The 61,765-nt window shown below is 38.0% G+C and overlaps 3 protein-coding genes, 1 long non-coding RNA gene and 1 pseudogene across 5 annotated transcripts; all 5 read left to right on the forward strand.

Annotated features, from left to right (window-relative positions):
* The first annotated feature begins 4,419 nt into the window (after positions 1-4,419).
* On the forward strand, positions 4,420-7,395 carry LOC110795428 (glutathione S-transferase-like). Its single transcript, XM_022000435.2, has 3 exons — positions 4,420-4,652; positions 6,562-6,610; positions 6,734-7,395. The coding sequence occupies exons 1-3, from the start codon at positions 4,509-4,511 to the stop codon at positions 7,180-7,182; spliced, it is 642 nt and encodes a 213-aa protein (XP_021856127.1). The 5' UTR covers positions 4,420-4,508; the 3' UTR covers positions 7,183-7,395.
* A 27,093-nt stretch (positions 7,396-34,488) lies between these two features.
* On the forward strand, positions 34,489-37,696 carry LOC110795461 (glutathione S-transferase-like; annotated as a pseudogene).
* A 1,303-nt stretch (positions 37,697-38,999) lies between these two features.
* On the forward strand, positions 39,000-41,185 carry LOC110795451 (benzyl alcohol O-benzoyltransferase-like). Its single transcript, XM_022000466.2, has 3 exons — positions 39,000-39,464; positions 40,013-40,286; positions 40,390-41,185. The coding sequence occupies exons 1-3, from the start codon at positions 39,009-39,011 to the stop codon at positions 41,034-41,036; spliced, it is 1,377 nt and encodes a 458-aa protein (XP_021856158.1). The 5' UTR covers positions 39,000-39,008; the 3' UTR covers positions 41,037-41,185.
* Positions 41,186-42,928: 1,743 nt separating this feature from the next.
* On the forward strand, positions 42,929-52,942 carry LOC130464051 (uncharacterized). 2 transcript variants are annotated; one of them, XR_008924344.1, is made up of 6 exons: positions 42,929-43,276; positions 44,807-44,973; positions 45,486-45,543; positions 48,439-48,606; positions 52,153-52,242; positions 52,341-52,942. It is a non-coding gene; the product is annotated as an uncharacterized lncRNA (long non-coding RNA). The 2 variants fall into 2 exon arrangements; XR_008924345.1 differs by having other exon boundaries at positions 44,807-44,963.
* A 4,231-nt stretch (positions 52,943-57,173) lies between these two features.
* On the forward strand, positions 57,174-58,616 carry LOC110795460 (glutathione S-transferase-like). The gene is made up of 3 exons (XM_022000475.2): positions 57,174-57,426; positions 57,692-57,740; positions 57,855-58,616. Exons 1-3 carry the CDS (start codon positions 57,280-57,282, stop codon positions 58,301-58,303), a joined length of 645 nt encoding a protein of 214 aa, XP_021856167.1. The 5' UTR covers positions 57,174-57,279; the 3' UTR covers positions 58,304-58,616.
* Positions 58,617-61,765: the final 3,149 nt, after the last annotated feature.

Consider the following 61,765-nt stretch of genomic DNA (forward strand, 5'->3'; position numbering starts at 1 on the left):
TTTACCATTTCTTCTATACTAAATGAAAAAAAAAACAGATCTATAACAACCTGACATAAAAAACAATCAACTAAAAAAAATTAAAAATCGAAATCCAAAATTGAACCTGGGGTTAGATGGGCATCCTTCACCTGAGGCGGCGGCGTAAACTCAATGGGGCAACGGAGAAACGAGGTGGAAAATGGAAGCGGCGGCGGAAAAGAGCAGCAGGAAACTAAAACAGAGGTGGGATGAAGAAAATAGAAGCAAACGTCAGTGATGGGGGGGAGTGAAGAAGGGAGAGAGAAAAGGTGGCGGGTAAGGTGGAAATTTTATCAGAGATTGAGAGTTTTCTATGTTCAAAACAGTGAGAAAGATGAAGAGGGGGGCGGTAGGTGAGAGAAAATTTAGGGTTTTTTTGTTATATTGTGAGGTTAGGAGGAAGAGGGAGAAACAAGTTGGTGAAACGTGGCTGGTGAAGCCCATCAAAGTGAAATACTAAAACATTAAAATATACTCCGTATTATATTTTTCAAAAAGTAAAATAATTGCGACATAAAGATCAGTCGCCAAATTCAGTCGCAATATTTGCGACTGAAGTTTCGGTCGCAAGAATTAAAGACAGTCGCAATTTAGCGACTATAGAGCGACCATCACAAAAGTACTCGCAAATTTTAGTCTCTTAGGTTTATTCCGTCGCAACGTTTAATTTTGCGACTGAATTTTTTGGTAGTCGCAGTAGTCAGTCGCAAAAACGGGTTTTTCTTGTAGTGTAATAGCAGTGCATTAAAAACGAAAATGATTAAGGTCGCAACATGCGACCTTTAAGCCGTGTCACAATGATGACATAGCATGCTTATGTGTCATGATTTAAATTGAAAACTAAAATATTTTACTCTATAAAAAATCCTTATTATTTAAAGGCGGTGAACAATAAATATTGTATATCGGAGTAAAAGATAAATCAAAATGTTAATTTAAAAATGACGCGGTATAATGCAAAAATTAACTACTTCGTATTTGTTAATGATAATTTTTTGTTTTCTTCTTCATGTCGACTATCTTATTTACATATTTTCATAGTAAAAATATTGCATTGATAGTAAAAATATTCTGATGACGCATAGCCTACGTGGCGCTTATATGTACCAATTAAACTCCGATACGTAAGATTGCGACAACTAAATGTTGTCGCAACTTGCGACCTTTATAATCACCCATTTAAAAAATACTATTAAAATTTCATATACAAAGTATATATATATATTTTCATCAAAGATTTTTCTTATTTAGAGTAATTTTTTTTATTTTAGCTTTGGTATTACAATTAGGCCAATTAGAAATACCATAGACGGAGTATAAGATTTTTTTATAAACTTATACTATAAGTCATTATATTTTAACTATTGCTTTTGATGTGCATCGCACGAGCTTCAAACTAGTTTTTAGTTTTTTACTCATATACAATTCAAAAGATAACTAGTTTTTGGGCCCGGGCGATGCCCCGGGTTACTACATTAATAACATTCACTATTAGTTATATGTGTTTGTTTTCAATAATAACATGAAACATGTAATAGCTTAGTGGTAATAGACTTTATTGTTTAAACTCTAGGTCAAGGGTTCAAACCTTAGCAAACTATATTTGATTTTTTAAATGTATATAAAGATTACATGGAGCGAACTACCCATAAGCAGAGCGCCACGTGTCACGTATACTTTCTCATAAACGCCTTTTAATATATAGTATAGATAATAATAATAGTAGTCAAACTAAAGCACATAAAGACAAAATATTTTTTATAAAACTAGCTCTTGAGCCCGTTCAAAGAACGGGCAGTTATACATATAAGGATTATTTAACCGTTTTTTAAAGTTCTAATTTTATCAAGGGTTTGTTATTTTAGTGGAAATACATGATTTAAATAGATGTAGAATTTGAAGGTTGAAATATTATATAAATAAATTGAATGGTAAATTCATATCGAGTGTTAAAGAGGGAGATGAGGTGAAAATGTTGATGAATAAATGTATTAAATAGTGAATTGATATTGAATGACAATAGTAAAGTGGAAGAGACTTTAGAGTTGTAAAAATAACAACAAAAGGGAAATTGAAAAAACTAAATTGATTGATGAAAGAAGAAGATGCCACGTGGCATGTAAGCTATGGTTATGCTTTTTAAATACTAGGTATAGATGTAAGTGAGTAACTAAGGAAATTAAAACTACGAGGGTGTAGTATTTTTAAAAAATAAAAATATTGTACTAGCACGGCGGATCAAGGAATATAAATTTGGCATGACCTAGTACTTACTCGAATTAGATTACTAGGTTAGTTCTCGTACAATGCACAGATGTTAAAAAAGTTGTTCAACATTGATAATAATAAACTTTAGTTAGTAAACTGAAGTATCTGAACATATGACATGTCACCCATTTTCTAACCTGCTACTCCATTCGTATTTCTTTTAAGATTTACATGTTGATCTTCACAAGTATTAAGGAAGTATAATTGAATTGATTCAATAATGATGCAAGTGAGGTAGTTGACAATAAAGAAATATACAAAAACAAGTGGGGTGTAAAAGTTACCAAAACTGAAATTATTTATGATTTAAGTGGGCTAATAAGAAAGTTAAAAATATTAAAAAGTTGGGGAGCTATTGTTAAAGTTACCAAAAATGGAATTGTGACTCATAAAAATACGGCGGGAAATAGTAATTGTGACTCCTAAAACATATGGAAGGAGTAACTAAGGGGGCTTTTATTCGATGTCTTAATTCGTTAAAAACGTCCTCATTAATTACGTTAAAGTACGAGTTTACCCTTTACAAACCAATTCACCCCCTCCCTCTTCACCCTTCCTCCTTCACCTATGTTCATCCCTCACCCTTTCTCCTTCACGCCGGCCAACCCATTCCGACCACCACAAAAATTTGCGTCGTCCTCCCCTCCAGTCGGGTTTTCTTCTTCCCTTCTTCACCCAATTTTTCTTCGCATCTCCTCGCCTCCCCTCTTGATGCGCCGCCCTCCCCTCTTGATGCGCCGCCCTCCCCTCCAGTCGCATCTCCTAGCCTCCCCTGTTTTCTTGATGTGTCGCCCTCCCCTCCAGTCGCATCTCCTCGTGTCCCCTGTTTGTATTTTTTTTAATTTTTGTTGACCGCGCACGGATTTTGCATGGATTCCTTGCCGTCGTGCACAAGTTGAGCGCCGGCGACACGGTTGTCGGGCAGATCTAGTGCATGACTTCCGTGTCGCCGGCGCACAATCTGTGCGCGGTGGCCAAGGAACTCACGCAATACCTGTGCGCGGGCTGCATTCCAGGTTTCAATTTTTTTATAAAATAAATTTTCTGTTTTTTTTTTATTGTCGTTGATGTTTAATTTTGTGTTTTGTTTTAATTATGATTGTTTTATTTCTATTCTTATTTAAAAATTTTAATTTATTTATGCTTTTTCAATATAATTATTTTATTATAATTTATTATATTCAGGGAAAAAAAATTAAAAATCCGCTTTGTTAGCGTTGAAAAAACTATAAAATGCTAGCCATAAATTATTGTTTCTGGCGAGAGAACACCCAAGACTGTCGGAGGGGAAAGTGAGGGGGAAGGGTGAAAGTTGGGTAAAAAATGAAGGGAAGGGATAACATTTTATAAGGGTAAAAGTGTACTTTCCCTCTAAAAATGCGGGCGATTTTAGCGTACGCGGACGTCGAATAACAATACACTAACTATTAAGCTAACAAAAGTGAGTTTTTGTATACATACTCCCTCCGTATTTATTTAAGGGATACACTTGTCTTTTCTGGCCGTAATTATTTAAGAGATACACTCGCTATTTTTAGTAACTTATCAACCCCACCATCTAATTAAATAATCTATCTACACCCCATCCCACCTCCCACCCCTAAAATGACATGGTCCTCACTTGTTTTACTTATTAAAATATCTACGCAACCCCACTTGTTTTATTACTTTATTTCATTCAATTTTTTTTCCTAATACCCGTGTCCGGCCAAATGTATTCCTTAAATAAATACGGAGGGAGTATATAGAAAGACACACTCCGTAAGAGATAAATTAATGGTGTAGACCAAGTAAAATACATCTTTCTAAAAACTTTATCAACTAAACTAATTGATATATACTGATTGAATTTTGGTTAATTGAAAGAGAAATAAAATAAACCAAAATAGTAGGGTGTGAACTCTGAAGTAAGGCGATTAAAATAAGATGTAATTGTTGATTGAATTGATTAAGGAATCCTAGAAGAAGATTCTTAGAACCAAAACCCCAAGATGCAACGTCATCACAGACGTAGATGAGGGATTCAAAGTCAAGATTAATTAAGTACGGAGTACACACACTAAATTAAATAAAATAATACTAGGATAAGATGACGAATTCTTATGAGGATAATATAAATACTCTTGATAGGATACATGACATTTCATCAACTAATGAAACAACTTACTACTTTGTCTCTTCACCATTTAACTCTAATTAAATACACTTAATTGGTAGGCATGGGAATCAAGGTTCATGGAATCCCTCACGGTGCCACCCTCCGTGTTTTGGCCGCTCTTGAAGAGAAGGAGATCGATTTCGAATTGGTTACCGTCGATTTGAGAACCGGTGCCCACAAACAACCACCTTTTCTTTCCCTCAACGTAAGCGCACCCTATTTTGTTGTCCATTCAAACTATGATCTATTCTAACTATTTTACTTTCATTTGTTTCAAATCAAATATGTTCAAATAATATAATTTCGTACTTCGGGCTATATAATAAGGTAAGATAATCATTTATATAAATGATCCAGTATGAGTTATATGGACTTATTGAAGTAAATAACTAAATGATGATCTATAGACCTCAAATCCATGTTATGTTTATATATTATTTTATGTTATATGTATCTTAGGGGTTGACAACCCTTAGGGTCAACCAAACGTTTTTCATTTTTCTTTGTTACTATAAGAGTTATTTATTTATTTATTTTTTTAAATAATAAGGACGGGCCGGTATAGTTTGACTTGTCACACAACATCTACATTTAATCATGTATAGTTTTATTCGTCCCTTAAATATTATGAAAATTATAAAGTTCGCAACTTGCGGCCTTTAAACCGTATTACAATGATGACATGACATGCTTATGTGCCATGAATGTAATTGAAAACTAAAATATGTAACTTATACAAACTATTATACGTGTTACAAAAAATGTAGAAAAATCTTACTTATAAATATTTGTTTTCTTTTTTGTTCTACTACTTATTTACCTATTTTAATAGTAAAAATATTGCATTGATAATAAAAATATTTTGATGATGCATGGCTTATGTGGCGTCTATATGTACCATTTAAAATACGACGCATGAGATTGCGACAAACTAAATGTTGTCGCAACTTGTGACTTTTATCATCACCAATATTATTCCTTTTAAGTTTCTACGGTCTCTGAAAATGACTTAAAGCTAAATATCTACTTTGTATAATTCTATATACGCAACAATCATAAAAGATAAATATTTTAAAAATGACGAATCTTACACTACAAGAATTTGTATCTTTAATGACAACCTAATTACGACGGGTCAAAAATCCCGTCGCAAAAGCCTTTTGCGACGGGGCTAACAACCAAACAATGACGGGAATAACCGTCGCAAATGTCTTTTACGACGGGTTTACGGCGGATTTACGACGAGATTTTCTATTAACGACGACCCCCTTTTATGACGGGTTCGCGACAGGAAATCCCGTTGTTAATCAACGATTATTGGCCTTTTGCGACGGGATTTCCCGTCGTTAATAGTACAATTTCTTGTAGTGTTATATGACTGCCAAGTGCCAATTACAGTATGAACTAGATTAGATCCCGTGCACGCACGAATTTTGATCATTTTTTCACAAATTATTTAACGGATTATCTCCCAAACTACTACATAGTTATAACATTTTTAACATCCTCGTTTAAATTTATTCATCTAATGTGCATATTTAAAATGCTAATATGGTAATTTGAACAATATATCGAGTGATATATTTTCCATTATTAATATAGCGATTTGATTAAAATATTACAAATTTAGAATAATTATTATGGCGTATCTATTATTGCCATATTTTATAAACTAAATTTTGTTTCCATACATAAATAGTTTATAAAAAAATAAAAATAAAAAATATAAAACAGATACACTTTTGTAGGAAAGTGGTTTTTGGCGGGAAAAAATCACACCAGGAATTGACATGTGTCATTCCTGGTGTCTATTTAAGTATATAGTAATAGATAGATTAAATTGGGTCAATTAAATTAAATTGGGTCAATTTGTTAGGGACGGAAGGAGTACAATATATTTTACAAAGTTGTTCTTCAATAGTGAGTTACAAGTCTTACAACACATGTAGCTCAAATGACCTCACATGTCAACGTCAATCAATAATATAATTGGAAGTTGTTGTGTTTGTGTTGATATCGAATTACAACGAACTACATACTTCACTGGTTTAGCAGGTTCTTTGATCTAAAAAACAACATATTTATTGATTCTGTTTTTGTCATGTAATTTTCAGCCATTTGGTCAAATTCCAGCTTTTGAAGATGGAGATCTCAAGCTATTTGGTACGACATACATGCAACTTAACTTCTATTAAATCCGTTTTTGAAAGTTGTTTACCTATAATTAATTAAATCATCAAATTAATTGAATATCTTAAACTATATTTTTGCCTATATGTTAAACAGAATCAAGGGCAATTACAAAATACATAGCATGCAACTATGAAAGCCAAGGAACTCCCTTAGTAAAGAAAGAAGGAAAACAAATGGCAGACTTAGCCATATGGTTGGAAGTTGAGGCTCACCAATTCGATCCAGTAGCCACTAAACTCAACTATGAGCTTGTTTACAAGACTTTCATGGGCTTGGAAACCGGCAATGCTATAGTCGAGGAGAACGAAGCTAAGTTTGCTAAGATCCTCAATGTTTACGAGGCTCGATTGGCAAACTCCAAGTACCTAGCTGGTGACTCCTTCACTTTGGCTGATCTTCATCATTTGCCTGGACTTCAATACATGCAGGCTACAAAAGTGAAGCAATTGCTTGATGAACGTCCTCACGTGAGTGCTTGGCGCAAGGATATCTTGGCTAGGCCAGCATGGGCAAAGGTTGTGGCCTTGCAAAAAGAAACCTAAAGACAATACCCCCTCCGTCCTTAAATATTTTTCCAGTTTGTCATTTTATGAGTTATTGAGGAGAGGGGATATTACAAGATTATCAATTATTGTTGTATTTTATGGGAAATTGCATGTTGTTCTTTTTAATTCATTTTTCACAAGAAAATAAAACTGTTGTAACAGTTGTGAGCCAATGGAATTAAGAAATAAAAGTGTTAACTCATTATTCCATCTAAAGTTGACACAAACAATGAGATTACAAGGTATTTTACAGGGCCGGTCCACTTTTTTGTGGCCTAAGCTATGGGTGAAACAAAAAAAATTGAGGCCTTACTTTTAAAGGTACACGGACAAAAAAATTGCTAGTAGATATGATGTACTTTTTTATTGAAGAAATGTATGTAAATAATTAGCATTTCACTTCGTAAGTCTTAATACTACTCTATATCTAATTAAACTAGCCAAGAAAAAATTAACTCTATTACAAAATATGAAGCCTTGAATACTTTCGACCCTATGCCATTAAACATGAGTAGTCTAATAATCAAGCTAATATAAGACAAAGTCTACACTACTTAACCTCTTCAAATCTGAAATTTGGATGAAAGAATTTTTTTGAATAATTGAAGGATAATGAAATTTGAAATTGAAAACGACAATGATGTACGTAGTAGCAGACCATTTAGCAAGTCGGTAATAATTTTGGAACTACAATAAACTAAAATTAAATTATTTTTCTAAATTTTATAATAAAATAAGGAGTGTGATTATATTAACAAAGAAAAGAAACATTATGATATAAGGATTGTATATAGCTCTACTTTTAGTTTTCATTTGGATTCAAATTGGGTGACAGAATATCATTACATACTTAGAAAATGAGAAATAAAAAAAAATGGAAAAATAACGTTGCCAGGAGTTGAACTCGTGTGGGTAGTATACCATCTAACGCATAGAACCAGTGGGCTGAACTGCCTAACACACATAAGTTTGCATGGAATAGTATTTAATTTAAAATTTCCCTGGGGCCTAGGGCCACGGCCCCTTATGCCCTGCCCTAGGGTTGGACATGGTCTTTTATTGTTAAACCAATAAAATTACAAGGTTATAAGCACACAGATGACAAGGAGGAGAGTAAAAAGGAAAGAAAAGAAATTGAAAGATCATTTTAGGACACCTTAAGAAAATACAAGACAAATTTTAGGGACGGAGAGAATAATATGTACCACGATCATAGGCTTTACTCCCTCCGTCCCGGAATACTCGACCCGGTTTGACCGGCACAGAGTTTAAAGAACTTGAATTGACTTATTTAATTTAATAGGTAGTAGTTGATAGTGGGGTATTATTTTAATGTAGTTAGTGAGAGGTGGGTTAAGAGGTGAGGTTGGGGGAGAGTAGGGGTTGAATTTTTAATTATTTTTTGTATGGAGTAGGGGGTAGATGGGTTAATAAGGGTGGAGTGAGAAATAATATAATATTGTTAAAATATTTCCATTTTTAGAAACATGTTAAGTATTAAGGGACGGCCCGATAAGGAAAACAGGTCAAGTATTCCGGGACGGAGGGAGTACTTTGTATTGTTGTACAGAGTACGTAATACGGAGTATGTTATTTCAAACCTAATATGTACGTGTGTTTTACTTTTTGTTCTCTATCGTACTAATATATGGGATTTTTTCCTTCATATTATTGTATTCAAATTTGTTAAAAACTACCTAATAAAATCATATTTTTACAAAAACTATTTGTTGACGCTATACTCGAATAAGTAATAGCACCTTATCTTGTAGGGTGATCAAGTTGCCCAAAGGTATTTTTCTTAGGGACGACTGACCTTTTTATGTAGAGGTCTCGCTCGTGAACGAGTAATTTCGTAAGAAACTACCAAATTAAACCTGCTTAGAGAGTATTTAGTGTGAAAGTAAATACTTAATATTAACAGCATACAAGACTAAAAAATATCAATGATTGATATGCAAGATCGAACAAGCTGGACCACTAGTAGAAAAAATGTCATTTGCAACGCGCATAAAAGGGGCTTTTTGCAACGTTTTTGAGCGCTGCAATTGTGATGGCTGCAAATAGTAGACTCTTATTTGCAGCGCACAAAAACGCTGCAAAAAGCCATTAATTACAGCGCATGTGGTTTCATACGCGCTGTAAAAAGTCTACTTTCGCAGCCTTTTGCAGAACGTAGGCGCTGCAAAAAAAGAGAATTCAAAGCCACATTTCAGAAACTATTCGCAGCATTCACTTGACAGTGCGTGCTGTAAATAGTACATTTATTTTACAAAAATAAATCACTACAATAATAATGCATTTTTTTTTTTTTTGGTAAATTAGCAAAATCTATTCCAAAATATAGGAACCAAGAATCCAAACAAGAAACACAAAATAAGGTTAAAGGAGTACAGAACACTCCTTAACAACCAAACACTACAAACCCAACAAAAGTGAAGCAATACATCAGGCCTGACAGTACACAACAATAGCAGATCAGTAGTACAGCCCACACCCAACACTCCTGCAGCAGCACCTGGAGAAGCTGAGTAGACTGCAACCAACACCAAAACGGCCTCAATAGCAGCCAAAAATTGCAGGAACAAGCTGCACCAACAACATCAAAATCCTCAATAATTGCCACCACCAACCTTTATAAAAATAAATATTTGTCAATACTCAAATCATAGAAAAGATAAAAAGGGGAGGCAAAGCTCATATTGAAAGTGATTCACCTTCCCATCAAATGAAGAGGTAGGGGGGTGGGGTTCATTTTGGTCTATACTTGAAAAAGACAACAATTTACCATTATCTCACATATTTTAACTATTTGATTTCTGGTGTGAGGAAAGTGATTCATGCATTGCAAAAGGAAAGTGAGATTCATTACTTAGGGAGAGAAAAAGCCTGAACTCAGGTTAGGAACCAAGTCAGGACTGAAGAAAAATGACATTAGGAAGAGAAAGTCTATTAAGTTGGATACCTTCTTGATCAACCACTTCCATAAAAACACTCTTACTCTTACTAACAGATCCCGAACCCATATCCAAAACTGAATCTGAGAACATAGCTGTTCACACAAGATCACGAGAGCAGAAAACAAAATTTAATCCATAAAACTGAATCTGAGAAAGGAAGGCAAAGCACTCTCTTAACCTAATAAAAAGCAAAAACTTCGACTTCATTGTTCTCATGATCTCATCCCCAAACTAGCATACCAAATCTAAGTTACCAGATTAAAAATACCGAATAATTCATCTAACCACAAAATGTATAGCTGGGAGAATGAGATGTCCTTATAAAACAAATAGCGACTGAAGTATAGCCTTCCAACACTTAATATTGTACGACACATCTCAATGAACTCCAGAAGATTTCTTGCCTTACTCTTCCACTAAATAGTAAAATCTCTAATTTTCTCAAATCATTCAGATCAAATATAGAAGACAACCCAAATTACTAAAGATAATTAACCTTATCCGAAATTGCCACCAAAAACACACAACAGAAAGCAAAAACAGACAAAGTAAAAACAACAAGCACCAGCAACAATCCCAAAGGAACAAAACTAGCAAGACGGGGTCTCTATAAACATTTCAGATAGGACAGGAATTGAATCTGTTTCGGTAAAAACAACCGGCACCAGCATCTTCTGCAAATTGTCTTTGTAGTAAGCTACCAGAATACCAGAATAGCTTCACCAGTAAGCTACCCATAAAATGATAAAAAGGCATAGCTGTTAAAGCAGGAATAAATGGATAAATGCTTGATATGAAAAAGGCACAGTAACCTAATTCATGAAATGTTCAGGTTGCAAACCCTCGTGGAGAATTCTTTCCAGTTAGAAATTGAATATTACTAACACACTTTCTCAGGCATAGAAATTCATCTAGATTACTACTATTTGGGAAGGGGGATAATATTTACTTCACTAGAGAATATGAAATACGCAAAATACTGTTGTAGTGGAGGGGGGCAACGTTTTCACCCTTCCTCTCTCAGCTGATTCTTTACATGTATGATAGTTGATGTAGGATTCTTTGGTCAGAACTTTTTTTATCAGGTTCTTAGTTAGATTTTGAACTTGTAGATAACAGTGCACTGCCAAGGTGTAGATATTAGCATTGCTTAAATTAAACTGAGGAATTAGGTAACCCTCAATGGCCATGTCAGGTCAAATATAAAAAAGTTATTGTACGATAAGTCTATAACCATGTTGAAAAGATTGAGTAAATTTATTGAATGGGTATACTTTATCAAGTATAACACAGTGAAGGACATAGATGAAAACAAGGATATGAACCTTATTTCTGGGAGGAGTGCAGCAATCTGGAGGGTCTGCCAGAGTGATTCTTGTTCGATTGGCATGTTGCTCCTTTGCCTCTAGTGTAGGACCAAAACAAGCACCGACTCCCACATACTCATTGTCTTGAATCCATCAACCCATGTTGGCTCTTTAACCTATTAAGATAATAATAATTGTTCATAAACATTATTACATATGTCTGAAGAATACAAATCAGTCTTTTGAGTACAAGATTTACTTCCAACTAGTACCCAAAAGTCAAAATAAAATGAACTATTATACGAAATCAAGATAGTTAACACTAGATTATTCAAGTAAATATATACACAGCCAAATCACAAAATTATTGTCACGACACGCTATGCTCAGATATCAATTTTCAGCTCAGCGCTAGGCTTCAAGCATTATTTGATCAAACCAGTTTATAACAAATTAAATGTTTTGTCCATCCGTATCTCACAAGCACGAGATTATTAGCTTGAACAACATATAATTCCATAACAATTAGTATATAAACCCAAATAAAGACTAACACCTATACAAACAGCAACTATAATGAATATAATAGTAATGATTATTAGACTTCGACCAATCCAGATTGAAGCCGAGTCAAGTCCCAATTAGAAACGAACACTAAAGCTGGCCACATTAGATTTGGAGTGAGTACAACTATTTTACTGTACCCAACCCCAAATCTCTGAATCAAAAATCAATATCAACAAAACAACCAGACACAATTTGACCATAAAATAAACAAAATCAACAGAAATAACTTCAAAAACCTAAAAAATTAACCCTAAATGACCTGAGTTAGGCGCTGTGAGGGTCTAACAGCTTGTTTGCTGCTGTAATACTCTTGTGCAAATCCTCCTCACTTGTCTTATCATTGTCTAGGCTCAAAGCAACGTTTCTACCGCATATGAATTTGAACTGTGGTGCCTTATTGTAGAAGCCTGTACATTTCAGCACATCACCAATTCGGTATCTACGGAGACCTACATTATTATATGCACCATAAATTGAAGTACCAATTAGCAATGAGCATTCTATAGTAAAACTGATTTGCTTAAGTTTATGAACTTACCAGCAAAGGTGGTGATAACAATTTCATAATAACATCCAAGTTTGACTTGCAGAAAATCCACGAGTTTGCTCGAGGGTACCTCCATTTCTTCATTAAATGACCATGAACTTTCACCAAGTGGAATAAACTCGTAGTAGCACATGCTGGGCAGAAGGGTGAAGGAGAGTTCAGACGGACCATCCAAGGGTTTCCAGTTAATACCAAAAAAGGATTATGTTGAAGCATACATTATGTTGAAGCATATTGCGAATAAGAGATACTAATCATGACATTTGATCATCAACTTAGCCGCAATGATATAGGCGAAAGAAGAAGCTTAAGTGTACTCAGTATACTGTTAGATATGACTACTTGGCGGTGCATAGCAGACAATAAGCTGCTAAGAGCGGTGTGCATAAAGCATATCAGTGTCTCTATCAACATGCTTTTTAGCCTTATGGTTGAATTTTTACTCATTGTGAAAATCTTAATGGCCTCCACCAAAACTAAGCGGAATCTAACATTGGATTAAGGATCATGATTAGTACTAGAGAAAATTACTGAGTCCATTAACAATATCTGATCAGTGAAAATAGTATGAACATGAATTATCAGCAAAACCAGTGACCTTTTTTTTTACTGATCTGAAAATAATCAGCAGATGAAGTTAGTCGCTCAATCGATAAAACCCCAAAATTGTACATCAAATAAACTCCAGTGTGTTTCAGGGTAACAGGTGGACATTCCAGCAATACATCCCTATCGCAAATTACTCGACCTTAGACGAGCTTGCAGACATATGTTACAGAGATGAGTGAACCCTAAAATGACCCGAATCAGTCTCACAACCAACAAAAACCTTTTAAAATTACTTCAAATTAAAAAATCAAACGAAGAACAATAAATCAATTCACAAATCAAACGAAGGAAAATAATCAACCCTAAAATAGCGGAAACATCCAAACATCATAGATCAAATAAAATTCTAAGAACAAACAAGATTAAGAATCAAATCCCTACCAAATCTCAATGAAAAATCGAAGGATTATGATGCTCCTTAATGCGTAAGAAGAAATGGCTAGGGTTAAGAAGAAAATAAGATTTAGGACGAGAGAGAAAGAGGAACAAACCTGGGACTTAGGATCTTCGATAGGTACCGGAAGAGTCGACATCGGGAAACTCGCCCTCATAGACAGAGGTGACTTCTTCTCCATACTTATCGTTCTCCGGTGACTCGTGTTTTCCATTTTTTCTCTTATGTTCGAGATTTTCATTGGAAATCAAGTAAATCTATGAAAATAATACACAAATAATCATCAAAATTACCAAAAAATGTGTTAAAAAAAAGATACAAATCAACAGATACGGACTTACCATTTGGAGTAGATACAAATCAACAGAAATTCTCTCAAACAGAGGGCAAAAACTAAAATTAAGGATGGGATGTAGGAGAGACTTTTAGATTTGAGTGAGAGAGAGAAACGAGAGGGTTGATGGAGGCGGAGGTCTCTAGGTTTGGATGAGGGAATAGTGCCCTTGCAGCGAACAATTACGGGGGCGAAGTTGCAATTACGAAATTAATTGCAGCTTGCATGACACGTGCACGCTGTGAATTTAGAAAAAAAATAAAATAAAAAAAATTTCGCAGCGATCTATCAATTTAAGAAGTTGCGAATAGCTTATTAAAATTTGACCCGCGTTGACTATATAATTGTTGCAACTTCTATAATTAGCATGAGTTGCAATTGATGAGTTGCAAATGACATTTTTTTCTACTAGTGGACAAACATTAAATCATGAATAAATGTACCTCCATGGTTGAATGTTTTGAGAAACACGCCGACGCTAGAAATCCTTGAATACTTCAATACATGGAGAAAAACTACAAACTATTGCTATACTACTGCTAGGCTACTAAGCCTAGGGATAAATTAAGCGCTATAGGTTAAGCTAAGGAAAGCTACAAAATCTATGAAATATTTTGTTTGTGTGTTAATGTTAATTGTCTTTAATCTGCCATTTTCGGCATACTCTTGATATCGTGTGGTTACTGGGCGGTTGAGGAAGATTGAGAGTTAGTTCCCCTAACTGCTTAAATGGGGAAGAAAATCGGTTGGTCTTTGCCATGACAACTCTTCTCTCCCTTGACCTAGTTCGCACATCCAAGTTCCTTGCAACTGGCGCTGGTATTTATTACTCTAGGTTCATATCTTTGTTGGGATTTACCTATGTTGGGTTGACTTCATTTCTTCTCTATGGACCCTTGGCTTATTGGGCCTGACCTTGTTGTTGGGATTCCATATAGTTTTGGGCCATTCAGTTAGCCATATATCCTTACTAAGGGTAGACTTTAAGATGTGTATAACATTATCTTATGAAAACGTGTTGTAATTAACTAACTTATAAATTTTGAGTCAGGATCCACAATACATGCCAATTTGTGTCCCGTCTAGTGCCCCAACTACCTAAGTTATCGCCTTCTGTTAACATAAAAAAGTAGAAAAATGTTAGAGAGAGAAAGTGAGAGAGAGTCCCCCCCCCCCACCATATGTTGTAATAATTGGGTTTTCAAGGAAAAACACTTGAATAAGAATAAGAACGAGTTTAGGAAATCGTTGCGCCGTGGTAATCAAACCACTGCCTTGAAAACGAGAATCGGTGCAACCGGGGTGCACAATTGTATTCACCGATTCGTTCCCTAAGGTTTACACAACTCTCAACACACAAAGGCACTTTTGGGTGATGAGATGGAGTCACATAAACTTATGCCTAAAAGAACAAGAAGGGGAAGCTTGAAGAGATATCATGAGTTAATCATGAACTAAAAGTTTTCCCATCCAAAAAAGAGGAAAGGATAAGGAGAGGAAGATATCAATATTGTGTGTACCAACAACTCAGAAAATGAAGAGTACTTATAGGATTTTTGGAGGAGACAAAACAACCCAAAGAAATCAAAGGTTTCAAAGGAATTCAATGATATTAATCAACCAATTAAACCTATGATAATGAAGGGTTTATAACCCCCATAATCAAGAGAAATAATGGACCAACTTAATCATCATAATCAGAATGATAATTGTCCATAAACCATACTTAAAAGGTTATCATAAAGGAGGAATCCAAAGAGAAGATAAAAAACGGACAACACAAAGAACCGATCTCGAAACCTGCCGGTTTCCCAAAACAGGCAGATTTCCGGTGCACTTCAAGAAATGCCTTTAAAGTCCGTTTTTCAACTTACGCTCGAAACCTGCCGATTTTGGAAAACCTGGCAGGCAGGTTTTGAGAAACCTGTCGGTTTTCCAAAACCTGGCAGGCAGGTTTTGAGCGCTTTTCCATCTTTATATTCCAACACCATATTCCACCTGCCAACTAGACATCGTTCTGCAAGACATCAACTCTCCCACCAACACCCAAACCACCATAAGATTCTCTTACATATCCTTTCTTCAACAATAAACCTACTCTCACTCTCTTCCTACCATCACCCCCCTTCATTGGTCCCCATCATCTCCCAAAATCCACCTCTGCTTGCAAAGCAATCAATATATACCCTTAACAGAATCATGGCTGGAGGATTATAATCCATCGATATCAAGAGCACTCGAATTAGGTTGATTTGTCTCTAAAAGAGGCGGAGCAGAAGCACCCAAATTAGAGTTTTCCTTGCCTATTAATTGAGTAGGTCTAGAATATGGAGCAAAATAATTTTAATTCTCCACTTTCCTAAACCTATTGACCGTTGAATTAGAGTCCCGATTATACAAGGAATGTGTGACTTTAAAATTTTAGTCTCGATCAAATTGGCTGATCAAATAAACCTTAGTAGCTTTGGACCAATCACTATTCATCTCTTCTCTCATAGGCTCCAAGCATCCTACAATCCTCATCAACTAGTGACTCTCCTAAACTAATTGCAGCCTGGCCTTCAATCATATCGTTGTCTCCTATCGAGGAGGACTTTTTTTTACCATGCACCTTACTAGCCACAAAAGTGTTGATGTCCTCAGCTAAGTTCACCCCTTGTACATTCGATGAAGCCATTAGCCCTTCTTGAGCCCTCTACAACTCAGGATTGGTATTGTTCCTGACTATGTGCAACTCTTCTACATTCCCTTCCTCCTTTTTACTTAAGACATCAAACCTCGAACCGCTTTTTCCAACATTAGATTCAGGCTCTGGCGCCCTGCTCCACTTCTCCCTTTCGTAATCAGATTATTAGAACTCGATATGCTCCTTACTCGCATTCGAGTCTTTTGCCTGCTGGTAACTCGCCTTCTCCTTCTCCTTGTTATGGTGATTATTCCCATGTGAGCACTACCCCTATCATGATCTTGCTTCTGTTTGGGAGGAAATCTTTGTATTGGTGTTTAAACCAACATCGGGACCCAAACTTGTCCTGTTCCCCTAGCCTAACTTTCTTTACCATCTCTCCATTTGCACATGGTAATGTGTCTCCCCTGGATGCTATCTAGATTCTCCCCTTGGCCTCAACCACAAAGGTACACTTCTTGAACAACTCGCAACCTCCTTCCTTATGTCCCAGCGTCCCAGTATCCCACACGTAAATAAAATTTTCCTCAACCCTTTATACTGGATCTTTCTAGGCTCTACCATTCAAACAGACTTCAATTCGACAACAGAGGTTTAGTCGGGTCCGCCTCAATACCAAATCGGATATATTGGCCCCTATTATATTCATCGACTCTATATTTCTATCGATTCCACGTCAAACGAGTTTATGCATGTCACCTTCTACTCCTAAGCCCAAAGATCATTCGGGGTTAGCGCGTGACATATCTGCCTAATACCCTTGGGATTCCTACGGCGAGTACACACTTATGAAATTTTCTATTGTTCACCTATCCTAAATACTCAAGCAATAAATAAAACAAGTTTTTTAAAAAAAAGGATAGAAAAAAGAATTTGCTTTGTGCTAGGTAATATTTGAGCTATGCATTGTTTTCTAACAATATCAAACCCAAATCTTTGTAAAAGAACAGCTCACATCTAATTCACTTCATAAGAAAGAACCTAACTAACATACTACGCAGTATTCACTAGTGGAAAAAGGCCCATACACGTTGGTGAATTTGCGACGCAACTATAGACATGTGACGCAAATGAAAAAATTTAGCTTTAATTTTAGTCATTTGCGTCGCAACTCTACTAATCTGCGACGCAAATAGAGTCATTTGCGTCACAGATTAGTGAGTTGCGACGCAATTTAGTCAATCATTTGCGTCGCAATATTACTAATCTGCAACGCAAATGACTTTAAGAACATCTTAAAGTCATTTGCGTCGCAGTTTAGTAATATTGCGACGCAAATGAGTTTGAAATATTTCTGAAATTTTCATTGGAGCTCATACATTTCACTTACTTCTGCTCATTGTTCTGCGACCTAATTAAATCAAAAACAAAGCAAAACCCTCCCCTTCTTCAACTGTCGTTCCTTCCTACCGCCGGCTGCCTCCGCTTCACAGCGTTCTCCGGCCAGCTTCCCCGCGTTCTACTGCGAGTCTACCGCCCTTCTTCAACTTCCGTTCACCGCCCTTCTTCACCGCCGACTGCAGCTTCTTCAACTGCCGTGAAGCCCCCTTCTTTAACTGCTCTTCCTTCAACCGCCCTAGCTTCTTCAACTGCTGTTAGCCGCAGCTTTACTGGCCAGCTTCTCACCATATCACCGCAGCTTCTCCGGCCATCACAACAGCTTCTCCGGCCACCTTCTCCGGCCACCTTCTCCGGCCAGCTTCTCACCATGATTTGGACAAATCAGTTTTGATCGAAATAAATTGATTCAAATTTGGACATGATCTGGATATATGGGTTTTGATATGGACTTGATGTTGACAAATCAATACAAATTTAGGCATGATCTAGATAGATCGATCAAAATATATGGATTCTAATCTACACGTATGGATTTTGATCTGGATAGATCGGCTCTGATCTAGACAGATCGGTTTTGATCTGGATATGATCTTTGTATATTAATTCAGATCTGTACATGATCTATACATATCAATTCTGATTTGGACATGATTTGTACAGACTAGTTTTGATCTAGACATGATCTGTACAGATCAGGTTTGATATGGTCATGATCTGGACATGATCTGTACAAATCAATTATGATATGGAGATGATCTCTGCAGATCATTATGATATGATTATAATCTGTACAGAGTCGATATCTAGACCAGTTCTAATATGGACATATCGATTCTAATCTGGACATGATCTTTATAAATCAGTTCTGATCTGAACATATTGGTTTTGTAAGGATTGTACATGATTGTAAGGATCGGTTCTGATCTAGACAAGATCTTTGCGGATCTGAACATGATCGGTACAAATCAGTTATGATCTGGATATTATGTGATCATACTGGTTCTAGTCTGAATATATAATGGTTCTGATCTGTAAAAATCAGTTTTGATATGGACATGATCTGATCATATTGCTTCTGATCTGGACTTAATAGTTTTAATTTGGACATGATGAATTTGAATATTTTGTTAATGTATTTTATGCCTTAAATAATAGATTTTAATTGCACCGAAAACAACATTGTTTTTTATTAAAACAATAATAGTAATAATAACAGTGATATAATAATAATAATAATAATAATAATAATAATAATAAATAATAATAATAATAATAATGTTCTCCTGTGGTGGCGGTTATGGGCGATTATGGTCGCGATTAGGGCAAGATTAGGGCTCGTAATATTTTCCGGCGGGGCTGCGGTGTTTTTCTCCGGCGACGTGTCCGACGAAGGGCCCTGCAAAGTGGTCGACAGTGGTTGCAGTGATTTTCTACGACTTTCAGGGGTCAGTCTAGGCGGTTTTCAGGTGGTTAAATTTGCATTTTCCGGTGTTCTCTGGTGAGTTTTTACGGCAGCAATTGTTCGGGGGTTCAAACGTTTCTTGGACGGAAATTTTGGGTGAGCTTTGGGCACAATTTAGGCGGTTCCTGAGCAGTTTTCGGTTGCGAGGTGTGTTTGCGAGTTGGGTTGCGAGGTTTGTTCCCGGCAGTTCTATTCCGGCAGAATTTGCGGTGTCCAGAGGTGGTCCGGTACAGCGTTCCGGTGTTCGTTCAGTTTCAAGGCTGTTTTGGTTGGGTATTCACGGCGGTTTTTGGTTTGGTTTCCACGGCAGTTTTGTTTTCTCGGCAGTTGTTGTTTAGTTTCCGGCAAGTGTTCGTTGTGGTTCAGGCGGCGGGTTGGACGGATGTTTTGGGTCATTTTCGGGAAGGTTTCAGTCGTGTTTCTTGGGCAGTTTCCGATCAGTTTTTGGCGACGTTCGTTGGTGTTTTGGTATAGTTTGCGTTTGTTGTGTTCGTTGGTGTGGTGTTGGTGTGTTGTGTGTCTTTGTGGGTGTGTAAGTGTGCTTGGCAGTGGGTACGTTGGTGTTACCTTTTGGTTGAAGTTCTTTGATATGGCGGCTCCCGTGGAGAAGTTTTATTGCCCTTTTGTGGGTCTTAGCGGGTGTCAGGATGGAGGCGGGCGTGGTTTGGTGAGGAGCTCTCTGATCACTCACTTACGGGATCGTCATTGTTGCACTGGCGTGCGGGATGTAACCCGTCATTCCCTTACTACTAATTCGCAGGTGTTTTCTTCGGCTGAGGTGACCTTTCGTCGTATGGGAATTTGGCTATGTGGAGATTGTTTCAAGACACATACTCATCGTATTAGGTGTCGACATGGCAGTGGTTCTAGTACTTCTTTTGTGGACCCCCCTGATTCTGGGGATGGTATTATTCGGTTTATTCTCTACGGTATTCAAAAACCTCAAGCTCCTACTTCCGAGCTGTCTTCTTCTGATTGAGAACATCATTTTTCTTTTGATGTTGCTCTTCTAGACACTTTACTGTCTAAGCGGTTGCGTTCTGTGAAATCCATCCCTCCCAAATGTCGTTTGGGTTTTTCGCGAGTTCTAAAAGGGGCGCTTGATAAGGTGATTTGCAGGCCAGATGACATCGCTTGTTGGGTTCAGTTTCTCGTGTTACCTCTTTGTGTCCTCACGACTTTTTCTCCGCGAAATAATCATGAGTGTTCCTCCGGTGTTAGGCGGCGACGACAGGAAGAGAGTATCACCTCTGCTATTCGTTCTTGGGGTGTGCCTGGTGGTTCTGAGCAACTTGTCATAGACACATTGGCTAGCGTGTCTCCCCCTCTATTGGATGTTGACGAAGACCATGATTTGACGGAGCGTAATATTAAGCAATGCAAGAGAACGATTTCTGACGGTCACTACACTGCTGCCGTTAGAGTTCTTTCGTCCTCATGTCTTGCCCCTTACAATGATGCTACTCTTGCAGATTTGCAAGCAAAGCACCCTTTCGTTCCGGTCCCTACCTTACCGGATATCCCTGTTGATCATCACCTTGCTGCTTCCTCCGCTGTTGTGTTGGAGCAGATTAGGGGCTTTCCGCGTGGTACTTCGTGCGGTAGAGATGGCTTGCGTACTCAACACCTTTTGGATTGCTTGGGTGGTGCTGCTGTAGCTGTTTCTGATGAGTTGGTGGATGCTATCACTCAGGTAGTAAATCTCTTTCTTGCTAGAAAGTGTCCTGCTGAGCTTGGAGGATATATTGCTAGTGCTCCTCTTACGCCACTTGTTAAGCCTGGTGGTGGTATTCGGCCTATTGTTGTGGGCAATTTGGAGGCGCCTTGTTTCTAAGGTCGGGGCTGTTGTGATGGGTCCGCGTTTAGGAAACTACTTAGGAGGGCTTCAGTTTGGAGTTGGGGTTCCAGCAGGTGGTGAGACCATTCTCCATGCTATCAATCGTTTGGTTGAGGCTCGTGGGGCCGATGTTGGCCTCTCTATGTTATTGGTGGATTTTCAGAATGCATTCAATTTAGTTGATCGATCGGCTTTGTTGCGTGAGGTTCGGCTACATTGTCCTGCTCTTTCGCGTTGGGTTGAATTCTGCTACTCTTCTCCAGCGCGGTTGTATTATGGGGAGCATACCTTGTGGTCTTGTCAAGGTGTGCAGCAAAGGGATCCTCTCGGCCCTTTGCTTTTTTCTCTGGTTCTACATCCATTGGTGTGTCGAATCAGAGACTCTTTTGATCTATCTCTTCAGGCTTGGTACTTGGACGATGGCACTATCGTTGGTGACACTTTGGTGGTTGGAAAGGTCTTGGAGTTGATTTTGGAGGAGGGTCCTCATTTAGGTCTCCATGTTAATGTTGAGAAGACAGATGTGTTCTGGCCTTCGGAGGACCCATGCAGTCGTCTAGAGGGTGTCTTTCCTACGGATATTGCTCGTTCTGCGCTGGATGTTAAGTTGCTTGGTGGTCCAGTCAGTACGGATTCCTCTTTTTGTAAGGAGTTGGTTTCGCCTAAGCTTAATGATCCCCAGTGTGAGTTGTTGCTTCTTCGTGCGTGTACTGGAGTTTCTAAACTCTACTTTGCTATGCGCACTTGTCCGCCACATCTTTTCGAAGCGGCCCAATTATCTTTTGATGTGGCTCTTCGGGCTTCTTTAGAGCGTATCGTGACTGCTTCGGGACCTGGGTTCGGTGACTGGCAATGGCGTCTTGCCACCTTGCCTTATTCTTATGGAGGATTGGGTGTTTATTCAGCTGGTGATGTTCGGCATTATGCTTTTCTTGCATCCCGTTTGCAGTCTTCTAGTTTGCAGGATTCGCTTCTTCGGCTTTCAGGTGTTGATGGTCCGGGGCCGGCCTTTGATGAGTCTTTTCAATAGGACCGTGGAGACCGACCTTATGAGTAGCCCTAGTGAGATCGCTGCCCCCACACTCATGAAGAAATTGGCAGACATATATTTCACGAAGGTTACTGCTGATGCGGAATCCGCCTACTCCTTATCTTCAGGTCATGTTGCCCTATGGAAATCACAGCAGGGGGATCACTCCTCAGCTTGGTTGCGGGCAGTCCCCATCTCGGGGTTAGGCCAGACTATGAACAGTAAGACTTATCGTTCGGTTCTTTGCTATCGGTTGGGTATTCCGTTGTTCTCTGATTCGACGCCGTGTTCTGCTTGCTCTCGGGTTTTCGATGGGGACATTTATGAGGATCATGCCGTGTCTTGTGCTGGGATTGTGGGTATTAAACATCGACATAATGTTGTTCGTGATACCCTTTTGGATATTTACTATCGGTCGGGGATTTTTGCTCGCAAGGAGGTTGATGTTGGGCTGACTAGTGAGAGTGATGGAGCTCTTCGTCCTACAGATATATTGCTTTATTGGATGGCGGTCTAGATGTGTGTGTTGACTTGACTGGGTCTTCCCCTATGACGCAATCTGGGTTGTCAGACTTCGTTCCGGGTCGGGTTGTGGCGGTTGCAGCGCAGCGGAAGCAGGATAAGTATGCGGCACGTTGTAGGGCTTTGGGTTACGGTTTCTATCCTTTTTCCATTTCTTCTTTTGGGGAATTAGAGAAAGGGGCTGTTTCGTTGCTGAGGCGGGTCCAGACGTACTCCAAGGCTCAAGACATTGGGGCACGGGCAGCTGCCCACATTTTCAGCAGGATCGTGTTCGCCATAGCTAGAGGAGTGGGGCCAGATTGTATCTCGACTCCACTCCAACTTCTTGTAGTTTACTTGATCTTTGTAGCTTGTTAAGCTTGTAACGTTTTGGTGTTTTTCTATTATAATAACAATAATAATAACAATAATAATACGTAGGTTCCACGATCTTTTACGGCGGCGAGGATCGCAGGAGTTTTCCGGGAGAGCGTGGTCGGCGGTTTCCGGGCAGCGTGAGGGTGGTTTTGGTGCAGTTCGCAGGAGGTTTTGGTGCAGTTCGCAGTGGGTTTTCGGTTCAGTTTTCAGGCGACTTACAGGGTTTTTGGGTGCAGTTTTCAGGCGAATATCGTCCGTGGGTGGTTGTACGTCTCTGGTGTTGCGGCGGTTTTGTCGGTTCAGTGGCAACGTGGATGGTTTCTTAGTCGTTTCAAGCGAGTTGTTGATAATTTCAGGCGACATTCACGCTATTACGTGGAGTGTGTTTGGTGTTTTGGGTTCGCTGGTGGTGTGGGGTTCTGGCCGGCTGCTTCCTTTGTCCGACGACCTTGGAAGAGCTTCCAGTTTCCGGTGGCAACAACGGAGGGCTCTACGGTTCATTTCGGCTGCGAGTTTGTTCTAGAATTGCGTGGAATTTTGGTTGGTTCGTTGCTGCGTTTGGTTGTTCCTTTTTCCGGCAGTTTCAGTCACCAGTAGTTTCAGTCAGTTGGTTTGGCAGTGTTTCAGTTGGTTTGGCAGTGTTTGGCAATGTTTGGAATTTCGGTGACTGTGTTTGAGGCCGTGTAGGTGTAGTTGTTTGGTGTGGTGGTCATTGCGTTCCAGCAGTTTGGCAGTTTCGGTGAGTTCCGTTTCAGATACAGTGCGGTTGAAGTGCTTTGATATGGCGGCTTCTGTGGAGAAGTTTCATTGCCCTTTTGTGGGACTTAGCGGGTGCCAGGATGGAGGTGGGCGTGGTTTGGTGAGGAGTTCTCTGCTCACTCACTTACGGGATCGTCACTGTTGCTTTGGTGTGCGGGATGCTACCCGTCATTCCCTTACTACCAATTTGCAGGTTTTTACTTCGGCTGAGGTGACCTTTCGTCGTATGGGAATTTGGCTATGTGGAGATTGTTTCAAGACTCATACTCATCGTACTAGGTGTCGACATGGCTGTGGTTCTAGTACTGTTTTTGTGGACCCACCTGATTCTGGGGATGGTATTCCCCGTTTTATTCTCTATGGTATTCAAAAACCCCTAGCTCCTACTTCCGAGCTGCCTTCTTCTGATGCGCCTCGGGAACATCATTTTTCTTTTGATGTTGCTCTTCTAGACTCTTTGTTGTCTAAGCGGTTGCGTTCTGTGAAATCCATCCCTCCCAAATGTCGTTTGGGTTTTTCGCGGGTTCTGAAAGGGGTGCTTGATAAGGTGATTTGCAGATCAGATGACATCGCTTGTTGGGTTCAGTTGCTCGTGTTACCTCTTTGTGTCCTCACGACTTTTTCTCCGCGGAGTAATCGTGAGTGTTCATCCGGTGTTAGGCGTCGTCGTCAGGAAGAGAGTATCACCGCTGCTATTCGTTCTTGGGGTGTGCCTGGTGGTTCTGAGCAGCTTGTTATGGACACATTGGCTAGCGTGTCTCCCCCTCTATTGGATGTTGACGACGACCATGATTTGGCGGAGCGTAATATTAAGCAATGCAAGAGAAAAATTTCTGACGGTCACTACACGGCTGCCGTTAGAGTTCTTTCGTCCTCAGGTCTTGCCCCTTACAATGATGCTACTCTTGCTGATTTGCAAGCTAAGCACCCTTCAGTTCCGGAACCTACCTTTCCGGATATCCCAGTTGATCATCACCTTACTGCTTCCTCCGCTGTTGTGATGGACCAGATTAGGGGCTTTCCGCGTGGTACTTCGTGCGGTAGAGATGGCTTGCGTGCTCAACACCTTTTGGATTGCTTGGGTGGTGCTGCTGTAGCTGTTTCTGATGAGTTGGTGGACTCTATCACTCAGGTAGTTAATCTCTTTCTTGCTGGAAAGTGTCCTGCTGAGCTTGGTGGATATATTGCTAGTGCTCCTCTTACGCCACTTGTTAAGCCGGGTGGTGGTATTCGGCCTATTGCTGTGGGCACTATTTGGAGGCGTCTTGTTTCTAAGGTTGGGGCTGCTATGATTGGTCCGCGTTTAGGGAACTACTTTGGGGGGCTTCAGTTTGGAGTTGGGGTTCCAGCAGGTGGTGAGGCTATTCTCCATGCTGTCAATCGTTTGGTTGAGGCTCGTGGGGCCGATGTTGGCCTCTCTATGTTATTGGTGGATTTTCAGAATGCATTCAATTTGGTTGATCGTTCGGCTTTGTTGCGTGAGGTTCGGCTACATTGTCCTGCTCTTTCGCGTTGGGTTGAATTCTGCTGCTCTTCTCCAGCACGGTTGTATTATGGGGAGCATACCTTGTGGTCTTGTCAAGGTGTGCAGCAAGGGGATCCTCTCGGCCCTTTGCTATTTTCTTTGGTTCTACATCCATTGGTGTGTCGAATCAGGGACTCTTTTGATCTATCTCTGCAGGCGTGGTACTTGGATGATGGCACTATCGTTGGTGACACTTTGGTGGTTGGAAAGGTCTTGGAGTTGATTTTGGAGGAGGGTCCTCATTTAGGTCTCCATGTTAATGTTGAGAAGACAGAGGTTTTCTGGCCTTCGGAGGACCCACGCAGTCGTCTAGAGGGTGTCTTTCCTACTGATATTGCTCGTCCCGCGCTTGGTGTTAAGTTGCTTGGTGGTCCAGTCAGTACGGATTCCTCTTTTTGTAAGGAGTTGGTTTCGCGACGGGTGTCGAAGACTATTGTGTTGATGGATGCTGTAGCTAAGCTTAATGATCCCCAGTGTGAGTTGTTGCTTCTTCGTGCGTGCACTGGAGTTTCTAAACTCTATTTTGCTATGCGCACTTGTCCACCTCATCTTTTTGAAGCGGCCCAAGTTTCTTTTGATGTGGCTCTTCGGGCTTCTTTAGAGCGTATCGTGACTGCTTCGGGACCTGGGTTCGGTGGCTGGCAATGGCGTCTTGCTACCTTGCCTTATTCGTATGGAGGATTGGGTGTTTATTCAGCTGGTGATGTTCGGCATTATGCTTTTCTTGCATCCCGTTTGCAGTCTTCTGGTTTGCAGGATTCGCTTCTTCGGCTTTCAGGTGTTGATGGTCCGGGGTCGGCCTTTGATGATGCTCTTGGTCTTTTCAATAGGACCGTGGAGAGCGACCTTATGAGTAGCCCTAGTGAAATCGCTGCCCCCACTCTCATGAAGAAATTGGCAGACATATATTTCACGAAGGTTACTGCTGATGCGGTATCCGCCTACTCCTTATCTTCGCGTCATGTTGCCCTTTGGAAATCCCAGCAGGGGGATCACTCCTCAGCTTGGTTGCGGGCAGTCCCCATCTCGGGCTTAGGCCAGACTATGAACGGTAAGACTTATCGTTCGGTTCTTTGCTATCGGTTGGGTATTCCGTTGTTCTCTGATTCGACGCCGTGTTCTGCTTGCTCTCGGGTTTTCGATGGGGATATTTATGGGGATCATGCCGTGTCTAGTGCTGGGATCGTGGGTATCAAACATCGACATAATGTTGTTCGTGATACCCTTTTGGATATTTGCTACCGGTCGGGGATTTCTGCTCGAAAGGAGGTTGATGTTGGGCTGTCTAGTGAGAGTGATGGAGCTCTTCGTCCTGCAGATATATTGCTTTATTCTTGGGATGGCGGTGTAGATGTGTGTGTTGACTTGACTGGGTCTTCACCTATGACGCAATCTGGGTTGTCAGACTTCGTTCCGGGTCGGGTTGTGGCGGTTGCTGCGCAGCGGAAGCAGGTTAAGTATGCGGCACGTTGTAGGGCTTTGGGTTACGGTTTCTTTCCTTTTTCATTCTCTTCTTTTGGGGAGTTAGAGAAAGGGGCTGTTTCGTTGCTGAAGCGGGTCCAGACGTACTCCAGGGCTCAAGACATAGGGGCACGGGCAGCTGCCCACATTTTCAGCAGGATCGGATTCGCCATAGCTAGAGGAGTGGGGGCCCAGATTGTATCTCGGCTCCCCACCAACTTCTTGTAGTTTACTTGATCTTTGTAGCTTGTTAAGCTTGTAACGTTTTGGTGGTTTCCCATAATAATAATAATAATAATAATAATAATAATAATAATCTGGTCTGGTTTGGTCTAATCTGATCTGCTCTGATCTGAACTTATTTTTTCCGATCTAATCTGATTTGAACTTATTTTTTCTAATCTGATCTGATCTGGTCTAGTCTGATTTGGTCTAGTCTGATCTGATAAAATCTAAAATAAGTAATAAGGTCCTGAAATAAGGTAAATTAAACAGGGCCTAAATCAAAGAAAAGAATAAGATAACGAAAATAGTATATGCTAATGAAAGTGAGTTTTTGTGTAGATTGAGACACAAAAGGCAAATAATTACTGTATTCTGTAGACAGAGTTTGATTTCAAATCTTAAATACTAGGGGTGAGCAAGATCGGGTAACCGGTCAAAAATCTCATAACCAGTCCCGGAATCGATTACACCGGATCGTAAATTTCTAGATTCGGTCCCGAAACCGGCCAAACCGTGTCCCAAATTTCTAGATCCGGTGGGAACCGGTTCCAGAACCGGGTACCCGGTTCCTTCTGAGATTAATATTTTCTTTGCTATTCTTTGCTATTCCTTATTAAATTAGATAAGCCGTCTTTTGTCCCATAAAAATGATTAAAAAGATGAATATCAGAAAGGGTAAGAACTATTATTGATAAATCACGCTTAACTTCATCAAATCCCTTCTATACATCCACATTCTTCCAATAAAAATCTATAAACACACAATTCTAGCGCCTCTCCCCTTGTATAATCAACCAAAGATTAAATAAAACCCTACTATTCTAGCGGAAGTGTAAAACCACTAATACTGATTTTACATGAGTAGTATATATTTGCTCAATATTTTTGAGAAGCAAAACATATTGGTTTACCGCACGAAGGAGAAGGAGAAAGACCGAAGGTGAGAGATGAAGAGTGAATTTTAGATCTACAAATGAGAATAGGCAGAAAACTTAAGAGCTTTTAGGGTTTTTAGAGTCAAATGGGCTGGACTTTGAGCATTTCAATTACAAATTAATGAATTAGAATATCTACCCAAAGTAAAGTCCAGTGGGAAGTCAGTAATGAGTTAATGACACTTGCCTTGAGTTTTGGTAACACGTATCCAGTTTCAGAACCACTCCCAATGGATACCAAGTCCAGTAACCGGTTCCAACGGGTACCCTCCGAGTAATGGGTCTTTGAAATCAGGATCCGGAATCGGAACCGGTTATGACGGTTCCAAAATTTTGGAACCGGAACCTGTACCTGCGGGATCGGGTCCAGTTCCGGAACCAGCGGATCCTTGGCGGTTCCGATTCTGGGACCTGGTACCCGTTTTTTTGTGCTCACCCCTATTAAATACCACTCTATAAAAACTTTACCAACTAAAACAATTTGAAATCTATTGAGTTTTGGTTGACGAAAAGAGAAATAGTGGGGCTTGAAGTAAGGTGATTAAAATAAGATGTCGTTGTTCATTGAATTAACTAAGGAATCCTATAAAAAAGGGTGATGATAAAGGTCACAAGTTGCTACAACATTTAGTTGTCGCAATCTTACGTGTCGGAGTTTAATTGGTACATATAGGTGACACGTAGGCAATGAGTCATCATAATATTTTTACTATCAATGCAAAATTTTTACTATGAAAATATGTAAATAAGGTAATCGATATAAACAAGAAACAAATTAGAATATTAAGATTTTCCTACCTTTATTTTAAACATGTATAATAGGACATATAAGTTAAATATTTTAGATTCTAATTTAAATTATGACACATAAGCATGACATGTCATCATTGTGACACGGCTTAAAGGTCGCATGTTGCGACCTTTATCATTTTCGATAAAAAAATTCGTAGAACCAAAACCCCAAGATGTAACGTCATCACATACGTAGATGAGGGATTCAAAGTCAAGATTAATAAAGTACGTACGGAGTAGTCTAGCAAAGAAAAGTAACACACACGTACTAAATAAAAAATACTCACTCCGTCTCTTAATTTTCGCACCGCTTTTTTTTTTGGATCGTCGCTTAATACTTGCACCGCTTCAATAAATAGAAATTTATATCAATATTATATTATTTCTCACACTTACCTACTACCCCACCTACACCCTCACTCCCTACAAAAAATAATTTAAAAATTCACACCCTCACTTACCATTCCGCACTCTTTACACATTTCCCACTAACTATATTTAAAAAATACACCACTATCAACTAACACATACGAAGTATTAAATTAATAAGTCAATTCAAGTATTTTAAATTCCGCACCGGTTAAAACCAGTGCGAGTATTAAGGGACGGAGGGAGTAACAGAGTAAGATAACAAAAGTTCTGATGAGGCTAATATAGCTCTCTAACTATAAATACTCTTCATAAGATACATGACATTTTGTCAAATATTGTGTAATCTCGTATCATTCTCATTAATAACACACGTATATATAGTACAACTCAGTTACCTAAACCCTAGGTACACATTAGGTAACTTACCATAGTTAGGACTCTACAGAATATTCACAGAATAATATCTAATATCTTAACATATCTTAACATCCCCCCTCAAGGTGGAGCATGTAGATCTCGAATGCCCATCTTGTTCAAAAAAAACTCAAATTGCGCCTTCCCCAACGCTTTGGTGAAGATATCTGCTAACTGAACCTTCGTCGACACGTACGACGGACTGATGATCCCTTCCTTGATTGCATCTCGAATGAAATGACAATCTGACTCGATGTGTTTTGTCCTTTCATGGAACACCGGATTCTGTGCAATATGTAACGCAGACTGACTGTCGCAATACATCCTCATGCCTTGGTCGTGTGTCACCCCCAAGTCGCGTAGTAGTTGTTTCAACCACTTCAACTCACACGTCAGAGCTGCCATCGATCGATATTCTGCCTCAGCAGACGACCGAGAAACAGTATGTTGTTTCTTGGTCTTCCAAGAAACTGGAGACATACCAAGTGACACAAACCATCCAGTCACCGACCGACGCGTCATTGGACACCCTGCCCAATCCGAGTCGCACCACCCCTCCAACTGCAACGCACTGTCCGACCGAAGTAGTATACCTTGACCCGGACACTTCTTCAAATATCTCACTACTCGCAAAGCTGCTTCCCAATGTGCCTCCTTTGGTGCTTGCATAAATTGAGATAGGACATGTACAGAGTAGGCAACGTCTGGTCGCGTGACAGCCAAATAAACCAGACGTCCGATCAGACGCCTATACTGCTCACCGTCCGACAGATCTGGCCCGTCTGCCAATGCCAACCTATGATTCTGTTCCATGGGAAAGTCCACAGGCTTTGCTCCCAACAATCCGGCCTCGGAGATGATGTCGAGGGCATATTTTCTCTGACATACATAGAACCCTTGACTACTTCGTGCCACCTCTAACCCAAGGAAGTACTTCAGAGCCCCGAGGTCTTTCATTTTAAAACACTCCTTCAAGTATGCCTTAAAACTCTCAAGCGCAAACTTGTTATTGCCTGCGATAATCATGTCGTCCACATAAATGAGCACACTCAGCTGCAACGTACCTTTAGACAGAGTAAAGAGAGAATAATCGGACAGCGACTGTCGAAATCCATAGTGCTTCAATGCCGTCGACAACTTCTGGAACCAACATCTAGGTGCTTGTTTCAACCCATACAACGACTTTCTCATTCGACACACTTTGTCAAAGTGATTCTTCTGGAATCCAGGAGGAATCTTCATATAGATCTCTTCCTCCAAGTCACCGTGCAAGAACGCATTGTGGACGTCCATCTGATGCACGTCCCACTGTTTGACAGCTGCGACAGCTAGGAAAGTTCGAATTGTCGCCATCTTCGCGACGGGAGCAAATGTCTCATTATAATCCAACCCTTCCTCCTGATGATTCCCTAAACATACCAATCGAGCCTTCAGTCTCAACAAATTCCCATCCTCATCACGCTTCTCAGTATACACCCATTTACTCCCCAGTGCTTTCTTCCCTTCCGGTAAAATTTCCAACGTCCATGTCCCCTGTTCCTCCAACGCGTCGATTTCAGCAGCCATTGCCTGACGCCACCCCTCATGCTGCATCGCTTGTTTAAAACTCTTAGGAACTTGCCCTTCTTGCAATGCTGCTATATAATGCCTGTGCTTTGACGAAAAACGCTCATAATTAACAAAATATGTGATAGGATAAGGAGTACCTGAGAGTGATGACGCCGTAGGTGTTTTGTCGGAAGTACTATATTTTTCCCGTATAGTATGTATCACACAGTCTTTCAGATTTGTCGACGGAAACTTCGCACGCTTCCCCCTTCCTAACTCCGTATCCTCCACACACTGCCTTGTCTCACTCTCGTCACTACCCGTCGTCTCCTCTACACCTGTCTGTGAGGAGACGACGTCTGAATCCACTCGACTAGGAGTTTCATGTTGTTGTTCCTCCCTCCCAGGCGACGACACTCCCCTGTCGTCGCCACTGGTCAATGACACCCCCTCATCAGCTCCCGGATGCGACAATACTCCCTCAGTATCACCTGTAGGCGGCGACACCCCAGCAGTATCACCTGCACGCGACGACACGGTCTCAGGACCCGTAGTCCCACTCTCATCCAAACTCCAATGGTCAAGCCCCCCATGACCATCATGCACCAGTGGCAACACATCGGATTCATCTACAAAAGGAAACGTCCCTTCATGAAACTTGACATCCCGTGAGACGAAGAACTCATGTGTCTCTAGATCATAAAGTTGCCATCCCTTCCTGCCAAACGGATAACCCAAAAACACACATCGGCGACTCCGAGACTCAAACTTATCCCCTTTACACCGGAGATTATATGCATAACACAGACACCCAAACACGCGGATAGGCACATACGATGGTGGTTTACCAAACAACATCTCATAAGGTATTTTATTGTCAAGGATCGGGGTAGGTGTACGGTTTATCAAGTAACAGGCGGCCAAAATACATTCCCCCCAAAATTTTATTGGAAGATTTCCTTGAAAACGTAACGCCCTCCCAACATTCAAAATATGTTGGTGTTTTCTCTCGACTCTCCCATTTTGTTGAGGCGTCCCAACACACGACGACTCAAACAGAATCCCATGTTGACGAAAATAATTTTGTAAGCAATTGAATTCAGTACCATTATCACTGCGTACTACTCGAAGGGATCTATTAAACTGACACTTAATCATGGCAACAAAATTAAGAAATGTCGATGCAACTTCCATTTTATTACTCAGTAAATAAATCCACACACCTCTAGAATAATCGTCAACAATGGTAAAAAAATACTTTGCCCCACAAGACGAGGGAGTCTTGTAGGGTCCCCATAAATCAAGATGAACCAATTCAAATGTGCGACTAGCACGACTAACACTAACTGGAAAACTCTCCCTACATTGTCTCGCCCGCGGACATACATCACAAATTGTTTTATTCTTCCTAATCTTATGACTCACTTGAGGAAGTAACTGCAACACTTTTTCCGACGGATGCCCCATCCGTTGATGCCACAAGTCGACCACACACTCCACTGCTAGCACACGAACCTTTGGAGCCCCACGGAAAAAATATAGTCCTTCCTGTCGATCACCTACGCCAATCACCATCCTCGTCGAGCGGTCCTGAAGAACACACATTTTGTTAGTAAATTGAGCAGCACAATGTAATTCGTCACTTAATTGAGTTACAGAAATTAAATTGCAGTTCAATTTAGGCACAAATAGAACATTATCAAGCACGAAACCATCCTCCAAGACCACCGAACCATATTGGTTTGAATTTGCAGGTTGACCGTCCGGCAACACAACCTGTTGATTTCTTGATGTCTTGATATTTCTCAGGATTGAAATATCACCCGTCACATGACGTGATGCCCCACTGTCAACAATCCATCGTAAATCAAGATTACCTTGCAACTTGTTTGAAGGTCGTGACAAGATGTCAACTATTTGCTGGACTTGCTCCTTCGTCACCCCAACAAGCTCATGATTGATTGTCGTCACTGCACCCTGCGATCCGTCTCCACTCGTCACAGTGGTTGTCGCCCCTCCTGTGGCATTGCTCACGGCATTGGCACGAGCGACACCACTGGTCGACGACGCTGCCCCACGAGCTACTCTGCCTCCTCTAATCGACGTCCTGCCTCCTCGACCAGGCCCTCGTCCACCTCGTTTCTTCTCATCCCACCATTCAGGAAATCCAATCAGCTGATAACAAGTTTCTTCCTCATGACCCTCACGATTGCAATGACCACAAAATCTGCCACTGACATCTCCCGACCTCGACCGAGCCTTAGTCTCGACCTTGAACGCCATGACACTCTCCGGACCTCTCGCAGCCTTGGCGCGCATGGTCTCGGTATTCATAACCGTCTGGTACGCCTCGTCGAGTCCTGGCAACGGCGATCGTGCTAACAGTTGTGCACGAATGGCTTCATAGTGATCATCCAGGCCAATTAGGAAATAGTGCAGACGATCTTCATCGTGAATGTCCCCCACCTGCTTCGCTATATTACACGTACAACCCGCACATACACACCTGGGAACTCGTGCATACTGTACGTACTCCTTCCATACCTTCGACAAGCGGCCATAGTACTCCATGACGCCCTCAGACGTGCCCTGCTTGCAACCACTCAGAGCCATCTTAATATGGCAGACCCTGGTGCCCGACACGACGCAGTACCGCGTCCTCAAATGACTCCACAACTCGTGAGCAATATCAAAGTCCTCCAGATTCGAACGCAAACTCTCGTCAATGGTGTTTGTGATCCAAGACACCACCATCGAATTGACCGCAATCCAATGTTTCATCTTCGTCTCGTCCATAATGGGTTCCTTCACAGAACCGTCAAGAAATCCAAATTTGAATTTTGAAATCATCGAGCGACGAACGGCTTTGGCCCATTCATCGTAGTTCGATGCTCCTCTTAGTTTCACAGGGGTGATAACAATACCGGGGCCGTCGCCTGACCCGAGATAGTAGTCTAGGTCGACGGCGGCGGCGATGACCTTTGGTGGTGCCTCCTCATCGGAACTCATAGTGATACTTAAGGAATTGTTATCTCCTGATCTCAATACTCAACAAGCGAAGAAAGTCGCTGTTCTCAATACTCGGCTACACTCTCTCAAATTTCTTGCGGAAAAAAAAAATCTAGGGTTTTTAACCTAGGCTCATGATACCATGTCAAATATTGTGTAATCTCGTATCATTCTCATTAATAACACACGTATATATAGTACAACTCAGTTACCTAAACCCTAGGTACACATTAGGTAACTTACCATAGTTAGGACTCTACAGAATATTCACAGAATAATATCTAATATCTTAACATATCTTAACACATTTTATCAAGTAATAAAACAACTTACTTTGTCTCTTCACCATTTTACTTAATTAAATACACTTAATTCAATTCGTAGCCATGGGAATCAAGGTTCATGGAGTCCCTCACGGTGCCACCCTCCGTGTTTTGGCCGCTCTTGAAGAGAAGGAGATCGATTTCGAATTGGTTACCGTTGATTTGAGAACCGGTGCCCACAAACAACAACCTTTTCTTTCCCTCAACGTAAGCGCACCCTATTTTGTTATCCATCGCAAACTATGTTCTATATTCTAATTACTTTATTTTCGTTTGTCTCAAATCAAATATGTTCAAATAATATAATTGCCTACTTCGTACTACTACCTCCGTTTCAAAAAGTTTTTTACGCTTTGGAAAATGTGTCCAAATTATAAAAACTTTGACCGTAAATTCTCACCATTATATACATCAAAACGTTACATGTAAGATCTTGTTAGATTGGTCTCGGGATGTATTTTCATAATATCAAATTTTTATAATTTTTTCACATACAAAATTGGATATATTAGTAGTTAAATATTGCATTGGAATCCGTGCAAATAGTAACTGTAAAGATCTTTTTGAAACGGAGGTAGTACATAATAAGGTAAGATAATCATTGAAATAAATGATCCGGTATGAGTTATATAGACTTATAGAGTATTAGAGTTAAATAACTAAATGATGATCTATAGACCTCAAATCCATGTTATGATCTAAATTGCTGATCTTTCTTTGCTAATAGAAGGTTTTTTTTTTTTTTTTTTGATTTTTAATAATAAGGACCTTTGGGCCCTTTGAAATCTTAGTCCCGTGCTACTGGCCGGTACAATTTGACTTGTCACACAACATCTACATTTAATCATGTACTTCCTTCGATTTTTAATACTGACAACGTTTGGATTTTTTACACTATTCACATATAAAATAAGGTAAGATAATCATTTATTCGTCCCTTAAATATTATTCCTTTTACGTTTTTACGGTCTCTGAAAATGACTTAAAGCTAAATATCTACTATAATTCTATATGCGCAAAAATCATAAAAGATAAATATTCTAAAAATGACGAATCTTTTATGACTGTCAAGTGCCAACTACATTATGAATCAGTGAGAAAAGTTATTGAGCCATTAAATTAAATTGGGTTAATTATTCAGGGATGGAATTGAAGGAGTAGAATATATTTTACAAAGTTCTTCTTCAATCATGAGTTACAACACTTGTCAATGTCAATACTTCAATGGAAAGCTGATACATATACCCCTGGGTATGGAATAGTGTCATACCCTGGGCTCTCATTGGTTTATTTCACATAAGCAACCCCACATGGGATTTAAATTTAAATCCAAAATAGCAACCCCACATGAAATTTATAAATCTAAACCAATTGCAGTTTAGGGTAAGACACTATTCCATATCCAGTGGGTATATGTAGCCTTTTCGACTTCAATGGTTAAGCAGGTTCTTTGATCTAAAAAACAACATATCTGTTGATTCTGTTTTTGTCATGTAATATGCAGCCATTTGGTCAAATTCCAGCTTTTGAAGATGGAAATCTCAAGCTATTTGGTAAGACATACATTCAACTTAAACTCTACTGCTCTATTTCTGAATGTTTTTTACTATAAATTAATCGAAAATGATAAAGGTCGTAATATGCGACCTTTAAACCGTATTACACTGATGACATGCAGGTAATGCTTATGTGTCATGAAAGTAATTTGAAACTAAAATAATTAAATCATCAAATTATAAATTAAATGTTGACTTACATGTTAAACAGAATCAAGGGCAATTACAAAATACATAGCATACAACTACGAAAGCCAAGGAACTCCCTTAGTAAAGAAAGAAGGAAAACAAATGGCAGACTTAGCCATATGGTTGGAAGTTGAGGCTCACCAATTCGACCCAGTAGCCACTAAACTCAACTACGAGCTTGTTTTCAAGAATTTATTCTTAGGCTTGGAAACCGACAATGCTGTTGTCGAGGAGAACGAAGATCCTTGATGTTTACGAGACACGTTTGGCTAAGACCAAGTACTTAGCTGGTGACTCCTTCACTTTGGCTGATCTTCATCATTTGCATGGACTTCAATACTTGAAAGGTACTAAAGTGAACCGGTTGTTCGATGAACGTCCTCATGTGAGTGCTTGGTGCAAGGATATCTTGGCTAGGCCTGCTTGGCAAAAGGTTGTGGCTTTGCAAAAAGAAACCTAAACACATTAATATTTATCACCATTATAGGCTTTTTATTGTTGTACGGAGTATGTAACTTCAAACCTAATGTGTACTTTTTTTTTTTGATAATTTGTTGTTATTTTATTGACTTTGGCATGGGTTCCAAGTCGGATCAGCCCATTTGCATTTTAGTCCGATTACAAGCAATTGAAAAGAAGGAGGGAGCATTCAGTGCTATTTTATGGTTTACAACAGTTACAACCATGCAACAAACTCATCTTGTCTGCGTAAGCCTTGCCTTGCTAGCGCATCTGCTACCGTGTTGGACTCACCCTCACGACCTTTGTATGTAATGTCTATGCTCATCCCCTTTTTCCTGGCCATGTCTATGTAGTTGAGAATAAAAGTGAGGTTCCAAGGCCCAGGTTTTAGATTTGAGCACCATTTTACTGCATTATCTGAGTCGGACTCCGCCACCAGCTTGTATTGATGTAAATGTTCATGTGCCATGAAGATTTTTATTGCCCTGTGAATTGCAAGTACTTCAGCGTGGTTTATTTCCACAGGTGGGATAGGGCTAGAGAATAAACACATGAATGTGCCATGGCAATCTCGTAGGACCCCACCGATCGATGATCTTTTTTCGATCGGGTTTAGAGATGCATCCACGTTCCACTTTAGGGTTGTACTGCTTGGCGGTGACCATGTGTTTGGGATCTTGGGCAGAGTTCTTGGCGTCCCTTTTGACAGTCTCTCGTCCCAGCGTAGGCAATGGGGGTTGCGAATGATATCATCAGAGTTGTACGGGAAGGAGTCACCCCAACCCTTGATCCACCAGCTGAGTCTTAGGAGGATAAGTGTTTGAAGTTGAGCTATGGAGCTTGATTTGTTTTCAAAGCATCTTGAGTTTCTTTCTCGCCAAACCTAATGTGTACTTGTGTTTTACTATTTGTACTACGGCTATTATTGTAACACTTCTCTATCATACTACGAAGTAATAAAATATACAAATATGTTGGGTTTTTCTCATTATTGTATTTTACCAAGTATTCATCCCGTCCCTTTTTATTCTTTATGTTTGGTTCATGCACGGGATTTAATAAATAATTAATATGGATAATTTTTTTTTCCTTTTTGTTTAACTTAAATAATGCAAATACTTTCACTTGAAAAATTTAACATTGGAAAAAAGGGAAAGATTTGATGTTCCAAAAAAAGTGTTAGAAATTTAAAGGTCAAAATGACCCACTGAAGTTGAATGGTTGAAATAATCATTTGAACAATTTTTGACAAAATGTTACTGTTAGGAACTTTTATGCTACAATATCAAAGGATAGATTCTAAGTGTAAAAATTAAAATGATACACTAGAAACAAAAAGCGTAAAGAATATATATTGGTACGGAGGGAGTAATATATTTCTACTATTTGAGATATCGATGCATTATTTTTCTATTTCACTAGTGTTCTAAAATATCGTATATTACCTCCATTTTAAAATAATCTTTAAAATTACTATTGAGCAAATTTTAAAATGATCATCTAATCCAAAAAACATAAATGTGTAAAAAGGTGAATGAATATAATAAAATTGCCAGATAATCTAATTTGAAAAAATGATCTAACCGGAAAACCCCGATTCAGTATCCACAAACTAGATATTGACCTGGAATCCTGTCCCAAACTCGATCGAGCCAATAATAGAAAATCACCCGAAACCAAAATGGAAGACCAATACCCAAACCAGTGGCAGGACGACGATTTTTGAATCGGGGTGTCTAACATGTTAACATAACAATTTTTTAAGTTGTACTATTTCTAATAAATATAAGGTATCTACGTACGTTTTTTAATTACAAAATTGGACGGGCGGGCGCCCATTTTTCTCTCACTGTCCGCCGCTGACCCGGACCCGACCCGAATAAAAGTGATCCGAAATGAGCCAATCTGAATCCAGTCCAAACAACAAGTTTATCGGGTCTAGGAAGGAAGGAGTACAAGTGTACAACCGTTACTAATAAGGTACGTGGAGGGAGTCAAATGGAACATGGATTTCCATATTCATAATACGAAGTCAACATTTAACATTTGAAATTGGGAGCAATTAATTAGACCATTCTTTTCCCATTGCGTTGAACAAAAAAGGCATGCATGCATTGGCGGAGGAGCTTGTAGTAGGTGCACCACTGCATGGAGAACACGTACTAGATATCTTAGGCCTAGCTTGTATTGGATGGATGAATTGCATGAATATTTATTGGCTAAATAAATTGATGCGTATAAATATGAGCAACGTAACTAAATTTACACCCATTCTTATCCTATTACTATCATAAAATACAATGGCAACAAAAACATCCATGGTGTACAACGTAACTCGGCAGGCAGCGGAGCTAGTTCCTCCTGCAGGGCCCACCCCATTCGAGTATAAGGAACTTTCAGACATTGACACTCTCCGGTTTCATGTCTGGGTAATCCAGTTCTACAAGAAGGAAGAAGGTGATAACGCGGTCGGGTCCATCTTTAGGAGACGGGACCCGGCCAAGGTTATCAAGGAGGCCGTGGCAAAGGCATTGGTGTGGTATTACCCCTTAGCCGGGCGACTTTTGGAGATATCCGGGAGGAAACTGGTGGTGGATTGTAATAGGGAAGGGATCTTGTTTGTTGAGGCTGATGCTGATGTTACACTTGAGGACTTTGGTGTGCCACCTCTTCCTCCTTTTCCTTGTCTTGAACAACTTATATCTAATGTTCCCGGTTCTACTGCTATCTTAGGTACCCCGTTAATTCTCATCCAGGTAATTCCATTATATATTTTAGTTATTATACCAAGTACTTCGTGCAGTGTATAGATTATAATATTACAGGCAATAACATCATTAAGTCCATTCGAATGATACTTCCTAATTGGCTCAGTAACATCATATCATCAATTACTTTGACTTGTTGCCATTTTTTGTATACAAACGTTGACTTGATTTTTCTTACTAATTTATTCTAAACTACAAATCAACTCTTTTTATACATTTTTACTTTTGTGCGTATACTCATTCAGGTTTTTTTGCACTATATATATACTAATTGCACATTTGCACTCTGAGTTTTTGCACTATTTATTTACTCATTCCGGGGTTTTTTTTCAAGCACATCAATCATTTTAATTGTCATAGGTGTCTAGGTAAAATAATGTGCTAAAATAACAGGAGTAGAGTAATTACTTGTACTAGTAGTTTTTAAATTGCACAATTAATAATGGTACCATGCACGTTTTAGCAACTACCAACAAATCAACAATCCAACATGATACATGACTATATTGATATAATTTGAATTTGTTTGTGAACAGGTGACTAGACTTAAATGTGGTGGATTCATATTATCAGTCCGATTAAACCACGCAATGAGTGATGCTGGAGGCCTAGTTCAATTCATGCACGCAGTGGCTGAGCTCGCTCGTGGGGCGGATTCACCATCGGTTCTGCCTGTATGGGACCGTCATCTTCTCAACGCTCGTGATCCACCCCGTATAACTTGTGACCACCCTGAGTATGATGGGATACCTGATACTACCCGCACCATTAATCCACGTGATGACATAGTTCACAATTCCTTTTTCTTTGGTATGTTTCCTAATTATTCCTACGGTCTACGGAGTACTTTTTTCTGGTTTAGTTGCAACCTTTATTTTATTCATTTTAATAATGACTCATTGAATTATAACAGGGCCCACCGAAATAGCAGCTCTCAAGCGTTTCATCCCACCACACCAAAAAGCATCAACATTTGAAATCCTTACAGCATGTCTATGGAGGTGCCGCACAATCAGCCTACAACTCGACCCGGAAGAAACAGTTCGAATAATGTGTATGGTAAATTCTCGAAACATATTTAACCCACCATTACCTTCAGGATATTACGGAAATGCCATTGCCTATTCGGGAGCTTCTTCCTCCGCTGGCAAAATTTCCAAAAACCCAATTGGGTACGCTTTAGACCTCATCAAAAAAACCAAGGCTAAAGTCACACAAGAGTTCATGATGTCACTCGCTGACCTCATGGTCATCAAAGGTAGACCCCGCTTCAATGAAACCTTCGTGGTTTCTGATATCACCCGGGCCGGTTTTGATGAATTGGACTATGGTTGGGGCCCGCCCGTTTACGGCGGCAACGTCATACCCGGAACGTATCGTATAAGTGTTTATGTTCCACTTAAGAATTGGAAAGGAGAGAAAGGAATCTTTGTTCCTATTTGTTTGCCTCGAAAAGCTATGAAGATTTTTGTTAAGGAGTTAAATGAGTTGTTACGTGATTTGCCGGAACATCGAATTGCTAGTTCTAGATCATCCCCTTCTATTTTTTCTTATTTGTGATATTTAATAGTAATCTCTCTCTCAATTAGTGATCTCTTGACTAGTCTCCAATGTATTGACACTCTTTTTGTGGGAAATAAGATCCAACTATTTACGAGGGTCGTTTCAGATGGGTGCGTGGTACTATACTACTAGTACTATATTGTACAATGCGAGTTATACAACTTGTTTTGTGCATGTCGTTTTAAATTTATTGGATGTTGTTGACAAATGATGTATTTTGTGTGATCGAAAAATAAAATTGATCGAGTAAGAAAAATAGGGTCATAAATTTCAGTACTTATTAAATTACATTCATATGTGTTGAGTATTAAATATTTTGTGTACTTAAATCAATTTTAGCAATATCATTTGAAATTAAACCGATATGTAGTAAAAAAGAAGATGAAAAAAAAAGAGGGAATAGTTATAATAGTAATTTTTCCGTTTCACAATAGATGCATCGTATTGACTCTACACTACTAAGAATATGTTATGTTCAACTTATTTTGACAAAGGCTATGTTTGGCAACATTAACTGAAATTGAACTGAAACTGTAGCTGAAATTGATAAGGTAACACCCAGGGATGGGCATGGGCCGGATCTGGACCGGGTCTGGTGAGACCCAGACCCAGACCCATATTTTTTAGGCGGACCCAGATCCATTGGGTCTGAAAAATTCAGACCCATACCCAGATCCAATGGGTCTAATGGGTCTCGGGTCAAAAATGGGTCTAGTGTTATTTATTTATTTTTAACATTTTTGTCTTAGAAAATTTTCCCGTGCCATTAATTTAACCGATTTACCATCATATATTCACATTCGATACATAAAATATCACAATTCGCAAATTGGTGCCAAAATACTAATGCATGCATGTACACTACAAAATTATGCATCAATTAGAGATGGATTTTGAGACGGATACAACAAACGTCTCAAAATAGAGACGGATTACTAAATTTCGTCTTTTAATTAAAATTGAGATGAAATTGTATAGGGAGTTTCAAAAATTCCGTCTCAATTTTGTAATGGATTTGCAAGAATTCCGTCTCAAATTGTTTTGAGATGCTCTCTATAGAGATGCCTTATTTTCGTCTCAAATTCGTCTCTAAGCATCATTTTGAGACGGATTTGGACTATATAGAGACGAAATTCCTCGTCTCTATAAAATGATTATTTTGTAGTGGTATCTAATTAGACTATTCCTAATTTCTAAGAATTGACCGGGTCCATGGGCCGGATCTGGACTGGGTCTGAGTTTGAGAATATTGGACCCAGACCCGTTTTTAAACACATGGATCCAGATCCGCCCCAGATCCATTGGGTCTCAAACAATTAGACCCAGACCCTTAAATATGGGCCGGGTCCAACCGGGTCTGGACCGGATCCTAGACCCATGCCCATCCCTAACACCTGACATTGATAATGTGCTGAAACTGATAAGGTAGTTGTGTTGCATTACTTGTTTGGTAGAACTAGTTTATTAAAAGTGCCTGAAATTTAGCATTTATTAATATTCAACTGATTTTTTTCATGGATAAACATGCATGATACCACTCAACAACAATAGTAAAATCGCCAAGACATTACTAGTTTGCTAAACAAACCCACTGGATATATAACCCACCACTAATCACTACAAGAAAATCATACAAATTTAGACGGAATTGTTTCGACTGTTTCGGAAAGAGTCGCAAAAAGATTTTGTACGCGAATTTTTATTTTACATATTTCGACGCTTTTAACGGTCGAAATATATATGGACGAATAAAAGCGTCGCAATATGTGAAATTAACACGTGTTGCATATCCATTGCCCCGCTATTCCAAAATTTTCAGCCTAAAAGTATTCTGGAATCCCGCTTTCCATTCACCCACCTCCCACGACTCCTTGAACGGTTGATAATTCAACAACAATGGATTAAAAAGAAGAAAGAGAAAAGAAATAAGCTACTAAATCTCCTTCTACCACCTTCTGCCGCCCTCCTTCAACCCTTCTACCCAATTTCTGCGGCTCTCTTTCACAAACCCTAGGTACCAATTCGCTTCTCAAGTATCAATTCACGCACCCATACTTTTCAATTGCATTTCTGCAAATAGTAACCTGTGTGAATGCTGCAATTTCTGAGCCTTTCTCGGCGGAAATCGATGCTCGCCCCTCACCTTCTCCTTGGATTGTTTGAGAGATTCTCCCAGCGTTATAGGTTTTTGGCTCACCACCTCTATGATTCGTCGAATATGCCAAATGTTCTTGCAGGTTTGTTTTTTTTTTTTTTTTCACTTTTGTTACTTAAATTTGTATACTTTGAATTTATTTTCTATAGATTTACAATATGTTTGAGGAAATTCATTAGATTTATATGAAAATGCAACTCAACAATGTTACTTTTAATTTTTAATTTAGGGTTTAGTTCCTTTGTACTTTTTTTTTATGAGGGAAACTGTTGTATTTTAATTGATTAGGAACTTTTTTTTGGTATTTTTACTATATCATGTCTTACATTAATCAGGGAAATGCAAAATTTTGTTGGCAATTAGGGATCTTACTGATCCTTACTTGAGCCTTTATAGGAAGATAATTCCTACTGTTTTTGGTACCTTGATGTTATCCCTCTTTTGGTGGTCATTGTTCTTGGTACTCTTGGATCGATTCTCAGTGCCTCCAAGGTTTAGAGGGGGTGTTGATTGATCGAGAAGAATATGGGTTTGATTTGGATGATTTCCATCTTTCGTTTGCTTCATTCTGCTATGTTGCTTATGGATACTTGCTTCATTCGCATTTGTTGTTTAATCTTATGTGAATGAGAACATTAAAATTGTACTCACTTAAGCAACCTTAGACACACTAAAGAAGAGCTTTATTTGCCTGCCACGGCTGCCAAATAATAGTGTGCCAATGGTCCATCTAAGTACAATAACTATTGACTAAATCACCTAAATCTGAGCTTAGTTCCTGTGATCAATAATGAGCATCAATGTATCTTAAAGCTTTATTTGAATAGCTAGAAAACTCACTATCTTTAACTTACTAGAATTCCGGCCTATATTTTGTGAGTGCTATCTTGTTCAAATGAAAAAACTTCTTTATAAATGTCAAGGTTTGTTACATTGGTTGTTTCTCCTTGAGGTCAATATTTTTTTTGCTAAATATCCAAGAATCATATGGATATTATAAAACCCTTACAATATGCCAAGAACTAATAATTCTCTTGTTTAACATACAGTGTGCATAACTTATCATTTGTTTCAGCTACATATGTGATTAATTGATACTGATGCACTTATTTAAGAGCTACTTAGCCCTCTGAGTAGGTCATTTGTAGTTATATAGATGTATAGTTGTCGTAAGGGCGTTTCTATTAGTTTAAAATTTACTTTTCTTATTTGGCATGCGGTCTAGACTCTGCTTTCCATTTTGTTTATTATAGTGTGTCTTGTTTATCTGTTTTGTATAAGTTCCTCAAGGTCTGCCAAGGCTTTTGGTTTATAGTATTGTATGTACAATAGCTATACAAACGTGTGAATCTTGCTTCATATTGCAACCTTGGTGGCTTTCGAGTTATTGTAATTTGGTGGGTAAGATCCTAGTAATTGTTGGTTATTTGCTTCCGGTTTGCTAATACTTTGTCTCTATATGCAATGTAGCTGAATTGTTGACTTTATTATTTTTGGTATGGAGCTTATTCTATTGTTCTTTATCCTTCTATTCAAAGCAAATTGTGCTTAATTCAATGGTTTTTCTAGAGCCTCTTTTCTATTTTCTTAACTTATTTCTATTCTTTTGCAGTGTTGTGAGATGCAATATTTACTTAAATGATGGTAAATGTCGTGGCTTGCTTTGATGAGTGTTAGCGTCTGTCGCAGATGACCTCTTTAGGTGAACGTGCTCAGTTCATTTTCAAGTAACATATCTTTCATAAGCTGCTACCTACTCCTGGTCAAAGGTGATACAACGTAAGCCTTTCTCTCATCTTGTTTCTTTTACAAGATACTGACAAGTGGATTATTAGCTTTTACGAAGTACAATAATTTTGTGCAACCTCCTTGTTCAAATGTTTTTTGGTAATCATGTCTTAGTTCATGACTTGTAAATGAAGCAAAAGGTTTTCTAAGAAGCAGAGTATATCCTATAAAAATAATCTCACCATTTTTTTGGGTAGGAGTACTACTTTTCAGTGTTGATAGTATTCTTTCTTTGAGGAAGCGTTTATTTCTAGTTTAGCAGAATTATGTCACATGATTTAGTTTAATATGCTTTTTACATAATCAACAACGTTCTGCAGGTGAATAAACTTTATTTTGTCAATTTTTTTTGGTATTTTATAGGCGATTTTTGTGATGAAATGACAGCACTTCTATGTCGTGATTAACTGTATGCTTGTTTTTATGGGAGTGGAAAGGTCACGATTCCTTACGAATGTAACCATGTAATTTTCCTAATTTGTTAAATTCTTTTTATTCCTCAGATTCGATCGCGATTGGAAGAAAATTAAAGCATTTATTAGCTCTAAGATTGTTATTCAGGTACCGATTTGAGATATTATATTTTTAGATATTCTGATGATGAGTTTGGAACTTCTCCGAAATTATTGCCATGTGTTGTTTGACATCATTATTAACCTTCTGGACTTAAGTTTCTATTCACAATAAGGTGTTTTAACTTCAATATATCTGTTTGTACACAGATTGTGGGCTAGTATAGTTTTAGTTTAATAATCGACCTGCATGGTGATGGTTATAGGTTGTTTTGTTCTAGAATCTAAGATATATAACTGGGATTAAAGGAGCATCTGGCGACTTGCATTCCTTTATATTTATTCTGTTGTTTCAGAAATATGATGTAGGATTAACGGCTAAGTGAATGGATTTCATGAACTCCTGTAGTTCTGTTTACATTACCCAATGTGAAGGTTGTATCTGCTATTACCATTTGTATTGAATGGTGTCGTTGTGGTACATCATATATTTTATGCAATAATAACTTGACAATACGCTTTGCCTTGGATTTATATATTTAGTTGTATCTACAACCAGCTTAGTAGTCAGCTTGTGATTATCGACTTATCGTGGTCCGATGTAACATATTTTAGTGTTTTATGTTTTTCTTCGTTTCTTTATGGGGTGGGAAAAGGGATAATGCAACAAGTTTTCAGCTTTATGAGTTCTCGATTCACTCTATAGGTTTTTGTGTTAATTTCTCAGCATGCGTGGTTCAACTTTTATTCCCTCTCACTCTGAGTTTGAAGATTTGGTTGTTATGGATTATAGATGGTCATCATAATGAATTTTCTTAGTGATGCAAATTGTAACTGTCCTGCTCGTGGACTTTATTTTCTGAGTTGCGCATAGTAAAAGCTTGTTTTCTGTTTGATTGACTTCTATAGTCTGTTTTATTTTTGGTCTATTCACTTATCTTTAAATAGCAGCTCCATACTAGCTATATGAACAGGCTATCTGATTTTGTTGCTCAATCCATAAGTTTCTTGGATCTTTCTATCTGTCTTGTTTACCGTTACTTGTGTTGAGACAACGTATTAGGGGGGAAAACTAGACAGAAGTAGAAGCTAATTTCTTTAAGATTCAGCCTTTTATCTCTGTCAATATTCCAGCACAAGTCATGGTCTTTGGTGGAGTGGGCCTTATTCATTTATCTTGCTTTTATCTCCTTGTCATATCATTACCTGCAGCCTGCAGCGAAGATTTGATATATAGTCCTCCTGACATTAAGAGTTGTAAACACGGGTTGGTAATTTACCTATTCTTACAATGGGAAGGTCTCTATTAGTTTTGTTACTCCATTAGTCCATTAGAAATAAACTGCCTACTTCTTCACAATAAATGTAGATCGACTGCAATTCCATTAGACATTTGATTCATACTATTGTCAAAAAAAGGTGAAAGATCGCCAATTTCTACGCTTTTAACTTTGTTGAAATTGGCGGGGGAGAATAAATTATGATAGCTATAGGTAATAAGGTTGCTAACAAGTATAGGAAAAAAAGAATTGGTCAGTAAAGGCTAGGCTGCTCTACTGAGTTGTAGTTTACAAGCAAATGATACAATGCTTGTTTTCTGTTGGAGACAAACCTTTGAGATGGAGCTCTTGTGAGTTTAGTTGGAAAGTAATTTTGTATGTGTTGGAAACTAGGTATATCAGATTTGAATTTGTAAATATTGTTATAGTATTGCTTGTTTAATGGTAAAGGGGTTTTAAACTAATCTTGTCCTATCTTCATTTTTTTTATATGCAACTAATCTTGTCCTATCTTCAAATTTTTTGTTAGCGTTTTAAAATCACATTTGCCCCGTAGTTTGACCAGTAGTAATATAGTGAAGATGTGAGTTATTCATCCTGCCTACTTTATACCTAGTGCATAAACTTCGATCTTTCCTTAAGTTTCGCAATTGCCATTACTCGCCTTTAAGCGAGTCTCAAGTCTAGCCTTACGGCTGCTGTGACTTACCCACAAACAAAGCTCAACCGAAGCCCCCTAACCTGGTTGTTTGGTCTTCGGATCTTATTTGTGATGTGTTACTATTTGAATGAAAATTACACAATGTCTTCTTCCCAGTTTCTTTTGACAGCTTATCATGTGAATAAAGCATTTGAGATTAAGAGCAGGAGCCATTTGGTTAGGAGGAAAGCCAGAAAGGATCCCTGGAATAGAAGGTTGCCTGCTTGGTGGTGTGCTGGTGTCACAATTGAGTGACTTAAATACATTCAGAACATTGCAATATGCAAGAGCTAGTAGTTATGCCAGGAACAATTAGTTCTAGAGTACTAGTGGCTTGACACTTTCACTGAGAAAATGCTAAACTCTCATCACTATTCAGCATGCCTTCTCTTTCCCTAAACTCCTATACTTATAGAAAAACTAACTACCCTCTTCTTGTTGCTCAAGCTACACACATCTGAATTATTATGACACTTCCTAATGTGTCGTTCCCCTATATGGGCTATATCTGATGCACCCATCTATTGCTAGAGGGTTTCCTTTAAGATCATATTTTCAGACTACGGTATTGACTGTTGAGGTTTGGTTCTCTATGTCAAAGGGTTTTATGTGACCTTACAAGGGTGTGGCGTTTCTGTGTTTGAGGTGAAACAAAAATAAATTGGTTGTCTGAACTTTGTGTGGACTAGTATACATTATTGGCTATTGCAATAGACATATTAAGTTTTGACTTTTGGATATCTTTGAGCTTCAGCTCCATACTGTTATATCATTAGGATTTGGCAAGCCTGAAGTTTATATTTTTGTTATGAGACACTATTTTATGTGTGGAATGTGCGCTTTCTTTTAGTAGTATTGCATAATTTTAGTGTTTTTGATACACGGTTAATTGTTATTTTTCGTTGTTGTGTTTTAATTGATCTGGAATTTAATTTTAGGTATTTTGTGTTGTATATTGATCTAGGAAGTGCAGCCTTTTGCAATTAGGGACCTTACCAATCCCTACTTGAGCGTTTTTAGAAGATCATGCCTCCTGCTTTTCTTACCATGGATGGTCCCTCTTTTAATTTTCACCGTTCTCGGCACTTTCATGTAGATTCTCGGTACCTGCAAGGCAGTTTACATGAATAAGGTTTGATTTCAACAACTGTCAATTTGTCGTTTGGTTTCATATTTCTTGTTTAAGTTTACATCTCCTGCATTTCGGTTTAGTCCTTAAGTAGTATTGTTTTTGTTTTTTTGGTTACTCAAGTAAGTTTTTCATTTCATTCAAAGAACAAGAAAAAAACATCCCAATGCAACCATTACATATAGGTGAGAAAATGCCTCGTCAACACCTCTGCAACAATAACAAAAAAAACAAGCAAAGAAAACAAAAAAAACACTAAACAATTACGTAGTCTATTTGAAGTAAAAATTAGATCTTTATTTTACGCTAGTTAGGAGGAAATTTTGTTCTTTAAGCTTGAATTGAAGTTGAGTTGGTGTAATATTTGAAAACTGCAACATTGAGTTAGTTAGATTTCTCTAGAGGAAGCCTATTTGTTATGAAGTTTTGGATTGGTAGTTCACTAATATTAGGATGATTTGCAGGTTTTCCTTAGGTTTGAATGAACATGGAGTCATAAGTGACCTTTACCGCTTTACATTGCATTAGTTAATCATAAGCATATGGCCTAGTGGATCGTGACTCCTCAGTGCGTTAATACTCATGTGATTCCTGCTGTACTAGAGATTTTTCAACTGGCTATTATTTATTTATTTTATTTTTTATCATATAGTTATATAATTCAAGTTGCCTGATTACATTTTCTGATAAAGAATGAATGAAATTGCAAGATTGAAGTGTTTCTTACCCAGTAACATATAAGGGTAAAGAAAGTGAAGCAACAATCAAAGGCTCGTGTTGACGCTTAACTTTGATTTATCCTTTATATTTGTTCCTTTATCAATTTTTGAATGGTTTGAATGTTACCTATTCAAAACACTATTTTGTTAGGTTACTAATCTACTTGGTTAGGTTACTAATCTTTGTTTCACCTGATTAGAACTTAGAGAAGCATATATGGTGTTGCAACTGCAGCTGTCTTGTTTTCTGTTACATAACAAAATGAGCAATATTGGTGCTTGACCGTTCATAAATAAAGAAATGTCTGAAAATCTGAAATTGATGTCTGAAATGGTTTCCAATTTCATAAATAAAGAGAAAAGGAGAGAGAGAAGAATATGACAATAATAATACGAAGTGTCTGATTTTTTCCAGTTTGATTGGGTCTTATTTTTTTCCAGTTTGATTGTGTCTGATATTTTCTAGTTTGATTGAGTCTGATTTTTTCCCCATGTTCAGAAAAAAGAAAATATGAGAAATTGAAATGGTTGTTTTAGTGCAGTGGCGTTTCTCTCTTTTGCTTTAATGAATTTTCTTGGTTGAACACATTAATGGAAGGATGATACAGACAGTGACATTAGGTAGCTTGTCTAGTGAAATTGTATGTGCATGTAGCAGTGAAGCACTATTGTGTTTTAGTTGGTAATGGACTCACGTTCTATATATTTTTGTGCTACTAAGGATTCAGTATATGACATCTAGATTTGTGACCAATTTGTTGTAGTTTCTCTCATGGCACCATGTTAATACTTTATTTAGTCCTAGCATATACACCGTAGTATTGTTGACGTAATCTTTCATTAACTGTCATGTATGTTATTTACGAATTACACTGGGGCGTGTATGAATTTGTTTCCATGTTTTTGTATTTCTGTTACAGTTTTGGGAAGGGACAAGTTACTATTTTCAAAACAAATGAGAATTTCTAGCTTATGTGGACCCAACTTAGTTGTTTTGTGCATAGAAACCAATCTCTCTCCTCCAGCACACTAATCGGTCCTAGATTCTAGCTTAAGGGTGCGGCCAGATTCAGAATTGAGAAGATCCCTGACATTCTTGTTATAGATTTCTAGTCCAGAAATCCTGATAGTGAATTCTCTTTCCGGGGTCTGTAATCATGGGACAAGCGATTAGTTTGACATATCAACTATAGGACGAAACATACTAAGCTTAAACTGAGCTTTTACTTTCTATGATCAGAACCTTACATTCATTATGTGGTTGTAAATATCTGTTACAGCTTTTTCTATAATTCCTCGCATTGTATATGTCTTGCCACTTCTTCTCTGTCCATAAGCAAATATAGTTGCTGCAGACAAAATCAATGTTCAAAGTTTAAAGTATCAAACCACCACAACACATAAACAATCTGAAATAAACATAGGAATGCTGAATGAAGCTATTAATAATTTTAAATGACACTAAATATGGCTTAACAAAGATTTCAAATGATACTAAATATGGCTTAACCATGGTCATTAAAATTCCACCTAAAAAGGATTAGGCTCCAAATTCGATCGTGAGCTCAGACCACAACAAAGTACCAAATTACCATCATAATGTGTAAGCCAATCCAAGACAGCACCAACTTACTCTCCTGATAAAAGCTCAGTCGAACTCTGACCATAAGTGATAGATAAGTCTGAAATCAACTACTATAAAGAGTTTTAGTTGCGCATAGTAAAGCTTGTTTTATGTTTGATTGACTTCTATAGTGATCTTAATGGTCATTTACTAGTCATTGATTGATTTCTACATTAACTGCGGTTTTAGATACAGAGACAATCGCTCTATCGGTAGTGAGTGGCAAGGAATACTAGCGAAGACACAATATTGTTATAAATGTTAAGAATGCAAGGAATCCTTAAACAGCACTGTAGAATTTTTCACTTCTCAAACTCATGATGTTTACCTTCCTTGTTCTGTGTTTTCAAACATTCAAAGAATGACGCTTCTGTGAATTTCTGGCTTACCACCGAATATTACCCTTATCAAATTTGAAACCTCAATTACTCTTGTCATTTTCTGGAGAGTGACACTAGGCATTTCCGTCCGAAGCTTTATGTACGAGCTCAGCTTACATTAACACTGAAAGGAAAGCTTAGCATAGCCTTAAAATTAGCTAGAGTTTGAGATCTTTTGAGTTAAGGTCCATCTTCTTGATCTTTTGTGCTGAGCCCCAATCTTCCTGAAGCCGTTTTCTTTTCTTCCTCAGTGACTGATCGGTTCCTGCAGTCTTCCAGAACTTTGGACAAGTATCTGGCTTCTTTCATTATATCAAGATTTTGCAAGCCCTGATATTCAATAGCAACTGGAAAATTGCAATTACACCCTCCACTACTGCACTTGATCAATAAGATTTTAGTGTAGATTCGAGCAATGGATAACTGCAGCTTATTGTATGCTGGGAGAAGGGTTGGCTGTCACACTAATCTCTAGTATTGGTATTACTTGAATACATACTACTTCTTTCTTCTCTTCATTAATTATACAAGAGTTATAATTAGTTAGGGTGGAGAATGAGGTATGTTCTTGCCATGGAGAGAAATGCTTGTTTTCTAATCTTATCTTTTGTCTCATACCTTCTAAGGCTCAAAGGGTTTCCTCTACAGCTTCTATTTTCCTTTCATTTTTGTACTGCTGGTCTGAATTCTCCCCTTCATTTTTAAATCCTCTGTGTCTGATTCATTTACTCAGTGGTTATTGTTTTTGCCTTTGTGGTTCATGCTGTGTGTTGGTTAGATATGTGCTTCAACTATATTGCCATTGAAATTTGGTTGTTGTTGGCAGTCAAACAATCATCATCAACATTATCAGTTGCCAAGGTACCAAGGTAATACATCCCAAGATCAATTACTCCGCCCCCGTCCTTATCAAAATGTAAGTTTCCTTGCTTTATGAATAGCTGCTCAGTGCATTTCTTTGACAATTGACATAGCTAGGGATCCTTAATTGTGGTACTCTTGTTCAATTGGCAGCCACGAAAAAGGCAGAATCAGAAGACAATGGTATTAAACCTCATATCAGAGCTAGTTCAATCCCAAGGCCACGCGCTGTGATTTCTAGCCCTGGTAAATTTTATTACATTTGACAACAACTGGAGTAACAAGTTTTATTTCTGATATACTTGTTTGTTTTGGAACTTTCTTGTAAGGTTGGCTATGAAGTGTAGAACTTTATTGTCAATATCCAGCTACATATATTAGGTAGAATTCCTATGAAGTTGATATTACCTTCCTAATCATCATGACTTGTTTCATCTTCTTTCCATTTTCTTTTAGGAGCGACTAAAGATGATTAGGGTGCTCTGTGACCAGTCATACTGAAATCAGTCAGTCCCAAATAAATAAACCAGTTGATTAGGGTGCTCTGACCTGTAGTGGTACTCAAAAAACTTGTTGAGAAATTTTACCAGGTGTCTGATATATCCCACAAGTCTGCTGCACTTTTTATAAGTGTTTGCTTGATCTACCTTGAAAAATGTAATTTGAGTGACTCAAATGATATTGTTAATTTTCATTTGATTTTAAAATGTGTTCATCATATATATATATATATAAATTGTGACGCTCCAAAGGGTCTAAATTATTTTGGAGGGAATGAGGAGAACTCGCACGAAAGTAAACATATAGGGACTCTAATAAGAGTATATATTTCGGGTGTCTAAAGCGTCTCTATATAGTTTATAGTGGCGGAGAAATGCGTCTATAAGCGTGCAAATAGTGACGCTTTTTGCAGTTTAAATATTGCGACTATCTATAGAGTCCCTATATCCCAAATAGCGGCGGCAAAATACATCGATATTTTGCAAATTGTGACGCTCTAAAGCGTCGGTAAATAGCGGCAATGAAAATAGTACCCTCTCCCAAAGCGTCGCTATGTGAAATAGCGACACTCTATACCGTCGCAATTTGTCCCAAAAAGCGTCACAATGTGCCGCGTTTTTTTGTAGTGAATTGAATGTTAAAATAATTAATATGTCCGACATGGATTCCACTACCACTACTCTCTATTAAATATAGGTAATTTAGCCGGTGAGTAGATAAAATTTTTTCCAAATCGCAAATAAATTGATTTCATAGGCCTTTTAAACACATTTTATTTTAATTGTCACATTTTTTTTTACGTCATTTCAAATTAATTGTCTCATTTCTATATAGGATTAACCAACCACAATATATCGTCACGTGTCTTCAACAATCACTACATCTACATAGTTGTTTACTAGTAATACTTTTTTTATCTAGTTAAAAACTAAAACTAAAGCCATTACTCTTCATCCCCAAGCCGCACCATTTACATTTGGAGTTTACCCTCCAGATTCTTCCACCCTTATTATTCACCTCTGCAACTTTGTTCTCTAAATTTTGAAATATCACTCCTTATTATTCACCTCTGCAACTTTCAAACACTAACTCGTGATTCTGAATAAGCCCAATCAAACTTTTATCTGAAACCAAATCCAACGCCGATTTCAAGTAAAACAAACAGATAGATGGGTGGGTCAAACTCTGGGCAAGCAATTCAAGTTTACGGAGTATGTTCTTAATCGTTGTGTGTTGCGGGAGGATTTCAGCAGAGAGATAGGATCATCATCTTACCATAAATATCTTGATTTTCTACAGAAAAATAAAATATCAGTCACCTTATTATGAGACGTTACTTTGGCTAGCGTTTGGATTTCAGTCCAAAAACCACCTTAAATTATTATTTTAGTTCACTACCAAACACTTCTATGGCCTGTTTGGATATGGGCATTTCATTTCAAATGCTGGAATTAGGCCAAATCAGTTGTTTGAGAATGCAAAGTATTTGGAATTGGATTTGCAAACCTTTTAAAACTTAAGGCCTAAACCTGGAATTTGAAATTCAACCTCAAACCCAGTCATTTCAATTCCTTATGTTATCATCTCTCACCAGTCACCACTCTCTCTTCTAATTGACCTAATTTTCTCTCTCCTCTCCCAAACACACTCTCCTCCTCCGCCTCAACCACCCATCCTCCACCACCTTAACCACTAGCCAGTTATCCACCACCGCAACCACCGCAGTTCTCCAGCACTCTCTCCTCTCTTTCAATCACTTTCTCCTTTATCCATCTCCTTAGCTCCTGGTGCCTCCACCGTCGTTGGTCACTTTCATTGTTGCGAGACTGGCTCAGATCGATCTCTTACTTTTGAAGGTCAACTGCTAAATGTGTGAAGGCAATCGTACAAATGTGTATAGAAAAAACCTCAACAACATTCTTTACATCATAACATCCAACACTACCGAGAGTGATAATGGATTCTACAACTTCTCCTTGCGGCAAGAACCGAATGAAGTTTATGTTATGGCAAGCAATTTACAGGAGATATAAATGAGTCTGTTGGATATTAACAATAGTTTTAGAAAATTGTTACTCCGTATTGTTTTGATCAATTTAATCGGGTCATATTTATTTATTTTTGGCTTTGATTTTTTTAGTTGAGTGCTAGAGTTGAAGAAGAAGATGATAATTGATGAACAATGCTATCTTAATTTTGGTTTGATTTTTTTTTTTTTTTTTTGTATTTTGAGTATATAGGCATGAGATTCCAGAAGACCAAAACTTCAAGAGAATTTCAAATGATGGATTTGTAATTCTTAGTTTTCCCAAATAAATGATTTGGAATTCAATGTCAGTATTTGAAATGAAGGATTTTAAATGAATAATTTGAAACGAAAAGTCAATATCCAAATACTACCCTAAGAATTCTAGGTGACTTAAATTATTAGCATCTAATCATTTAAGGTGACTGAAAGTGATTGTCAAACAGAGCCTTTCAGACAAAATAAGCTTTAATAGTTCCAGTTAAGATAAGTTCAGAAAAAATAAATTGAATAGAAAATAGCCTAACTTTGACCATTAATATCTTTAATTACATATTAACAATCATAAAAAATAAATTTTAAAAAATTAACCCAAATTACCATTAGAACTACTGTTGTAACCCACTTATAAATATTGAGACAATCCCACATAGTACATTTGTCAAATAATCTCAATAGAATTTAAGCCATGTGAGTAGAAAAGATAAACAATTGAAGGGTTAATGGGGATAAAATGTTTATTTGGGAATAAACAAGTGTGTCATTTTGATATTAATTTACAAGGGACAAATAATGAATTATTTGGGAATAAACAGTGTTGCACAAATATTGAAATATTTTGGAATAAACAAATGTTGCACAAATAATGCTAGTCAATCTATCTCTATTTCTTTTACGTGGGACAATTAGTCTCAACTCACATGTAAGTTAATCTTCTCAACACTACTCCTCCCAGGTGAGCCCATCTATTTCTCGTGCAATTTGGAAAGGATACCACTTCTTGGTTGGACCTTCTTTGGTTTTTGAACTTGAGGTTAAATTCCGCTCCTTGGGACAATCAATTATGGTCAGGGCCGGTCCTGACATTTTGAGGGCCCTAGGCGAACAAAGAGATATGGGCCCCCATGTATAATAAGCATTTTAATTTTCAAAATCTACTTTAAATAACATGCTTGTTTATATTTTTACGGTACATTTCTTTTACAAAGTACTCCGTATATATAAATCATATGTAATAATATTTTATCTCATCTTATTAATTTATATGATGTCGTTTTAATAAAGACGAGGAATATTTATCCAAAAAATTTACATAATATAAAATTAGAAAAAATAAATAAATTTATCAAACATAAAAGAAAAAAGAAAATAAAACAAAAAGAAGTACAGTAGGGAATGGATGTTTAATTTTTTTAAAAAAAAATAGACCATAGTTAAAAAGAAAGAAGCGAAGAAAAAAAGAGTAGAACATCAGTAAATAAGGAAAATTAAACAAATCTTGGCATGGAGGGGGGTAAGCGGGATTCGATCCCTAATTAAGGGAAATCATCATCACATCAAATACCATTGAGCCACAGAATCATTTATGATAGATTCATTGCGTTTATAATACTTGTACAAAATAACTGGACACATATATATTTGGGCCCCTTTCGGCCCTGGGCCATAGGCCGTCGCACTCCTGGCCTATGCCCAGGGCCGGGCCTGATTATGGTGGGCTTTTCTTGCTCCAAGCAAATCCACAATTCCTCTCCATCTTGCATTCTTCAACTCATTGGGTCCTCTATTCTAGGGTACGTGTTGATAATGGGCCAGGAAACGTCGGCTCTGATACCCTGAACTCAACGGGACATGTACAAACTCAAACAAGAGAAGAGATTGACTACATATAAGTCTAACGGGGTTCCTTCCTAAAACTAATTTATTATAGGTGGAGTAATCCATCAATCTTATAGGTTAGTCAATCTATCTCTATTTCTTCTATGTGGGGCAATTAACTCCAACTCACATGTAGGTTAATCTTCTCAATATATAATGCTGGTTGGACGTATGATGATAATAGGGTTATGGATCTTAGTTGTTTTTTGGTGAATTGTGTTACCTGCTTCTTCTGGTGTGTATGCATAGAAGTGGTAGCCTTTTTCACTGTTTCTCAGTAGTGTACCAAACTCTTTACCTTATAGTTAATATAATCTCCATAGTTTTGTTAAAATAAAACTCGATATATGAAAATAATATAATGTGGATACATGAAAATAAGCGACGCAACGTCATTATAGACGTAGTTAAGGGAGTCAAAGTCAATACTTATCATCTGAAATAGATTATTCAATGCATGCAAAAAGGAAAAATTGTCCTAGTAGAAGAAAAGACAACGATAGGGAGCATTATACGGAAATTCTTTCATTAAGGCCTATTGCTTCAATTCGACTATAAATATTCTACTTTAGATATATCTAATTTCATTACCAAATTTAAACAAATCTAAATTGTCTCATATTTATAATTCCAACGTAACTTCATTTCTTTACATTTCTCTCTAATAATTAAGATAATATATAAGCCATGGGAATCAAGGTTCATGGAATCCCCCACTCCGGTGCCACCCTACGTGTTTTAGCAGCGGTTCAAGAGAAGGAGCTTCATTATGAATTGATCCCCGTTGATTTGAGATCCGGCGCTCACAAGCAAGAGCCTTTTATTTCCCTCAATGTAAGTTCTATTAATATTACTTAGCTTTTGTACATAGACGTTCACATAAATACATTTCTATTTAATTAACTTATAAGTAGTCCGTAATTCTCAATAAAATAAATAAATGTAATTTTAAAGTTTCCATAGGAGAATATATATTTTTAGATTTCGTGAAACATGAAATATGACTATATGAGGGATAAAAAATGTTACATTGACACGTTGAGTTTAATTTGTTTCAAGTATATATTAATCTTGTTTTATGTTGTCATGTAATTTTTAGCCATTTGGTCAAATTCCAGCATTTGAAGACGGAGATCTTAAGCTATTTGGTAAGACATCTTAACTTAAACTAAAAAACCTAAACAACCATTATTCATCACGTACATTGACCAAATGTTATTATTAAGAATATGATTAATGAAAGCTTTAATTATCTTAAACAGAGTCAAGAGCAATTACAAAATACATTGCATACAGCAATGAAGGCAAAGGAACGTCTCTCATATACAAAGAAGGAAGGGAAATGGCAGACTTAGCCGTATGGATGGAAGTGGAAGCACACCAGTTTGATCCAGTAGTCAGCAAACTCTCATGGGAGCTTGTTTACAAGGGTATGTTCGGTATGGAAACCGATAATGCTGTAGTCGAAGAGAACGAGGCTAAGTTGGCTAAGGTCCTTGATGTTTACGAGTCACGTTTGGCTAAGACCAAATACTTAGCTGCTGATTCTTTCACTTTGGCTGACCTTAATCACTTGCCTGGACTTCAATACATGAAAGGTACAAAAGTAAACCGGTTGTTCGATGAACGTCCTCATGTGAGTGCTTGGTGTAAGGATATCTTGGCTAGGCCTGCTTGGGTTAAGGTTATGGCGTTGCAGAAACAAGATTGAAGCAACCAATATTATAACCAAGATTGATCATATTTGTTGTAATGTGTACTTTGTAGGATATCTTCTATGTTAAGTGTGTAAATTTTTGTGAGGTTGTAATGTTTATATTGTGTTTTATCATATGCTAATTAATAATTAAACCAATAGTTACCCGCAGGCCCGGTTCTGATATTTTGAGGGCCCTAGGCGAAATAAGGGATTTGGCCCCTTCCAAAATAATATGTCTTTAACTGAAATAATTTTTTTTTTTTGTAAAATCCGTTATATTGTTAAATTCAAATCAATAAAAACTTACTATATCTCCTTTGCATGATCCTAGAATTTCAAAATCCGGCTCTAGTCGATTTCTTGAAATATTTCAATAAAATAAATACTCACTTAGGGGCGTTTGGTTCGCAGAGGGTAAAGGGAATGGAATAACCAAAGGGAAAGAAAGGGAATGAGAATGATTCCCTTTGATTTAGAATATTGTTTGGGGAACACAAAGAGAATGAGAAGAAGAAAGTAGAGGAGAACCCATCGCCGGAGAAGAAGCCGGTGAAACCAAAGAAACCCATCGCCGGAGAAACCAAAGAAACCCATCGCCGCCTCTTCTCCTTCGTGGACCTAGCCGCCGCCTCTTCTCCTTCGCAGCCGCCGCCTTTCCCACTCCTTTTCGCACATTCTAATTGGCAAATTTGTGGTTTTAATGGTCAAATTCGACCATGAAAACACCAGATCTGGTGTTTTTATGGTCGAATTTGACTATTTAAAGCCATGATTAAGAGGTTGCTTGAGCGGCGATGGTGAAACTCGGCGGCGACGGAGTGGTGAACTCGAACAGCGACGGAGGCGGTGAAGCTTGAGTGGCGACGGAGCTTCCGAAGGGGGTGAAGGTTGAGCGCCGATGGAGGTGGTGGTTGAGCGCCGATGGAGGTGGTGGTTGAGCGCCGACGGAGATGGAGGTTGAGCGACGACGAAGGTGTGTTCAAGATTCAGGGTCAGAGGAGGGAGATAGGGTGTGGGGAAGGGAAGGGGGGAATGGAATGGGAAAGTGTGGGGGGGGGAATGAGTGTAGAAGGTTTTAGGGTGAACTCAATAATGAAAAAGGGTAAAGGGAATGAAGAAATAGGCATAACAAACAACAACAAAGGGAATGATATCCTCTCATTCCCATTCCCTTTGATTATTACCCCCAACCAAACACCCCTTAATTACAAGATAATTAATATGCGTAAAGAGATACTTTTTGAAAATAAAGGTTCATTTTGAGCATATAAAAATATCAGTTAATTTTGTCTTCATTAAAATGCTTATCTATTTTAAAACTTATAAACCCATAGTCCATCAAATAAGCATTTTTTTGCTCACATATAGCTATATCAATTACGTACATAAACTCAACGTAAAACACAAAAATAAAAATATTGACAAAGTTTAATAAGAAAAGAAAAGATAAGCATTTTTTTGCTCACATATAGTTATATCAATTACGTACATAAACTCAACGTAAAACACAAAAATAAAAATATTGACAAAGTTTAATAAGAAAAGAAAAGAGTTAGTAAGGGGAGTCAAACCCTAGACCTCTAGTATATATCAAAATTTTAGAAGCTACTTTCTACCAATGAGCCAAGGAAATAAAATGTGTATTTAATGCGTTGTTTATTACTAGTACTAAATTACTGGATAAACAATTATTTTGGGCCCCTTTCCGCCTTGGGCCCTAGGCGGTCGCACTCCTCGCCTACCCCCTAGGGCCGGGCCTGGTTACCCGACGTATAGCTTACATGTTGTTTATCACATTCATTAATTATATTACCCCTTGTTTATTGTAAGATAGTAAATTTTCATGTCCAAAAATAGAATAAAGCAAAGTGTAAAGAATATTATGAAACGGACTAAAACGGAAAACGTAAAAATATATACCTAGTATTTAAAAAGGATAACAATTGATTATTACAAGTATATGACAAGTATCACCTCCATCTTATTGATTATTACTCCCTCCGTCTCTTTTAGTTCTTTACGTTTTCCTTTTTGGGTATCTTAAAATGTTGTTTACATTTCCTTTTATATTATCACATAAATGCTTTAATATTCTATCAAAATTTGTGTTCAATAATTATTTTAACCAATTAAATTCATTGGATTATTTAATCTCTCACACTTTTCCATTGAGACATTAAAATTTTCTCATGTTCCTAATATTAAAATTTTAATCAAAGTGAAAGCATTATAAATTAACGTAATTTGCCTTGTTTAAATAAAAAATAGAGGAATCTCAATGCACATTAATTTATACTAATATATTAAAAGACGTTGTGAAAAATGTCTATGTGCCACGTACTACTCTCCTCATTACGACACATCATCCACTTACCAAGTATTATGTCATAGACAACCAAAAGTTAATACAATGAGGTTCAAACACCAGATCTCGAGTATAGATGGTAACTCTCTTTATCATCTTAACCAACCACCAATTGTGGTTTATTTCTTCACATTAATTTACAAATAAATGGTAACATGAAATCTAAACACAACTAAATTTGTATGTGACTTTTAATTTCTGTGTACTATTTGAAAAAATAAATAAAAATAAAGCATTATGACAACCATGAAGAAACATGATGTCATAAGTCTCATAAGCATCAACTATAAGATTGCCTTATATAGCTATAGTTCCACGAGAAAACAAATTATACCAATTATACCAATTGTAAGATATATGATTGAAAAATTACTTGTCATGATAAATGACGTGGTGTGTCTATGTAATTGACAAGCTTAACAGATGTTTTTCATATATTATATAGAACACAAGTATTTTGGTCAAATATTAAGCTTAAAAAAAATCCAAAAATTTAATTATTCAATGGAGCAACCGGGGTATCGCCCGGGCCACACACTAGTTAGTCGTTAAAATGCGTGCAAAATACCAAACATAAAGAACAAAAAGAGACGGAGGGAGTATATGACAAGTGTCACCTCCATCTTTTATCCATTTTTTTTTTCAATTTTTCCTTTTGTGGTTTGTTATACGAAATACTTATTTTTACTACTTCAACACCTCTTTCACTCTATCTTGCTCATTCAACATCAATTCACCATTTAATTTATGCATTCGATCATTCAACCTCTTCCACTCCATTTCTCGCTTTAACACTCATAATTCACCATCTGATTTATACGGAGTACATTTTTTCAACTTTTAAATGTCACCTCTATATAAATCTTATATTTGCACTAAAATCGCAAACCCTCAATAAAATTAGCACTTTAAAATACGGCTTAATAACCACTATATAAATGTCTGTCGTTCATTGAACGGGCTCAAAAGTTAGTTATTTTAAGACCGAGGTAATACGTTTTACTTGGGGGTAAATGTAAAGCAAAGTCATTATTTCATTCTCTAGCCGAACATCAATTAGCCATATACGTAGACACGCACCGATTCTTAAATGGACTTGGTCCACACTA

This window comes from Spinacia oleracea, chromosome 6 (genome assembly GCF_020520425.1).
Source record: "Spinacia oleracea cultivar Varoflay chromosome 6, BTI_SOV_V1, whole genome shotgun sequence".
Lineage (NCBI taxonomy): Eukaryota > Viridiplantae > Streptophyta > Magnoliopsida > Caryophyllales > Amaranthaceae > Spinacia > Spinacia oleracea.

Excerpts from the sequence above, each read along its gene's own strand:
- LOC110795451 (XM_022000466.2), top strand. The coding sequence starts at position 39,009 with ATGGCAACAAAAACATCCATGGTGTACAACGTAACTCGGCAGGCAGCG. Across the intron at positions 39,465-40,012 it reads CCCCGTTAATTCTCATCCAG|GTGACTAGACTTAAATGTGG; the intron begins GTAATTCCATTA and ends GTTTGTGAACAG. Across the intron at positions 40,287-40,389 it reads TCACAATTCCTTTTTCTTTG|GGCCCACCGAAATAGCAGCT; the intron begins GTATGTTTCCTA and ends GAATTATAACAG.
- LOC110795428 (XM_022000435.2), top strand. The coding sequence starts at position 4,509 with ATGGGAATCAAGGTTCATGGAATCCCTCACGGTGCCACCCTCCGTGTT. Across the intron at positions 4,653-6,561 it reads CACCTTTTCTTTCCCTCAAC|CCATTTGGTCAAATTCCAGC; the intron begins GTAAGCGCACCC and ends TGTAATTTTCAG. Across the intron at positions 6,611-6,733 it reads TGGAGATCTCAAGCTATTTG|AATCAAGGGCAATTACAAAA; the intron begins GTACGACATACA and ends TATGTTAAACAG.
- LOC110795460 (XM_022000475.2), top strand. The coding sequence starts at position 57,280 with ATGGGAATCAAGGTTCATGGAATCCCCCACTCCGGTGCCACCCTACGT. Across the intron at positions 57,427-57,691 it reads AGCCTTTTATTTCCCTCAAT|CCATTTGGTCAAATTCCAGC; the intron begins GTAAGTTCTATT and ends TGTAATTTTTAG. Across the intron at positions 57,741-57,854 it reads CGGAGATCTTAAGCTATTTG|AGTCAAGAGCAATTACAAAA; the intron begins GTAAGACATCTT and ends TATCTTAAACAG.